The sequence below is a fragment of the Hemiscyllium ocellatum genome, unplaced genomic scaffold (genome assembly GCF_020745735.1).
Source record: "Hemiscyllium ocellatum isolate sHemOce1 unplaced genomic scaffold, sHemOce1.pat.X.cur. scaffold_1397_pat_ctg1, whole genome shotgun sequence".
Classification (NCBI taxonomy): Eukaryota; Metazoa; Chordata; class Chondrichthyes; order Orectolobiformes; family Hemiscylliidae; genus Hemiscyllium; species Hemiscyllium ocellatum.
The window spans coordinates 1,918-74,006 of NW_026867763.1; the positions used below are offsets into that span (position 1 = coordinate 1,918).

Below are 72,089 nucleotides of genomic sequence, written 5' to 3' on the forward strand. Positions count from 1 at the left end.
GCCTTATTGGAATTGTATTATAGACCCCCCAATAGTCAGAGGGAAATTGAGAAACAAACTTGTAAAGCGATCTCAGCTATCTGTAAGAATAAGAGGGTAGTTTACGGTAGGGGATTTTAATTTTCCAAACATTGACTGGGACTGCCATAGTGTTAAAGGTTTAATGGAGAGGAAATTCTTAAGTCTGTGAGTGATTCGTATGTGGAGTATTGAGAGACAGAAACTTATGACCTACTAGAGAAGGTAAGAACTTGACCTACTCTTAGGAAATAAGGCAGGACAGGTGACTGAGGTGTCAGTGGGGGAGCACTTTGGGGCCAGCGACCATAATTCTGTTTGTTTTAAAATAGTGATGGAAAAGGATAGACCAGATCTAAAAGTTAATGTTCTAAATTGGAGAAAGGCCAATTTTGACGGTATTAGGCAAGAACCTTTGAAAGCTGATTGGAGGCAGATGTTCGCAGGTAAAGGGACGGCTGGAAAATGGGAAGCCTTCAGAAATGAGATAACAAGAGTCCAGAGAAAGTATATTCCTGTCAGGGTGAAAGGGAAGGCTGGTAGTTATAGGAATTCTGGATGACTAAAGAATTGAGCGTTTGGTTCAGAAAAGGAAGGAAGCATATGTCAGGCATAGACAGGATCGATCGGGGGAATCCATAGAAGAGTATAAAGGAAGTAGGAGTATACTTAAGAGGGAAATCAGGAGGGCAAAATGCATACATGAGATAGCTCTGACAAATAGAATTAAGGAGAATGCAAAGGGTTTTTACAAATATATTAAGGAGAAAAGGGTAACTCGGGAGAGAATAGGGACTCACAAAGATCAGCAAGGCGGCCTTTTGTGAAGCCACAGAAAATGGGGGAGATATTAACTGAATATTTTGCATTAGTATTTACTGTGGAAAAGGATATGGAAGATATAGACTGCAGAGAAATAGATGGTGACATCTTGCAAAATGTCCACATAACAGAGGAGGAAGTGCTGGATGTCTTCAAACGGTTAAAGGTGAATAAATCCCCAGGAACTGACCAGGTTACCCGAGAACTCTGTGGGAAGCTAGAGAAGTGATTGCTGGGTCTCTTGCTGAGATATTTGTATCATCGATAGTCACAGGTGAGGTGCCGAAGACTGGAGTTTGGCAAACGTGGTGCCACTGTTTAAGAAGGGTGGTAAAGACAAGCCAGGGAACTATAGACCAGTGAGCCTGAACTCAATGGTGGGCAAGTTGTTGGAGGGAATCCTGACGGACAAGATGCACATGTATTTGGAAAGGCAAGGACAGATTAGGAATAGTTGACATGGCTTTGTGCGTGGGAAATCATGTCTCATAAACTTGATTGAGTTTTTTGAACAAGTAACAAAGAATATTGTGGAGGGCAGAGTGATAGATGTGATCCATATGGACTTCAGTGAGGTATTCGACAAGGTTCCCTATGGGAGACTGATTAGCAAGGTTAGAACTCATGGAATACAGGGAGAACTAACCATTTGGATACAGAACTGGCTCAAAGGTAAAAGACAGAGAGTGGTGGTGGAGGGTTGTTTTCAGACCGGAGGCCTGTGACCAGAGCAGTGCCACAAGGATCAGTGCTGGGCCCTCTACTGTTTGTAATTTCCATAAATGATTTAGGTGCAAACATAGGAGGTACAGTTAGTAAGTTTACAGATGACACCAAAATTGGAGGTGTAGTGGACAGCGAAGAGGGTTACAACAGGATCTGGACCAGATGAGACAATGGGCTAACTGGCAGATGGAGTTTAATTCAGATAAATGTGATGTGCTGCGTTTTGGGAAAGCAAGTTTTCGCAGGACTTATACAGGTAATGGTAAGGTCCTAGGGAGTGTTGCTGACCAAAGAGACCTTGGAGTGCAAATTCACAGCTCCTTGAAAGTAGAGTTGCAGGTAGATAGGATAGTGAAGGCGGCATTTGGTATGCTTTTCTTTATTGGTCAGAGTATTCAGTACAGGAGATGGAAGGTCATGTTGCGGCTGTACACAACATTGGTTAGGCCACTGTTGGAATATTTTATGCAATTCCGGTCTCCTTCCTATCGGAAGAATTGTTGTGAAACTTGAAAGGGTTCAGAAAAGATTTACAAGGATGTTGCCAGGGCTGGAGGATTTGAGCTACAGGGAGTGGCTGAACAGGCTTGGGCGGTTTTCCCTGGAGCTTCGGAGGCTGAGGGGTGACCTTACAGAGATTTACAAAATTATGAGGGCATGGATAGGATAGGATAAATAGACAAAGTCTTTTCCCTGGGGTCAGGGAGACAAGAACTCAAAGGCATAGGTTTAGGGTGAGAGGGGAAAGATATAAAAGAGACATAAGGGGCAGCTTTTTCACGTAGAGGGTGGTACGTGTATGGAACGAGCTGCCAGAGGATGTGGTGGAGGACGGTACAATTTCAACATTTAAGAGGCGTTTGGATGGGCATATGAATAGGAAGGGTTTGGAAGAATATGGGCCGGGTGCTGGCAGGTGAGACTAGATTGGGTTGGGATATCTGGTTGGCATGCACAGGTTGGACCGAAGGGTCTGTTTCCGTGCTCTACATCTCTATGACTGTATCACTCATGGAGGTTATAGAAATAAACTGCGTGGTCGCGTCTGGAAGAGATTAAAGGTAGAAAGGTTTGTAGTTACTAAAGGAAATTACATCAATAGGGACCAGCAGAGTTTACAGAGACTGAGTGTGTCTTAGAGACAGGAAGAGTTATAGTCATCATTAGAAATGCAGAAACTAATTTTGAGAGAAGCAGGGTCACTCTGCTTTGTGCCCAGAGACAAGGAGGAGTCTAACAGCTGGAGGAGGTTACTAAGGTACAGAGCTTTTTTGTTGGCGTGACGGGAAGGTTACAGAGATCATGAAGGTAGCAGGAGTTCAAAAAAGTCACAAAGACAGGGAGGTTTTTCAGGTCTGGAAAGGACTACACTGACAGGGATGGCTTAAGGAACTGAAGAGTTAATTTTCTTCAGTTAAGGAGAGATGTGACAGAACCCAGGATTAAAGACAAAGGCAGAAACTTGGAGAGTTTTACTGATATGAGAGCTTACAGGGATAAGCAGGATTGTAGGGGCTGATAGAGATAGGGAAGGTGGTATCGATGAAACAGACAGTGGAGAAAATGGCAGACATAGGGAGGGTTCTGTGGAACAGATGAATTTACAGACAAGATGGTGATAATGAAGCCTGAGATTTTTCTCATGTTCCTTGTCCAGCATTATTCCTACATCATGCCCTCAGGTTCTGAATTAAAGCCCATGAACTCCTCCCTGTGCTGTTTACTGTGAGTGATCTTACTGGCTGCAGGATTTACTGAAGGCTCCAGATCTCACTCTCCATCTCTCTCTGGCTGACCAACCGTCTTCAATGTGGTGATGGACGAGACAGGAATTGGGAATTGTGCTGAGTCAGGGACATCAGGAATACCTACAGGAGACAGAGAAATAGACAGAATGGGAAATTAGACTAATGCAATGAAGTCCCACAATGAACATAGAGAATGGCACTGAGTCCCACAGAGATATGGAAATTCCCAATCTCCATCCATGGCCTGTGCAGTTGCTTCCCTCTGGAGTGGGGAATGCTGTTGGCTCAGGATCTGGAGTAACTGCAAGAGTGAGAGGCACTGACAGAGGCAGCAATTAGAACCACACAGTGAGGGATATCACATGGAGAGAGACTGAGTGATATCAGCAGTGTGCTGGAAGGTGTCAGGATCACACAATGGTATCATTAGAAGTGGTTCTGACCAGTGAGCACTCAGGGAGGACTGAGCTATTTCATTGGGATAGGCTCCTCTGGTACCAGGATTATGCAGTGTGCTATAAACAGACACAGATGAGGAGGGGGACAGGTCTCAGGTGAATGGAAATTCCCAAGACCAAAGAGAAAGGTTGAAATATTGGAACACCATGGAGATGTGGATGAAGACCAACAGAAAGAAACAGTAAGGGACTGAGTTTAATTAAAATACGACATTATCAAATAGATTTGTGACAGGAAATTATTGGTTAAAATAAAGTAAATGCCATTTCCGCCCCTTACAATTCCTCATACACCACAAGTGACATCACTTTCGTCCCTCACATCATCGCTGATGTCACACACTCAGTGACTGCCGCTCCCCCCCCACTGCCGTGTTTGCCAACACTTCCGTCCCCACCAACACCACTAACCTGCATTCTGCTGACACCACTCCCAGGTCCCACCGTCACCATCCCCGCCCGCAGAACCCTGAGGGGAACACCACACCTGTCCATGACTCCATCCCCATTCCCCCTAACACCACACCCACACCAGTTACAGGCACCGTCGCCGCCCCCAGCTCCACACCTACGCCTGGTCCCAGCTCCCACTCCTGCCGAGTTTTCACCATTCCCCCTGACCTCCCCCCTCACTGAGGACGAATGATCAGTCCTCAGCAAAGGCCTCATCTTTATCCCTCTCCGTCCACACATCAATTAATTTAATACACACCGTGACGTCGAACGCTCCTTCCACCGCCTCCGCCTCAAAGCTTACTTTTACAATGAACACTTCCACCTATTTTCTGAGAACCCCTTTTCCGGCCTCCAATACACTCCATCCACCTGGACACCCCGCGCTGGCCTATCACCTGCCTTCGATCTCTTCATTTCCAACTTCCACCGACACATTAACTGCCTCAACCTATCTACCCCCCCTCTCCCACTCCAACCTCTCACCCTCACAACGCCCAGCCCTCCACTTCCTCTGCTCCAATCCCGACCTCACCATCAAACCAGCAGATAAAGGGGGTGCAGAGGTAGTCTGGTGCACTGACCTCTACACCGCTGAAGCCATCATGCCAACTCAAAGACACCTCCTCCTACCACCCCCTTCACCATGACCCACCTCCCATCACCAAACGGTCATCTCCCAAACGGTCACCGCCCGGTTCTACCTCCTTCGCAAGATCCACAAGCCTGACCACCCTGGCCGACCCATTGTCTCAGCATGCTCCTGCCCCACCGAACTCATGTCTGCCTACCTCGACATTTTCCTATTCCCCCAGTTCATGAAATGTCCACATACGTTCGAGACACCACCCACACCCTCCACTCCTCCAAGACTTCCGTTTCCCTGACCCCCAATGCCTCATCTTCACAATGGATATCCAATCCCTCTACACCTCCATCCACCATGACCAGGACCTCTAAAGCCCTCCGTTTCTTCCTCTCCCGACATCCACAACAGTACCCTTCCACCGATACTCTTATTCGTTTGGCTGAACTTGTCCTCACCCTTAACAATTTTTCCTTCAAATCCTCCCACTTCCTCCAGACCAAAGGGGTAGCAATGGGCACCCGCATGGGCCCCAGCTATGCCTGTCTCTTTGTTGGCTACGTAGAACAGTCCATCTTCCGTCGTTACAATGGCACCACTCCCAACGTCTTCCTCTGCAACATTGATGACTGCATTGGCACCACCTCGTGCTCCCTCAAGGAAGTTGAGCAATTCATCAACTTCACCAACACATTCCATCCTGAACTTAAATTTGCCTGGATCATCTCTGATACCTCCCTCCCCTTCCTGGACCTCTCCATCCCCATTAATGACAACCGACTTGACACTGACAATTTTTACAAACCTTCCGACTCCCACAGCTACCTAGATTACATAACTTCCTACCCTACCGTTTGCAAAATTCCCAACCCCTATTCCCAATTCCTCTGCCTCCGCCGTACCTGCTCCCAGGTGGGCCAGTTCCACCACAGAACACACCAAATAGCCTCCTTAATTAGAGATCGGATTTTCCCTTCCCACCTGGTAAAAGATGCCCTCCAACGCATCTCGTCCACATCCCGCACCTCCGCCTTCAAACCCCACCCCTCCAACCGTAACAAGGACAGAATGCCCCTAGTTCTCACCTTCCACCCTACCAACCTTCCCATAAACCAAATCATCCGCCGCCATTTCCACCACCTCCAAACTGACCCCACCACCAGTGATATATTTCCCTCCCCACCCCTCTCCACTTTCCACAAAGACCATCCCTGCGTGACTACCTGGTCAGTTCCACGCCCCCCAAAAACCCACTCTCCCTTCCTGGCACCTTCTCCTGCCACCGCAGGTATTGCAAAACCTGCGCCCACACCTCTCCCCTCACCACCATCCAAGGCCCCAAAGGAGCCTTCCACATCCAACGTTTTACCTGCACATCCACCAATATCATTTATTGTATCCGCTGCTCCCGATGCGGTCTCCTCTACATTGGGGAGACTGGACACCTCCTAGAAGAGCACTTTAGGGAACATCTCTGGTACACCCGTTCCAATCAACCCCACCGGCCTGTGACCCAACATTTCTACTACCCCTCCTACTCTGCCGAGGACATGCAGGTCCTGGGCTTCCTCCATCGCTGCTTCCTCACCACCCGACGCCTGGAGGAAGAACGCCTCACCTTCCGCCTCGGAACACTTCAACCCCGGGGCATAATTGTGGACTTCACCAGTTTCCTCATTTCCCCTTCCCCCATCTCACCCCTCCTCCAGCCTTCCAGCTCAGCACCGCCCTCATGACCTGTCCTAATGGCCTATCTCCCTTCCCACCTTATCCACTCCATCCTCATCTCTGACCTCTCACCCCCATCCCCACCCCCATTCACCCATTGTACTCATTGCTACCTTCCCCCATCCTCCACTCTGACCTAGCACCTTCTTCCCCACTCCATTCACCTATTGTTATCTATGCTACTTTCTTCCCATTCCCACCCTCGCTCATTTATCTCTCCACTCTGCAAGCTCCCCGCCTCTGTTCCTGAGGAAGGGCTTTCGCCCGAAACGTCGATTTTCCTGTTCCTCGGATGCTGCCTGACCTGCCGTACTTTTCCAGCACCACTCTAATCTAGACGCTGGTTTCCAGCATCTGCAGTCCTTGTTTTTACCTTATTGAAGGAGGAGATTACCGAGATAAGGCATATTGTAGACACTGAATAAAGTTACAGGGGTTGGGATGGTCATCTGGAATGCAGTACATTTCAAATATGTGTAGGGACTATCGGGAAGGGAGGAGGTTACAGCCATAGGATCTGTTACAGGAATTAAAAATTATTGAAGACACTGGACTACAAGACATGCCATAGATACAGTATTGCGGAGTAGTGAGCTTTAATATAACAGAAGTTGCATTGGGGCGGTGATTGAGTCCGAGGTGTGCGTGTACTGTGCTCGCCTCCAGCACTGTATCTATGTCATGATGTGTTAACAAATGTTTGGAGCTCTCTCATTGTTCTTTGCTCTGTGCACTGTGGGGGGCCTTACCTCACTACAGGATTTATTGAAGGCTCCAGATCTCCCTGCCCTTTGTCTCCCTCTGGCAGACCAACTGCGTTCAATGTGGTGATGGACAATCCACCCCGCAGCTGGGAAGGCTATTGAGTCAGGACTTTCCTGAGTACCTACAGGAGACAGAGAAATAGACAGAATGGGAAATTAAACAGATGCAGTGATGGTTACACATGGAGAATGGCACTGAGTCCCACAGAGATCTGTAAAATGGAGCGATATTAAGTAATAGTCCCACATTGCTGGAAGATGTCAGGATCACACAGTCATGTTGGAAGAATGGGTTTAGCTTCATGATGCCCTTGTATCAGTCCTCAGGGATGAGCAGATGAAGTGATGCCCTAGTGCTATTATTGTGAGAGAATGTATCCAAAACCTCAGCTAATGTTCAGGGGAGACAGGTTTGAATCCCGCCATCTGAAAAGGAGACATTTGAAATCAATCATTTTAAAAACAATTATTAACAATCCACTAATAAGTATGAAACCATTCCTGTAGTACAACAAATCCAAACACTTGTCCTTTAGATACGAACATCTGCCCATCCTGTCCTGGTCTGCATGATAATACCCACAGCAAAGTGTTTGCCTCTCAATTACCCTCTGAAATGGCCGAGCCAGTTACTCAGTTCAGGGGATTCTAGGATTGAGCAAGAAAGGCTGGTCAGTCAGAGACACCCACATCCCCTACCTGATTTTAAAATGAAAGCTACCAGGATGGTCCCCCTGGAACTGTGCTGGGACCTGTGCCCTGGCCAATCATGTTGGTAGGTTATTGGATAGGGCATTAAACTGGCAGAGAGGATGCAGGTGAAAGGAGGTTTCCAAATCCAAAGGGAAAAGGTGAAGCAATGGAACAGCATGGGAATGTGGCTGAAGACAAACAGAAAGGAACAGGATGGGACAGAGTTAAACTAAAATTGTACATCAGCAAATAGATTTGTGACAGAAAATTGTGGAAGAGAGGATATTATTTTTTTTTTGAATGGACAATGTTGCTGCAATAAGGTGAATGGATTTGTGACACAGATATAAAAGTGATTTAGACACCAGGGAGACATGGATACAGGGTGAACAAAAATATTCAGTGGTTCGTAATCCTGTGCAAACTCAGGCAAAATGGGTAACGCTAACAATAATGGATAACAAAGGCATTACAGAGAAAGCATTTGGCCGCAGATCATGAAGTAGAGTCAGTCTGAATGTAAACTCTGCCTACTACTTGCCAAGGACACAAGCAGCAGTTTTAGCCACCAGACAGCATTCCATTGCTCATCACTGCATTAAACAGGAACTCATTGGAATTTTTTAACAAAGGTATTGTGATAATTTTGGAAAACTTCAATATTTGTATAATCTGGGACAATCACACGGACAACATTGATATTGGAAGTGGAGTTCGGTTAATTTTTTTTCAGTGTTTCTTTGAAAAACACATTGTGCAACTGTTAAGGGACATAACTATCGCAGAGCGACCATGTAATGAAACTTAGTGAATGAGTAATGTCACCTGCAGAGATCCTTCGGGAAATTGTGATGAAGTACAGTTTAAAGAAATATAAAGTTTTAAAGTGAATCACAGAAAGAACAAGCTACAACTAGAGTTTGAGAGGAAAACTGACCAAGGTAAACAGGCTAAACAGACTGAAATATGTGTCTGAAAATGAACAGTGGAAAACATTTGTAGGAACAATGCAAAGTACTCAACAAAAGAACGTTCGATTGAAAAAGTAAAATCCTCAGCAAGAAACTCCCACTGATCCCTCACTCAGGACAAAAGGGATCATACTAGATTATGAGGCTGAGAAGATCACCATAAAGTCCTGAAGTGAGAGTGTGTTTTAGGAGTAAATGTTCATGGATTGCAATGGGTCTGCTCACAGGAGCAGGGCTGTGGGAAGGGGAACCTTGGTCAGGGTTCATTGACACAATAGGAACAGGGAGAGGTGAAGGTGGGAGGTGGTGAGAGTGTTATAGAGAGTGGTCAGGTCTAGAATGGTGTTACAAAACCAGTACGGATTGCTGCAGCTGGACTTGTTTCCAGAGGTACGGAAGTGCATAGGTCTTTTTATTTATTCATTCGTTGGATGTAGTTGTCACTGCCTGGACGAACATTCTTTGACCCGACTGCTAATTACCTAGAGGGTAGCTCAGAGTCAGCCATATTGCTGTAGGTCTGGATCAGATTCCTAAAAGGAGGTAAGTGAACCAAATGAGTTCTTCTTACTGAACAACAATATTTTTATGATAGCCTCACCAATGTATTTTACAGATGCACCATTACATGCCAACTCTTACTCTGAATGCTCTCCCCAATGAAGGTAAACATCCCAAATGTCTGATTCACCAGCCTGTCTACCTGTGACAACATATTCAAGCCAATTTTGTATCCGGTTCACTAGCTCCTTCTGAATGCCATATCCTTTTACACTGATCTGAGTTTATCACCCAGTATACCAGACAGAACACAGAACGCAGAACAGTACAGCCCAAGACCCTTCGGCCATGATTTCATGCCAACCTTTTATCCAACTGTAAGAACAAAGTAAACTACATACCCTTCATTTCACTATTATCCACATGTTATCCAAGAGTCTATTAAATGTCCCGAATGTGTCTAATTTTACTACCACCACTGGCAGTGCATTCCAACCACCTACCATTCTCTACCCGCTTATCCATCCTCCATTCACCTTAAAATTATACCGCCTTGTAATAACCATTTATTCCATAGGAGGAAATGTCTCTGACTATTCACTCTCTCTCTGTGCCTCTTATCAACTTGTTCACCTCCACAAAGTCAGCCCGCTCCCTTCTTCACTCCAATGAAAAAAGCCTTAGCTCCCTCAACCTTTCTTTGTAAGAACTGCCCTCCAGTCCAGGCAGCATCCTGGTAAATCTCGGGTGTACGCTCGCTAAAACTTGCACATCCTTCCTGTAAACAGGGGACCAGAACTGAACACAATATTCCAAGTGTGGTCTCACCAGGATGCTATAAAGATGCAGTAACACCTCACGGCTCTTACAATCAATCCCCTTCTTAGGGAAGCCAACACAACATATGCCTTTTTAACAACCCTACCAATGTGCGTGGCTATTTTGAGGGATCAATGGACATGGACCCCATGGTCTCTCTGTTCTTCCACACTGCCAAGCATTCTGCCTTTCACCCTGTATCCTGCATTCAAATTCCACCTTCCAGAATGAATCACTTCACATTTTTCCAGATTGGACTCCATCTGCCACTCCCAGCCCAGCTCTGCGTCCTGTCAATGTCCCACTGCAACCTACAACAGCCCTCCACATTCCCCATCACTCCATCAACCGTCATGCGATTGGCAAACGTACTAACCCACAATCCGAGTCATTGACAAAAATCACAAAGAACAGAGTGCCAGAGCCGATTGTTACAGAACCCCACTGGTCACTGAGCTCCAGGCTCAATACTGTCCATCTGCTGCCACCCTCTGTCTTCTCTGGGCCATCCAATCCTGTATCCAGACAGACAGATTTCCCTGTATCCCAATCATCCTTCTTTTCTGCATGAGCCATCATCGTATTCTGTCATATCCTCAAAGAATTCAATAAGGTTTGTGAGGCATGACCTGTCCCTCACAAACCCATGCTGACTGTCTCTAATTAGACCATAGAACATGGAACAGTAGAGCACAGAACAGGCCCTTCAGTCCACCATGTTGTGCCGACCATTGATCCTCATGTATGCACCCTCAAATTTCTGTGACCATATGCATATCCAGGAGTCTCTTAAATGTCCCCAATGACCTTGCTTCCACAACTGCTGCTGGCAACGCATTCCATGCTCTCACAACTCTGTGTAAATAACCCGCCTCTGACATCCCCTCTATACTTTCCTCCAACAGCTTAAAACTATGACCCCTCATGTTAGTCATTTCTGCCCTGGGAAATAGTCTCTGACTATCGACTCTATCTATGTCTCTCATTATCTTGTATACCTCAATTAGGTCCCCTCTCCTCCTCCTTTCGTCCAATGAAAAAAGTCTGCTCTCAGTCAACCTCTCCTCATAAGATAAACCCTCCAGTCCAGGCAGCATTCTGGTAAACCTCCTCTGAACCCTCTCCAAAGCATCCACATCTTTCCTATAATAGGGTGACCAGAATTGGATGCAGTATTCTAAGTGCGGTCTAACCAAAGTTTCATAGAGCTACAACAAGATCTCACGACTCTTAAACTCAATCTCTCTGTTAATGAAAGCCAAAACACCATATGCTTTCTTAACAAACCTGTCCACTTGGGTGGCCATTTTAAGGGATCTATGTACCTGCACCCCAAGATCCCTCTGTTCCTCCACACTGCCAAAAATCCTATCCTTAATCCTGTATTCAGCTTACAAATTCGACCTTCCAAAATGCATCACCTCGCATTTATCCAGGTTGAACTCCATCTGCCACCTTTCAGCCCATCTCTGTATCTTGTCAATGTCCCGCTGCAGCCTACAACAGCCCTCTATACTTTCAACGACACCTCCAATCTTTGTGTTATCTAAAAACTTGCTGACCCATCCTTCAATGCCCTCATCCAAGTCATTAATAAAAATTACAAACAGTTGGAATGCTACGAGTGATTGCGGAGTTTACAGGGATAAGGTTGTTGGTAGGACAGGGCTCCATTACACAGACAGGGACTGTTTTTGGCAGCTGAGTAGGTTACAGAGATAAAGAGTTTTGTAACATCTGGCGGAACAAACTGAGATATGGAGGGTCATCGTGACTGAAGATGTTTAAAGATCTAGGAAGGCTTAGGCTCTGGGGGTTATTTAGACATGGAGGCTGTGGAATCTGGATTCGTTTTTGAGAGATTGGGGTGGCAAGTTTGGTTGGAGACAGTTTCACAGATAAGGGAGCATAGCACAAACAGGAGGAAGTTCCTGCGGTAGGGAGGGTTCGAGTGGAGAGTGATGTTTACACAGATAGGGATGTAAGAGCTGGAGAAGGTTATGGAGATGCGTAACTGGATGGAGATACAGGAGGAGCTTACATTGACACGGTGGGTGATAGTGACGGGAGAATGTTACATAGTTAATGAGTCTTGTAGGAACAGGACCGGGTGAAACACAGGCATTGGAGTGGGATCTACAGATCGGGAGTGTAGCAGGGACCTGACAGGATAACACAGATAGGGATGCTGGTAGGGACTCCACAGACTGATGGCGTTTTAGGGACTGGAAGAGGTTATGTGCACAGGGAGGGCTGTAAGACTGCAGGAGCTCATAGAGAGTTGAAGATTTGGAGCAGTTCACAGAGGGAGGGTTCTCCAACAGGAGTAGGTTACAGACAGTGAGGGTTGTGTAGACTGAGAAAGTTAAAGAGAGGGGGAGTTTTCAGGTCCGGAAGAGATTACACTGACAGGGACAGTTGAAGATACTGAACAAAAAAGAACATGGAGAAGATTACACAGATAGGGAGGGATGTTGGGACTGAAGGTGAATACACACACGGAGGGTTGTATTGTTAGGCGGAGCTTAGAGGGATAGGGACTGGTGTCGGGATTTACACAGATAAGGAACGTTGTGTTTTTGGAGAAGGTTACACTGATGCAGACAGTGTTAGGGAGTGTTTAATGGACTACAGAAGAGCTCAGAGAGAATGTATTATGGGGAGTGGAGGAGATTACAGACACAGAGATGGCTGTCGGTTTGAAAAGAGTTTCTACAGATCCTCAGTGCTGTAAGGCTGGAGGGAGGTTACAATAATAAGGGTTACCTACACTTAATGACTTCTTTGATATGGAGAAAGTCTCAGAATGGGATTGTCAAAAGGAAATATAGACAGTTCAGATGAGTTTACAGAGATATAAATGTTTTTGGGGGTTTCAGGATGGAACAGTGATTGGGAGTGATGTAACGAATGGCAATAATTTTAGGGATTACTCTAAAGGCAGGAAGTGGTGACAGCCATATCGATTGTGGTAAGGACTGGAGAAGCTTACCTCGCCAAGGAGTGTTTTAGAGACTGTTGGAGACTCCACATATAAGGAGAGTATTGGGGATGGTTGACAGGACTGGGCAATAACCTGAATAGAATCTCCACAGTGTGGAAAAAGGCCATTTGGCCCAACAAATCCACATCAACCCTCTAAAGAGCATTCTAACCAGACCCATCCCTCTCCCTGTCCATTAAACACTGCCTTTCTCGTGGTGAACTCACCTAAACCACACTTGCCTGAATACTACAGTGAATTTCTGATGGCCAATCCACGTATCGTGCAAATGTTGGGCTATGGAAGGAAACCGGAGCACCCGGAAGAAACCCACACAGTCAGAGGGGAGTACATGCAAAGACCACACAGACAGTCGGCCAAGGCTGGAATTGAAGCCAGGTTCCAGGCACAGTGAGGCTGATTATACAGAGCACTGCAGAGATTGGACTAGGTCACAAGTTCACAAGGGTCTCTTGGAACAGGAGAAGGTTACATAGATGGTGTCCATGAGAGGGACTAGAGGGAGTTAACACAATAGGGAAGGTTGTGGATTCTCTCTACAATTAGAGGTAGGGACAGTTGGGGAAACTGGATGAAGTTAGGCATACTCAGAGTTGTACACACTGGGTGAGGTTACTGAGTTAGCAAGGATTCTATGGACTGACTAAGGTTATGGACAGATGCAGTTGTGGGAATGTGAATTGTTGCAACAATTGAGAGGATATTTCAGGCACATTGATGCTTTTAGTGGCTGCAGGATGTTCGAGAGCTAAGAAGGCTCGTCCTGACTGGAGGTGATCAGAGGTAAGAAACATTGTACTGATGGGAGTTAGTCACAGAGACAGAGAAGATTGAAGAGAGAGAGAGGGCAAGGTTACAGATCTCAGGAGCTTTCAGGTGGCTTCACAATGTTACACAAAGGGAGGGTTGGCAGGAAACGCTGTAGGAACTGGAGGACTCTGTACAGACAGTGAGGTGAAATGGATGGTGGAAGGTTAGAGGTAATGAAGGTGCTGTAGGACAGGATGGAGGAGTGCTGCTGGGACTGGACAAGGTTACAGTGACATCATGTGCTGGAGAGGCTGGAGGAAGGTACACAGGTGGGCAGGTCAGTAAGGGCTGGATGTTACAGACAGAGTGGGCTGTAGGTGCTGGACAAGATGACAAACGTAAGGATTTTTATAGTGTTTTGGTGATGGGGGTCATAACAGTTGGTTTCAAAGGCATTTTGGTAAAATATAAGGACAAGGCAGAGGTGAAGACGCCAAATTTGTGGAAGCCCCCTAATTGTTAGAATATCACTGTCACTGGGCATTATCACTATCACGAGACAGGATCTGGCAAACACAGACCGGGAGGAACTATTTGCAGTTGGGTTCATATTCAGAAAGAGGAAGTGCGTCAAAGTGATACAGGGAGAATTCAAGGCCAGTGTGTTCTGTGAAGAGTGATTGACAAAGGCAGTAACTCCAGTGAATACTGGTCAAGCGATATCCTGAGCTTGATAAAGGAAATACAATGCGATGAAAACAGGCAAAGACCGACCAACGTATAGAGAGTGCAAGGGGATCCTTAAAATGATGGGCAAATAATGGGCATGAAATATCCTTTTCAGATACTGTTAAGGAGAGGCCACAATGTGTTTTTTTGAGTACAGTTAGAGGAAGACGATTCCCAGGTAAACAGCGAGGCTTGTTAGAAACCAAAGGGACAATCCGTGCATGGAGCCAGAGGAAGTAGGTAAGGTCTTCAATGAAATCTTCCCATCTGTATTGACACAGGAGAAAGGCATTGTAGTCGGGGATTTCAGTGGGGATGGTGAGGTTTTAGAACATGATAAGATGAATAAGGAGGAGGTATTAAATGTTTTCACAGGCATAAAGGTGGAGAAATCCCCAGTGCCTCATGAAATGTATCCCAAGTTGCTATGGGAAGGAAGGCTGGAGTTTGCTGGGGCCCTGGTGTATATTTTTAATACTTTGCTGGCCACAGGTAAAGTTCTGAAAGACTGGAGGATCGCTAATGCGGTTCCTTTGTTCAAGAAGGGCAGCAGAGATTGGCCAGATAATTACAGAGCAGATAGTCTGACAGCGGGGGTTGGGGGGGGGCGGTTATTGGGAACAATTGTGAGGATGAATCGACACTTGCAAAGGCAAAGATCACCTCGGCAGCGTCATCACGGATGTGGTAGAGGACGATACTGTCTGAGGAATTCAGTTCAGTTTTTTTGAAATGGTGTCTAAAAATATTGATGAGGGCAGTGCAGATGATGTGGTTTACATGGACTTGAATAAGACGGTTGACAAAATCCCTCATGGAAGGCTGGTTCAAATGTAAAGAGCCACAAGGCAAGTTCGCAAATTAGATACAAAATTAGCGGATACACTTCTTCATGTTTGAAATTCTTTCACCAGTGGGTGTACCACAGGGATCTGTGCAGGAACCATTGCTGGTTATTATGTACACTAATAACTTGGATGTGAAAGCATAACTTGTGGGCGGCACGGTGGCAGAGCGGTTAGCACTGCTGCCTCACAACACCTGAGACCCGGGTTCAATTCCCGACTCAGGGTGCTCCGGTTTCCTCCAACAGTCACAAAGATGTGCGGGTTAGGTGAATTGGCCATGCTAAATTGCCCGTAGTGTTAGGTAAAAGGGGTAAATGTAGGGGTATAGGTGGGTTGTGCTTCGGCGGGTCGGTGTGGCTGCAGTCTGATATCGATCAGATGATAAACTGAGCAGAGTAATGGCAGATGTAGTTTACTTCTGATCACTGTGAGGTAATGCACTGTGGGAAGTCTCATAAGTGAAGGATATACATCATGAATGGTAGGTCCACCTGGAGTACTGAGGAACAAGGGACCTTGGTGGACAAGTCTCTGGATGTGTGAAGTTGTCAGCACATGTTGACAGGGTGGGGAAGACATCTGAACTGGGAGCAGGAGGGGGATCCACATCCTGGTGGGGCGAATTGTAGGAGCTGCTTGAGAGGATATAAACCAGTCTGGTAGGGTGTTGCATCTTAAACAGTCCTAAGGCCAGAAAGAAGATTGAGGCTGATGCACAAGTTAATGAGAACAATTTCAGCAGACAAGGCAAGCAAGAATATAGCAGGAAATGGGGAGAAACTGATGATTAACCTGCATTTATTTCAATACAACGGGCCTGACAGCTACGGAAGATAAACTGAGGGCATGGATTGGAACATGGGACTGGGACATTACAGTTATTACAGAAACAAAGCCGAGGGAGGGGCAGGGCTGTCAGCACATTGGTTCAAGGTGGAGATGCTACAGGAAGCATCAAAGGGTAGGCAAGAGAGGATGTGTGGTGGTGGGTTTTGATTGCATAAATCATCACAGCAAGATTTAGAGAGGATATTCCTGTGGGATTGCCCACTGAAGTTATGTTAGTGCAACTGAGAAATAAGAATGGGTCATCACTTTGATACGATTGTCCTACTGACCCCGAATAGTCTGTGGCAGACTGAGGAACAAATATATCAGGAGATCTCAAATATCAATCAGAATAATAGGGCTGTTATGGTTGGGGTTTTTCAACTTTCCAAACCTAGACTGGGACTGCCAGTGTTCAGCATTTGCAAGGGAGCAATTTGGTAATTATGTTCAAGAAATTCCCAAACAATATGTAAATGGTCTGAAAAGAGAAAGGGGCAAAGCCTGACCTTCCCTTGGGAAACAAGGTCGGGAAAGGGACTGATGTGTGAGTGGGAATGCATTTTGCCAAAATGACCACAATTCTCTTAGCTTAAGAATAAAGATGGAAAAGAACAGGTCTGGTCCACAAGTTCAAGGTATGAAATGGGACCAGACCAATCTTGACAGTATTAGACAGGAACTTTCAAAAGGTGATCAGGGAGTCTATTTGCAGGGAAAGGGAAGTCTGGCAACTGAGAATATTTTAAAAGTGAGATAAATTGAGCGATTAGCACCAGCATGTTCCTGTTTGTGTGCAGCTCAATGCTGACAGCATTCGGAAACACTGGCTGTCTATTGGACAAGGAAAAAGGGCATATTTCAGGTATCGCCAGCTGGATCAAGGGAATGCATGAGGATCAAGGGGCTGTAGGGATATACTTTGGGTGGAAATCAGGAATGCAGAAAGGGTACATGAAATAGCCTCGGCAGGAAAGGATAGGGAGAATGCAAAAGTGATTGTATAACTATATTGAGTAAAAGTGTAACTCGAAACAAAATAGTGTTCCTTAAGGATCAATGAGATCATTGATGTGTGGAACCGCAGGATATGGCTAGACTTTAAACACATTTTGTGACTCCAGAACTTACTGTTGACAAAGACTGGGGAACTCAGGGAACAAGAGTAATACGTTAGACCATATTTGGAGTTTGCTGCAATTCCAGTATCCCGCTATAGGAAGGAGGTTGGGAAGCTTGAAAGTGTTCAGAAAAGATTGACAAGATGTTGCCGGGGTTGTTGCTGAATAAGCTCGGGCTATTTTCACTGGAGCATCAGAGACTGAGGGGTGATCTGACAGAGGATTATCCATGAGGGATATGGATTGGGTAAGCATTCAAGGTCTTTTACCAGGGGTTGGGGAGTCCAAAACTAAAGGGCATATGTTTAAGGTTAAAGGGGGAAAGGTTTAAAAGGGACTGAAGGGTCAGCTTTTTTATGCACACGGTGATGTGTGTATGGAATGAGCTGAGGGAGAAGGTAACACATACTGAAACTATGACAACATTTAAGGGATGGATGGGTATGTGAATAATAAGGGTTTAGATGTACATAGGCCAAATGCTGATAAATGGGATGGACTTATTTAGATCTTCTGGTCAGCATGGATGAGTTGGATCGAAGGGTCTGTTTCCCTTGTACATCTCTATGGCTTGAAAAGAGGGCATGTTATAGAAGAGGTGGTGCTGGACGTTTTAAAACACAAAGGTATGGAAAGCCCCAGGACCTGATTACATGTATCACAGGGCATTATGGGATGTTAGGGAAGGAACTGTGGAGCCGCTAACAAAGGTATTTGTACCAATGACAGCCATGTGTGATGGGCTGGAAGGCTGGAGGGTGACAGAGTGGACAGTGAAGGAGGTTTGCTAAGATTACAAAGGGATCTTGATGATATGGGTGAATGAGCTGAAAAATTGCAGATGGACTTCAATCTGAATAAATGCAATATAATGCACTTGGTAAAACAAACAAAGGTAGAGCCGATACAATTACTGTTCGGACCTCAGTTAGTGTTTTAGAGCAGAGGGACCTCCGGGTTCAGGTACATAATTCTTGAAGTTTGCATCACAGGATGGATAAGACAGTGCTTGGCATGCCTGACTATTGCTCAGTCCATTGAATGGAGAATTTGGGACGTCATGTTGAGATTGCACAGACATTGGTGAGGCCTGTTCTGCAATACTCTGTCCAGTTCTGGTCGCCCAGTTATAGGGAGGATATTATTAAGCTGCAGGGGATTCAGAAGAGATTTACCAGGACGTTGCTGGGTATGGAAGGCTTGAGTTCTGCAAAATGGCTGGACAGGCTGAGTCTTTTTTCACTCGAGCCTGGAAGTTGAGACGTGATGTTATAAAAGTAAATTTTAAAAAATAAGGTATATAGATCGATTTAATGGTAATTGTCTTTAACACAGGATGGGGGACTCCCAAGAGGAGGGACCACGTCTTAAAGTTTAGAAGAGAGCAATGTTCAAAAAAAGACATGGGGGCAAATTGTTCCACAGACGGTGTTTTGATTGTGGAATGAACTTGCTGAAGAAGGGTGGATGTGGGTACAATGACAACGTTTAAAAGACAGAGATACTAAACAAGTATTTAGCATCAGCTTTTACTGTGGAAAAGGATATGGAAGATATAGAATGTCGGGAAATAGATAGTGACACCTTGCAAAATATCCATATTACAGACGAGCAAGTGTTGATGGCTTGAAATGCATAAAGGTGGGTAAATTCCCAAGACCTGATCAGGTGTACCCTCGAACTCTGTGGGAAGCGAGAGAAGTGATTACTGAGCCTCTTGCTGAGATATTTGTATAATCAATAGTCACAGGTGAGGTGCCGGAAGACTGGAGGTTGGTTAATGCGGTGCCATTGTTTAAGAAGAGTGGTAAGGACAAGCCGGGAATTATAGACCAGTGAGCCTGACCTCGGTGGTGGGCAAGTTGCTGGAGGGAATCCTGAAGGACAGGATGTACATGTAGTTGGAAAGGCAAGGACTGAATCGGGATAGTCAACATGGCTTTGTGCGTGGGAGATCATGCCTTACAAACTTGACTGAGTTTTTTGAATAAATAACAATAAGGATTGATGAGGGCTGAGCGGTAGATGTGATCTATATGGACTTCAGTAAGGCGTTCGACAAGGTTCCCTATGGGAGACTGGTTAGCAAGGTTAGATCTCATGGAATACAGGGAGAAGTAGCTATTTAGATACAGAACTGGCTCAAAGGTAGAAGACAGAGGGTAGTGGTGAGGGTTGCTTATCAGACTGGAGGACAGTGACCGGTGGAGTGTCACAAGGATTGGGCCTAAGAATGGTGAATAGCCAAGGGTAAGGGAGTCCAAAACTTGAGGGTACAAACTGGAGGTGAGAGAGCAAAGATTTAAAGAGGGAGCTGAGGGGCAACATTATCCACAGAGGATGGTGCACAGACAGAACCTTGTGCCAGGGGGCACATGGGAGAAACAAGAACAATGACAACATGGAAAAGACCTTTGGGCAGGAACATGGAGAGGGGAAGGTTTGAAGAGCTAAGGGCCAAACGCAGGCAAATGAGACTCATTCAGTATAGGAAACATGGGCAGCATTGACGAGTTGGACCACAGGTTCTGTTTCCGTGCTGTATCACTCTGTATCCAGGTAAAGAGGATTATAGTACGGAAGTAAAGCATGTTGTGGACACTGAAACAAGTTATAGTGAAAGGGATGGTAGTCTAAAATGCAGTACGTTTCAAATATGTGGAGGGTCTATCAGGAAGGGAGGAGGTTACAGGGACAGGAACTGTTATAGGAGTTAAAAATGACTGAAGACACCGGTGCACAAGCCATGCCACACATAGAGTGTTGCAGAGTAGTGAGTCTTAGTACAGTGTTGGAGGGAGAACACAGAACAGAAAGATCCCAGGCAGCATTCACAACATCTCGTCGGAGGCCTGCTTTCCCCTCTGTTGCCCTGATGCTCACTAAGACAGCACCGGTCTGGATTGATAATTATGAACTCCCCATGCTGTCTCAGTGCAACGTAAGTTAATGTAGACGTGGTGATTCAGCCAGGGGTGTTTCTGTACTGTACTGTACTTACCCTCCAGCACTGTATCTATGTCATGTCATGTTAGATGATGTTTGGAGCCCTCCCATTGCTCCCTGCTGTGTACACTGTGAGTGAACTTACCTCACTGCAGGATTTATTGAAGGCTCCAGATCTCTCTGCCCTTTGTCTCTCTGGCTGACCAATCAACTTCAATGAGGTGTTGGACGAGACACCCAGCAATTGGGAAGTCTATGGAGTCAGCACTTTCCTGAGTACCTACAGGAGACAGAAAAATAGACAGAATGGGGAATTAGACTGATGCAGTGAGGTTTACACATGGAGAATGGAAATGAACCCCACAGAGATCTGGAAAATCCCACTCCATCCCTGGTCTGCGCTGTTGCATCTCTCTGGAATGGAGAATTCTGTTCGCTCAGGATCTGGAGTAACTGCAAGAGAGGGAGGCTCTGACAGAGGCTGCAATTAGGGATACCAAAGGGAGAGAGACTGAATGATATCACCAGAGTGCTGGAAGACCTCAGGATCACACAGTCATGTTGGAAGAATGGGTTTAGCTTCATGATGCCCTGGTATCAGTGCTCAGGGATGAGCAACCACTGAGCAGGCGAATTGATGACCGAGTGGTATTACTGCGAGAGAATTTATCCAAAACTTCAGCTAATGTTCAGGGGAAGTGGGTTTTAATCTCACCATAAATAATTTTAAAAATAATAATTAACAATCCATAAATAAATATGAAACCATTGCAGATGTTCAAAAACCCCAAACCCTTGTCCTTTAGATAAGGACATCTGCTCATCCTCACGTGGTCTGCACGACATCCCGACAGCAAAGTGTTTGCCTCTCAATTACCCTCTGAAATGGCCGAGCAAGTTACTCAGCTCAAGGGCAGCTCGGGCTGGGCAAGAAAGGCTGGTCAGCCAGAGATACCCACATCCCATACCTGATTTAATAAATAATCCATGAGGATGGTCCCCCTGGAACTGCGCTGGGGCCAGGGTTCGGGCCAATCATATCGGTAAGTTTATGGATGGGGCTTTCAACTGACAGAGAGGATGCCAGTGAAAGGAGCTTTCCAAATCCAAAGGGAAAAGGTGAAGAATGGGAGCAGTATGGGAATGTGGCAGAAGACAAGCAGAAAGGAACAGGATGGGACAGAGCTTAACTAAAACTGTACATCAGGGAATCGGTTTGTGACAGGAAATTATGGGAAAGAGTAAATTATGTTTTTTGAATGTCTCTTCAATAAGGTAGATTGATTTGTGACACCGAGATAAAAGAGGTTTAGACACCAGAGAGATGTGGTTACAGGGTGAACAAAAGGTGGACAGAAATAGTCAATGGATCACAACCTTGCGGAAATTCAGGCAAAATGGGTAACGCAAACAATAATGGGTAAGAAAGGCATTACAGAGAAAGCATTTGGTCTCAGATCATGAAGTGGAGTCAGTCTGAATGTAAATTCTGGCTACTACCTGCCAAGGACACAAGCAGAAGAACAGTTTTAGCTACCGAACAGCATTCCATTGCTCATCACTGCGTTACACAGGAACTCACTGGAATTTTTTTAAGAAACACATTGTGATAATTTTGGGAAACTTCAATATTCACATAATCTGGGACACTCACACTGACAACAGTGATATTGGAAGAGGAGTTCAGAGAATTTTTTTTCAGTGTTTTTTTGAATAACAAATTGTGCAATTGGTTAGGGATGTAACTGTCTCAGAGCGACCGTTGTGTGATCAAACTTAGTGGATGAGTAATGTCACCTGCAGAGATCCTCAGGGAAATTGTGATAAAATACAGTTTAAATAAATATAAAGTTTTAAAGTGAATCACAGAAAGGAAAAGCTACAACTAGAAACAAAAACAGCCAATTACTTGGGTTTGAGAGGAGAACTGACCAAGGTAAAGAGGCGAAACAGACTGAAATATGGGTCTGTAAATGAACAGTGGAAAATATTTGAAGGAACAGTGTAAATCACTCAACAAAATAAGATTCCATTGAAACAGACAAAACCTCAGCAAGAAATCCCCACCGGCCCCTCACTCAGGACAAAATGTATCATATTAGATTATGAGGCTTAGAAGATCACCAAAAATTACTTGAAATCCTGAAGTGAGATTGTGTTTTAGGAATAAGTTTTAAAGGGATTGCAAAGGATCTGCTAGCAGGAGGGCAGCAGTGGGAAGGGGAATCACTGTCAGGGTATAATGTCACAAAAGGAACAGGGAGAGGTGAAGGTGCTGGAGGTGGTGAGAGTGTTACAGAGAGTGGTCAGGGTGTTACAAAGCCAGTACGGATTGCTGCAGCTGTGGGGGTTTGCAGAGGTAGGGAGGGACATAGGTATTTTTATTTATTCATTCATGGGATGAAGGTGTCACTGCTAATTACCCAGAGGACAGCTCAGAGTCAGCCATCTTGCAGGGGTCTGGGGTCACATGTTAGCCAGACCAGGTTAAAATGTCAGATGTTATACACAAAAGGTCAGTGAACCAGATGTGTTTTTCCCACTGATCAACAATGCTTTTATAGTGGCCTGACCAATGTCTTGTACAGATACAACATGACGTCCCAACCCTTTCTCTTCATGCTCTGCCCAATGAAGGTAGACATCCCAAACGCCTGCTTCACCAGCCTGTCTCCCTGTGACACCACATTGTGTACCTGCATCCCTGGGTCTCTGACTGACAACACTACCCAGGGCCCGAACAGTAACTGTACAAGTCCCACCCTGGTTTGTTTAACCAAAATGGAACACTTCACATTTATCTTATTTAACTCCATCTGCTATTCTTCAGCCCACTCTCCCAGCAGTACTGTCCATCCTGCTGGATCATAGACAACCTTCTTCACTGTCCACTTTCCCACCAATGTCAGTATCACCCAAAAACCTTCCTTACCAGGAAACCAATATTCCCATCCAAACCATTTATCCAAATGACAAACAACAGTGGACCCACTACACCGCTGGTCACATGCCTCCAGTCAGAAAAACAACATGTCTCCCATCACCCTGTCTCCAACCATCAAGACCAATTTTTTGTCCAGTTGACTAGCTCCTCCTGAGTGCCATATCCTTTTACACTGATCTGAGTTTATTACTCAGTTTACACATATGACACGTAGAACACAGAAAAGTACAGAACAAGACCCTTCGGCCATGATGACATGCCAATCTTTTATCTGACCATAAGATTAAAAAAAAAGTGGCAGATAGAGTTTAATTCAGGGAAATGCAACGTGCTGCACTTTGGGAAAGCAAATCTTAATAGGACTGATACATGAAATGGTCAGGTCCTCGGGAGTGTTGCTGAACAAAGAGACCTTGGGGTGCAGGTTCATAGCTCCTTGAAAATGGAGACCCAGGTAGATAGGATAGTGAAGAAGGCGTTTGGTATGCATTCCTTTATTGCTCAGAGTATTGAGTACAGAAGTTGGGAGGCCATGTTGTGACTGTACAGCACATTGAATAGGCCACTGTTGGAATATTGCATGCAATTTTGGTCTCCTTACTATCAGAAAGATATTGGGAAACTTGAAAGGGTTCAGAAAAGATTTACAAGGATGATGCCAGGGTTGGCGGATTTGAGCTGTAGGGAGAGGCTGAACAGGCTGGGGATGATTTCCTTGGAGCTTCGGGAGGCTGAGGGGTGACCTTATAGAGGTTTACAAAATTATGAGGTGCATGGATAGGGTAAATAGACAAAGTATTTTCCCTGGGTTTGGGGAGTCCAGAACTAGAGGGCATAGGTTTAGGGTGAGAGGGGAAAGATATAAAAGAGATCTAAGGAGCAACTTTTTCACGCAGAGGGTTTTACGTGTATGGAACAGGCTGTCAGATGAAGGGTGGAGGCTGGTACAATTGCAACATTTAAGAGGCATTTGGTTGGGTATATGAATAGGAAGGCTTTGATGGGATAGGGACCGGGTGCTGGCAGGTGGGACTAGACTGGGTTGGGATATCTGGTCGGCATGGACGGGTTGGACCGACGGGTCTGTTTACGTGCTGTACATCTCTTTGAATCTAACTTCTATACCCTTCATTTTATTATCATCCATGTGCCTACCCAGAAGTATATTAAATATCCCTGATGCATCTGCTTTTACTGCCACCGCTGGCAGTGCATTCCACACAGCCACCACTCTGTATGCAACGACCCTACCTCTGAAATCTCCACTTAACCATCCGCTAATCACCCGAAAATTATACCCCCTGTAATAGCTATTTATATGAGCGTAAAAAATATCTCTTATTATTCACTCTGTGAATGCCTCTCATCACCTTGTTCACCTCTGCCAAGTCGCACCTCACCCTTCTTCACTCCAATGAGAAAAGCCGTAGTTCCCTCAACCTTTCTTCATAAGACATGCCCTCCAGTCCAGGCAGCATCCTGGTAAATCTCCTCTTTACCCTCTCTCAAGTTTCCACATCCTTCCTGTAATGAAGGGACCAGAACTGAACACAATATTCTAAGTGGGGTCTAACCAGGGCTGTAGAGAGCTGCAGCATAACCTCACCGCTTTAAAACTCAATCCCCAAACTAATGAAATCCCACAAAATATATCCCTTCTTAACAAGCCTATCAGCATGGGTGGCTACTTTGAGGGATCTATGGACTTGGACCCCAAGATCCCTCTGTTCCTCCACACTGCCAAAGATCCTGCCTTCTGCATTCAAATTCAATCTTCAAAATGAATGACTTCACACTTTTCCAGATTGACCTCCATCTGCCACTTCTCGACTCAACTCTGCATCCTGTCAATGTCCCGTTGCAATCTGGAACAGACCTTCACACTGTCAGCCACGCCACCAACCTTCGTGTCATTGGCCAGTCTACTAACCGACCCTTCCACTCACACATCCAACTTATTCATAAAATCACGAAGAGCAGAAGTGCTGTAATCACACCCTACAGAAAACCACTGGTCACTGAGTTCCAGGATGAATTATTTCCGTCTATCGTCACCCTCTGTCTTCTGTGGGCCAGTAATCCTGTATCCAGACAGACAGGTTTCCCTGTATCCCATGCCTCCGTATTTCCTGAATAAGCCATAAAGGTGTTTTGTCACATTCTTAAAAGATTCAATATGACTTTTAAGGCATGACCTGTCCCTTATACAAACATGCTGACTATCTTTAATCAAACTATGGTTTCCTCAGGAAAAATAAATCCTCTATCTCAGAATCCTCTCCAATAGTCTGCACACCACAGACATAAGACTGACAGATGTGCAATTCCCAGGATTATTCCTATTCCCTTTCATGAACAAGGGAATAATATTTTCCTGCCTCCAATCAACTGGTCCGACTCCAGTGGACAGTGAGGGTGCAAAGGTCATCACCAGGTGCGCAGCAACCCATTCCCTCGCTTCATGTAGTAACTTTGGACGCATCCAGTCTGATTCAGCGACTTATCTATCCTTATCTTTTACAAAATTCTCAGCACATCCTCCTCCTTAACATCCACCTGTTCACGTACATCAGCCTGTTTCACGCTGTCCTCACAAACAACAAGACCCTTCTCAGCAGTGAATACTGAGACATAGTTTTCATTAAAGACCTCCCCTACCTCCTGTGACTCCAGAGACAAGTTCCTTCCACTATCCCAGAGTGGCCTTATCCTCACTCTGACCATCCTCTTGTTCCTCACATAAGTGGAGAATGCCTCACAGTTTTCCTTAAGCCTTCCCAAGAAAGCTTTTTCATGCCGCCTTCTAGTTGCCCTAAGTCCATTCCTTGGTTCCTTCCTGGTACCTTCAGGGAATCTCTACAGTATGGAAACAGGCCATTTGGCCCAACACCTCCATATTAACCCTCCAAACAGTATCCAACCCAGCCCCATTCCCCCACCCTGTTACTCTCCATTTGCCCTGACTAATGCACCAAACTACCCATCCCTGAACACTATGGGTAATTTAGCATGTCTGAGTCACCTAATCTGCACATCTTTGGATGGTGGGTGGAAACTGGAGCACCTGGAGGAAACACACGCAGACACGGGCAGAATGTACAAACTCCCCACAGACAGTCGCCTGAGGCTCTCATCGAAATGGAGTCCGTGGTGCTATGAGGTAGCAGTGCTAACCACTGAGACACCGCGCCACCCAATGTAACTCTCTGGAGCCCTGCCTGATCCTTGCTTCCTCAACCTTAAGTTAGCTTCTTTCTTCCTCTTGACTAGATGCTGAAGTCCACGTGGACAACGCTAACTGCTCTGCCTTCATCTATCCCTTGTCCAACTCCGCAAAGAGTCAATCCAGTTTGTGAAATATGGTTTTTCTACTCACAAAGCCATGCTGACCATCTTGAATCAGCCTTTGCCTTTGTAAATATACATAGCTCCTTTCTCTCAGAATCTCCTCCAACAACTTCCCCATCACTGGGCACACTGGACTGCAATTTCCTGGTTTTTCCCTGCAGTCCTTAAGTGATGCAACAGCCTTAGCCTCCCTCCAGTCTTCCGGTACCTCACTGTGTCTGTTGATAATATAAATATCTCTGTAAGGGACACTGCAATCTCTTCCCTAGCTTCCCACAATATTCTAGTATCGACCCAATGAGCTACTGAGGATTGATCTACCTTTATTTGTTTTAAGATTCCAGCACTTTCTCTTCTCTGGTGAGGATTCTTTCCAAGACATCGCTATTTATTTCCCCAAGTTACCGAGCTTCCATATCTTTCTCCACAGTAAATACTGACAAGGCTGTTTGGTCTAATATCTCACCCATCTCCTCTGGTTCCACACATGGGTGACCTTTTGATCTGTAAAGGGACCCTATTCTCTACCAAGTTACTACTTAGCCCTTATTAAAACTTGTGTAAAGGCTTCTGATAATTCAAATACACCACATCCCCCACACCACTACACCCCTCCTACACCCTTACAACTCTGCCATTTGTATTCACACAGACAAATTAAATCCAACAGGCTCAGGAACAAATTCTCTTTTATCAAATGTGTCTCTAAATGGCCAGTTATTGTATACTGACTTATCCTTTCTAACAATGTCAGTATGGTCCCGACTTACTGTCAGGGGAGGTGGAGTAGGTTGTGGTTGAACCCATTGAAGTTTAGATAATGAGAGAGAAATGGAATGAACCATCCAAGATTCTGAGGGGCTCTGATCGGGCAGATGCTGAGAAGTTAGAAAATAGAACAGTAGAGCACAGCAACAGGCCCTTCGGCCCACCACGTCTATGCTGTCCATGATGCTATTCTAACTCATACAATCTGCCTGCACATGGGCCCATATCCCTCTATTCTCTTCCCGTTCATGTTTCTGCCTAAATGCCACTTCAAACCTTTACTCACATTTCTGCTTCTACCACCTCCCTCAGTAACATCCACTCTACGTAAAAAAACACTTTCCCTCACACACCTCATTTAAACTTTCTCTTGTTCACTTTAAACCTCTGCTCTCTAGTATTTGAAACTTACACACTGGAAAAGAGATTCTGACTATCTACATTATCTATCCCTGTCCTAACGTTATATCCCTGTACCTGGTCACCTGTCAGCCTCTGATACCCTCACAAATCAATCCAACTTTGTTTAAATTCCTCTTACACACCTAACATACCCTTAAAAACCCAAACATAGGCAACGTGCTGATAAACACCTTTTTTACCCTCTCCAAAGCCTCCCCATCCTCCCTATTGTGTGGAGATGAGAACTGCACACAGTTCTCCAAATGTGACCAAACAAACGTTTTATACAATTACAGCATCAGATGCAAACCACTACACCCAATGTTGTGACCGATGAAGGTCAGTGCTCCATTTGCTTTCCTTTCCATCTGAAACAATGGATATTTATTCGTACACAGCATTTGATCTACAAATATGATATGATGTTATAGAAAACTACCTCGCATACAATCCAGGATTCTATCCGTTACAGCACTGATACTCACTGCTGTATCAGTCGGCATGGAGATCACACCACTGTCACACACAGGTACTGTACAGCCCTTGCTACAAGTACATCTGAATCCAACGTGGGCGGCACGGTGGCACAGTGGTTAGCACTGCTACCTCACAGCGCCGGAGACCTGGGTTCAATTCCCGACTCAGGCGACTGACTGTGTGGAGTTTGCACGTTCTCCCGTGTCAGCGTGGGTTTCCTCCGGGTGCTCCGGTTTCCTCCCACAGTCCAAAGATGTGCGGGTTAGGTGAATTGACCATGCTAAATTGCCCGTAGTGTTAGGTAAGGGGTAAATGTAGGGGTATGGGTGGGTTGCGCTTCGGCGGGTCGGTGTGGACTTGTTGGGCCGAAGGGCCTGTTTCCACACTAAGTCTAATCTAATCTAAATCTAAAAAAAAACACTTCTGTTGCCATTTTCAGGGAGTTGCTGACTTGCACCAAGATCCTTCCGTAGATCAATATCCCTCAGTATGCTGACTTCCTTCTTGAATTTGACATCATCTCACACTTGTCCAGAATAAACTCAATTTGCCATTTCTGTCTATCTCTCCGAATGTTCTGTAACCTCCTGCAGATTTTAATGAATCAGGGAAACAAGGGTTTTGTGGAAAAGGCAGGAAAGTAGAGTTGAACAGTATCAGATCAGCCATGATCTGACTGAAGGGCACAGTATACTCAATGGGCCAAATGGCCTCATTCACCTGCTACATCTCATGGTCTGAGCACAAACTCAGTATGTCCTGCATAATATTATGGGTTTCTGCTCACAAAACTCCTTTACAATGGGATTATTGGATATTTATTCGTACACAGCATTTGATCTACAAATATGATATGATGTTATAGAAAACTACCTCGCATACAATCCAGGATTCTATCCGTTACAGCACTGATACTCACTGCTGTATCAGTCGGCATGGAGATCACACCACTGTCACACACAGGTACTGTACAGCCCTTGCTACAAGTACATTCAGTGTCCTGACTGTAACCACATTGACATTCCCATCACTGGTTGGTGCCTACAATAGAATTCCTGCTAACGGTTGCTGCTTCTTGCTTATTCTCAGCTCCACTTTTCATATTCAGATCCACATGACTGTCTCATTAATGCATTAACCTCATCCTTCCTTCACAACTTGTTGGCGTTTTGCCTAGTCTGCCTATTGGGACGAGATTAGTTTGGGATATCTGCTCAGCATGGATGGATTAGACCGAAGGGCCTGTTTCCATGCTGTACATCTCATTGACTCTAATGACTCTATCCCAACAACCCTTCAGTATTCACTTCCCAGTGATGATCAATCATCAGCTACATCTCCGGAATGACAGTTCCATCATATCTGTTCACTGTCATTCCATCTGCCTTATGGCGAATGCAGGGAGTCATTCCGCAGTAGTGGGGGATTGAACAGATGGGTAGAGATTGCAGAGATAGGGAAGCTTACAGGGACTCGAGGATGTTAGTGTTAAACAGAGTTACATCTGGTCAAGAACGTCAGTGGGACAAAGGGGTTTGGGGATTGGAGGAATTTACAGAGATACAGGGAGCTGGATTAGATTCTGGAGATAGTGATAGGGATGGAGAAAGGAAGAGGTAGGCAGACTGAGAGGCACAGACAGGGGGCTGTTTCATCTAGGAGAGTATTGTGTATACTAACAGAGATATGGAAGGTTGTCGTGACTGAAGACGTTTATAAATATAAGGTGGCTTCTAGGCTCTGGAGGCTACATAGATCGGAAGGCAATGGGGAATGCCAGGTTACTGGGTTGGAGACAGTTACACAGATGGGGAGGGTTGTACAAATTGAAGGAGGTTCCTGTGGTCGCGAGGGGTATGGTGTCGGGAATGAGGGTGAAATTTAACAAGATAAAGATCAAAGAATTAGAGATGGACAAGGAGATTACAATTTTTTCACAGCTAAGGAAGGGTGAGCTGGAGAAGATTACATAGGTAGGGACCGATGGAGAGGTTAAAGATAAATACATTGACATGGAGGATGGTGTTGTTGGAAACAGCTTACAGGGATAGACAGGACAGTCAGGGTTTACAGGGATGAAGGAATTGAGTATCTACTGCAGAAGTTTAGGAATTAGGATGTTAGGGATAGAAGAACCTGACAGAGACAGAGAGAATGGTGTGGAGATTCCAAACAGAGGAAGGATTATCTGGACTGGAGGATATTACAGAGATCACTAACACAGAATGGGCCAGGATTGATGCCTGCTATCCCCTGTGCTGTCACATTGAGGACCAGTACAGCAGAGGTGAAATCGGGACCCTCACAAGATGGTGGGAATGAAGCCTAGAATGTTGCTGTTCCTTGCCCAGCTCTCTATCTATGTCCTGTCTTCCAGGTCTGAATACAGAAGTCTACCACCTCCACCTTGTGCTGTTTACTGTGAGTGATCTTACCGGCTGCAGGATTGACTGAAGGCTCCAGGTCTCCCTCTCTCTATCTCTCTCTCTCTCTCTGGCTGACCAACCAGCTTCAATGAGGTGATGGATGAGACAGGAGTTAGGAACATCCTGATTACCTGCATGAGACAGAAATAGACAGAATGGAAAATTCGACTGATGTAATGAGGATAACACATGCAGAGTGGTACTGAGTCCAACAGAGATCTCGAGAATCCCAGTCTTCATCCCTTGTCTGTGCTGCTGCGTCTCTCTGGAATGGACAATTCTGTTGACTCAGGATCTCAGAGCATCTGTAAGAGGGAGAAATGCTGCCAGAGGCAGCAAATAGACTGACACAGCGAGGGATACCACATGGAGAGATACTGAGTGATACCACATTATTAGGCACTGTATTAACAGGGAATTGTTTGAATTTGTAACAAAGGCACTGGGATAATTGTGAGGGGATTCAACCTTCCTAACTCTTCATCTCTTTGGCGGTGGCTCACAGATGAGGCTGACTCTCTCCCACTCTCGTGGATGTGGGTGGGGGTGGGGGTCTGCAATTGGCTGTACAGACCGATGTGGCCTTCCACAGACTTTGTTACACTTGGGGCACAAGGTGGCCATGGGAAGGGGGTGGGTCTGGCGTTGGTGTGACAGTGCCCTTCTTGTGCTGTTTTCTCCTGGATTCCTATTTTCCCCACAGCATGTCTCGTGGTGCTCGACACCTTCCCAATGCTCCTTCCCCACTTCGGACAGTCTTGGCCCAGGACTTAACAGATTTGATTAAGAGATGAAAAAAAAAACGATCAATTCTGAGAAGCCAGCATTTAGAAACTTGGACACATTTGTTAAAGAGATCGCTATGGATTCTGCTAGCAGGAGGAGTGCAGTAGGAAGAGGAAACATTGTCAGATGATAGGAACAGGGAGAATTGAAGGTTCTGGAGGTGGTGAGGGTGTTACAGAGAGAGGCAAAGTCCTGAACAATGTTACAATGCCAGTACGGATTGCTGCAGCTAGAGCTGTTTGCAGAGTTAGGGATGGAGATATGTATTCTCATTGATTCATTCGCGGCCTGAGGATGTCACCGGATGGACCAGCATACATTACCCCACTGCTAATTGCCTAGAGACAGCTCAGAGTCAGACACATTGCTGTGGGACTGGAGTCACATGTGAGCCAGACCAGGTAAGAATGCTAGATGTCCCTCCCTGAAGGACACACGTGAACAAGTTGATTTTTTCCAGAAAATCAACAATGTTTATACAGTGACCTCACTAATGTCCTGTACAGACACACCATGACATCCCAACTCCTACTCTCAATGCTCTGCCCAATGAAGGGTAACCATCCCAAACGCCTGCTTCACCAGCCTGTCTACCCATGACGCTACTTTCAAAAGACTGTGTATCTGCGTCCCTGGGTCACTGATTGACAAGGGCCCGAATGTTTACTTTACCAGTCCAGCCTGGTCTGTTTTACCACAATACAACATCTTGCATTTCTCCACCTGTTCTTTCTAACCTCACTGACCCAGCAGAACTGTTGATCCCTTTGTACTCTTCGATAACCCTCTTCACTGTCCACTTTATCACCAATTTCAGTCTCACTCCCAAACTTGGTAACCATGACTCCTGTATTATCATCCAAGCAGTCACACCTACACATAGGTATATAGGAACTGAAGGATTTAAAGAGATTACACAGACCTGGAGTGTTGTATGCAGAGGAGGAGATTAAACTGATAGGGATGGTTTTAGAGACTCAACAATGTTTGGAAATAATAGGGGTTGCCATGGCGATAGCAGGTTTCAACAATTCGGAGGATATAGGTCTGAAGGAGCTTTGTCTGTTAGCGATGGTACAGTAAAGGGAATTGTAGTGGCTTCCCTTTCATAGCAATCCATAAGCACTTACAATAGCCTGTTTGACATGTGCATTATCTCTCGACCATTCATCAGACAGCACTGCAAATACTTCACTGCCTCCGCCTACCAGCTTAGACTGAACTAGCATTACCCAGAAGACCTCAGGCCACTCTGTCTGTGCAATTTTTCAAATGAAATACAGAGTTCCTTGACAGTAAAGTCACAGGTAGTCAGGGTAGCGAAGAAGGCACTTGGTATGCATTCCTTTACTGGTCAGAGTATTGAATACAGGAGTTGGGGGGTCATGTTGCGGCTGTACAGGACAGTGGTTAGGCCACTTTTGGAAGACTGCATGCAACTCTTTTCTACTTCCTATCGGAAGGATGTTGTGAAAATTGAAAGGGTTCAAAAAAGATTTACAAGGATGTTGCCAGGGTTGAGCTATAGGGAGAGTTGAACAGGCGATGGTTGTTTTCCCTGGAGAGTCGGAGGCTGAGGGGTGACCTTATTGAGGTTTATAAAATCAAGAGGGACATGGATAAGGTAAATAGACAGTGTTTCCCCTGGGGTGTGCGAGTCCAGAATTGTAGGGCAAGGTTTAGGGTGAGAGGAGAAAGATATTAAAGAGAACTAAGGGGCAACGTTTTCACGCAGAGGATAGGACATGTATGGAATGAGCTTGCAGAGGAAGTGGTGGAGGCTAGTACAACTGCAACAGTTAAAAGGCATCTGGATGGATGTATGAATAGGAAGGATTTAGAGGGAGATGGGCCGGGTGCTGGCAGGTGGGACTATATTGGGTTGAGATATCTGATCTGCAGGATGGGACCGTGAATGTATTGTGGAACCTGGAGGATGTTATAATTTGAACTACAGGTAATTTTTGATTGGATCTTTCAGCCAATCTTACAGATGGTACAATTGCAACATTTAAGAAGTATTTGGATGGATATATGAATAGAAAGAGTTTGGAGGGACATCGGCCAGGTACAGGCAGGTGGGACTAGATTGAGTTGGAATATCCTGTCGGCATGGCCGGGTTTGACTGAAGGGTCTGTTTCCACGCTGTACATCTCTATGACTGTAAGATCGGCTGAATGGTCCAATCAAAAATTACCTGCGGTTCAATTCATAATATCCTCCAGGTTCCACAAGCCTTCCTCGGTCACATCTGCAGGTTCTATGAATTGCGCAACCTCCTGCAGGTCCCAAGTCCCTTCCTACATTTGTACCATCCTCCAGGTTCTGCAGCCCTTCATACCTCGTAACATGGCCCAGACTCTCCAACTCGTCCTTCCTCTGCAATGTTCCCTAGAAGGGCACTGGAGGATGGTGGGGGTTACAGAGATATGGAGGGACATCAGGATGGCAGGATTTTGCAGACATTAGGAATATAGGGACTTGAGGAGGTTTCACAGTTTATGAGTGTTGTAGGGTCTGGAGGAACTTACAAAGGTAGGCATAGTTTGAGATCGGAGGATTCTGCAGAAAACCTTTATGTGGTTAAAGGCAGAATTCTTAGCAGCGTGCAGGAACAAAGGGATTCTGTTTCCCTCAGGTTACCACCCAAGTTGACAGGGTGTTAAGAAGGCATATGGTGTATTGGCTTTCATTAGCAGTGGAATTGAGTTGAAAAGATGCGAGGTTTTGCTGCAGCTCTACAGAACCTCAGTTAGACCACACTTGGAATATTGTGAACAGTTCTGTTTGCTTCATTATAGGAAGGATGTGGAAGCTTTAAAGACAGTGCAGAGGAGATTGAACAGGATGCTGCCTGGACTGGAGGGCATGCCCATAGAAGGTAGGTTGTAGAAGCTGGGGCTTTTCTGATCAGAGCGAAGGAGGAAGAATGGTGACATGATAGAGGTGTACAAGGGAATGAGAGGCATAGATGGAGTGGATAACCAGAGACTATTTCCCATGGTGAAATGGCGATCACAAGGAGACATAAGTTTAAGGTAATTGGCGGTACGTTTAGCTTAGATATCAGAGGGATATGGGCCAGGTGCTGGCAGGTAGGACTAGATGGGGTTGGGATATCCTGTCGGCATGGACGGGACTGGTATGTTATTGACACAGTGTGGTGGGTGTGTGGAATGGACTGCCAGCCGTGGTAGATTCAGACACATTACACACATCTAAGCAACTCTTGGATAGGCACATCAATGACAGTAAAATGTAAGATATGCAGGTTAGATTCGTCTTCAGAGTAGGATAAAAGGTCAGCACAATATTGAGGGCTGAAGGGCTTGTACCGGAATGTGCTAATCCATGTTCTAAATAGCAAGGGTTATGATGGCAGCAAGAGGTTCCGGGAAGTGGGAGAGGATGTGATCTAAATGAAGTGACACAAATAGGAGGCGTTGCTAAGGTTGTATGAGGTAACAGAGACAGCAATGGTCTGATCTGGAGCAGATGTCCCAGACTGGGAGGGGTATGGGGACTGGAGGTGGTTTCACAGAGAGGAAGGGGCACAGAGCCACAGGAGGTTACAGAAATGTGGAGAGCTGGCGGGCCTACAGGAGTTCATGGAGATGGGAGGTTGGGAGGAATGGAGCAGTTTACAGGGATAAGGATAGTGGTATTTTACACAGACAGGAATGTTTCAGGTGAATGGAGCTGAGTACAGAGATAAAGTGGGTTGTACAGATTAGAAAAACAAATAGACATATGGAGGGTAGTCGTGACTGAAGATGTTTATAGATACAGGAAGGCTTAGGTTCTGCAGGTTATTTAGATAAAGAGGGTGTGGAATCAGACAGATTCTCCAAGTGACAAAGACAGCAATTTTGGTTGGAGGCAGTTTCACAGATTAGGGAGCATTCGTAACCTCCTCCAGTTTAGTCAGAGTGGGAAGGGTTGTAGGGGAGGGAGACGTTTACACATGTAAGAGCTGGAGAAGATTATGGAAATGAGTAGATAAATGGAGACACTACAGCATGTTCCATTGACAGGGTGGGTGCTGGCAATGAAAAGATATCACACAGATAGTGGGTCTTGTAGGAACTGGATTGAAAGAGTCGCAGGCATTGGAATTACTTCTGCAGACTGGGAGTGTTACAGGGACTGAGAGGTTTGTAGGGTCTCCACAGATTGATGGTGTCTTTAAGAATAGAAGAGTTTATGTAGATACTGAAAGCTTAAACCCAATGCATGCAGTCTTCATTTCAAGACCAGAGCCTTATTATCCCACACCAGCCAAGGATCCCTAACCCTGCCAGCTTTTCCCTTTATCCCAATGGGGCAGACTGGTCCTGGATTCTTCAGATCACACTTTGAAAAGCCTCCCATTTGCCAGTTGTTTCTTTTCCTTCAAACAGACTCACCCAATCGATTAGAATCATAATGTGGAGGTGCCAGTGTTGGACAGGGGATGTACAAAGTTAAAAATCACCCAACACTCGGTTCCAGTCCAACCAGTTTATGTGAAAGCAGTAGCTTTCAGAGCACTGCTCCTTCATCAGGTGGTTGTGAAGCACAATCCTAAGGCACAGAATATATAGCAACAGGATGGCAGGGTCATGGAATATAATATCAAACAAATTTAGTTGAAGCCTTTCATCTGTTACGGTGATCACCAGCGCTTCCAAAGCGAGTTGGATTATAACTGGGCATTGTGCAATTTTAAATTCACAGCATTGACGCTGGCCAGATCCTGCAGAATGGCCCCAAACCTGGCCCTGTTCCAGTTTTCCTCTTCAATCTGGGGACCTGCTGATCTTCCTTCATAACTATGTTAAAACAAAGACAGTTGTGGGCACTGGACCCAAAGTGCTCTCCGAATGACACTTCAGTCACTAACCCGGCCTCGTTTTCTGAGTTGGGGGGTGGGGTCCAGTGTCGCACCTGCCTGAGTAGAGTAGGGCCCTCTGCATATTGATTTAGCAACCTTTCTTGGACATATTTGAAAAATTGCACTCTGTCCGAGTCTGTTATACTCCAGGTGGCCCAGTCAATACAGGGAATATTAAAATCTCCAGCCTGTACTCCTCTATTATTCCTATAGTTATCTGCAATCCCTCTACACACGTGCTCCTCTGGTATCTGTTGGGTCTACTCAGTCTACAATACAGTCCCAACAAAGTGACCACCTCTCTTCTTTTTTCTAACTTCTAACCATGTGGAATTTTAAATGAATATATGTTTTAAAAATTAGAATTAACAATCCATAAATAAGTATTGATAAAAATCCAAACACTTGACCTTCAGAGAAAGACGACAGTTCACTTTCACGTGGTCTGCACGACATATCCACAGCAAAGTGTTTGCCTCTCAATGACCCTGTGAAATGGGCGAGCCAGCTGCTTAGCTCAAGGGCAGCAAGGGATGGGCAATAAAGGCTGGTCAGCCAGAGACACTCACATCCCAGACCGGATTTTTAAAAAATCCATTCAGATTGGTCCCAGCACAGTTCCAGTGGAACAATGTCCTGGCCAATCACATTGGTAGGATTATGGACAGGGCTTTTAACTGACAAAGAGGATGCTGGGACAGGCTTCAGGTGAAAGAAGCTTTCCAAATCCAAATAGAAAAGGTGAAGCAACAGAAAATGTGACCGAAGACAACAGAAAGGAACAGGATGGGCCAAAGTTTAACTAAAACTGTAGATCAGCAAAACCATTTGTGACAGGAAATTGTGGGAAAGAGAAAATTATGTTTTTTATTAATGGACAAAGTCTCTGCAACAAGGTAGATGGATTTGTGGCACAGAAATAAAAGAGATTTTGACACCAGAGAGATGTGGTTACAGGGCGAACAAAAGGTGGACATAAATATTCAATGTTTCGCAACATTGTGCAAATTCAGGCAAAATGGACAACGCTAGCAATAATGGGTAAGACGGGCATTACAGAGAAAGCATTTGGTCTCAGATCATGAAGTAGAGTCAGTCTGAATGTAACCTCTGGCTATTCCTTGTAAGGACACAAGCAGCAGAACAGTTTTAGACCACTGAACAGCATTCCCTTGCTCATCACTGCATTACACAGGAACTCATTGGAATTTTTAATAAAGGAATGGTGAACATTTATTGAAATTTCAATATTTGCAAAGTCTGGGACAGTCACACTGACAACAGTGATATTGGAAGAGGAGTTCAGAGAATTTTTTTCAGTATTTCTTAGAATAACACATTGTGCAACCGGCGAGGGACGTAACTGTCTCAGAGCGACTGTTGTGTGAGAAAGCTTAGTGAATGAGTTATGTCATTCTGGAGAGATCCTCAGGAAAATTGTGATAAAGTGCAGTTTAAAGAAAAATAAAGTTTTCAAGTAAATCACAGAAAGGACAAGCTACAAATAGAAACAAAAATAGCCAATTACATGGGTTTGAGAGGAAAAATGACCAAGGTAAATAGGCTACACAGACTGAAATATGGGTGTCTGGAAATGAACTGTGGAAAACATTTGAATGAACAGTGTAAAACACTCAACAAAAGGACATTCCATTAACAGACAAAAACTCAGCAAGAAATCCCCACCGGTCCCTCACTCAGGACAAAATGGATCATATTAGATTAGGAAGCTGAGAAGATCACCACAAAATACTTAAAATCCTCAAGTGAGAGTTTTAGAGTAAGTTTTAAAGGGATTGCAATGGGTCTGCTAGCAGGAGGAGGGCAATGGGAAGAGGAAACATTGTCAAGGTTTATTGATACGTTAGGAACAGGGAGAGATGAAGATGCTGGAGGTAGTGAGAGAGTTACAGAGAGTGGTCAGGGCCTGAACGGTGATACAAAGCCAGTACGAATTACTGCAGCTGGAGGGGTTTGCAGAGGTAGGGAGGGACATATTTATTTTTATTTATTCATTCATGGGATGTGGGTGTCACTGCCTGGACCAGCATTCTTTGACCCCATGCTAATTACCCAGAGATTGTTGGTGGATATATATACTTTCCTGGACTCAGGTGAAGTGCTGAATGACTGGCGGATCGCTAATGTGGTTCCTTTGTTCAAAAAGGACAGCAGGGATAGGCCAGGTAATTACAGAGCAGATAGTCTGACAGCAGGGGGAGGGAAATTATTGGAATGAATTATGAGGATGAATCCACACTTGCAAAGATAAGGATCAACTTGGTTTAGTCATCACAGATTTGGCAGAGGAAGATACAGTCTGAGGAATTCAGTTCAGGTTTTTGAAATTGTGCTTAAGTATATTGATGAAGGCAGTGCAGATGATGTGGGTTACATGGACTTGAATAAGTCCTTTGATAAGATGCAAAATGGAAGGTTGGTCCAAAAGGACTGGGTTCCAAGGCAGGTTGGCAAATTGGATGCAAAACTGGTGGGTAGAATACTTTCACCAACGGGTGTACACAGGGATCTGTGCAGGAACCATTGACCATTAATGACTCGGATGGGAAAGCAGAAGGTATCATTAGTAGGTTTGCAGATGATATGAAAGGTGAGGGTGTTATCCACAGTGAGGGGGATGGTCTCCGTCTGCTGTTCGATGTCGATCAGATGAAAATCTAAGCAGAGTTCAGTTCTGATTGAAGTGAGGTAATACTCTGTGGAAGGTACGATAAGCGAAGGATAGACATAATGAATGGTAGGACTTTGCGGAGTACTGAGGAATACAGGGACCTTGGTGGACAAGTTCATAGATCCCTGAAGGTGTCAGCACAGGTTTACAGGGTGGGAAAGGCACCTCAACTGGGAGCGGGAGAGGGACCCACATCCTGCTGGGGTGAATTGCTAGAGATGCTTGAGAGGACATAACCTAGTCTGGCAGGGTGTTGGACCTTAAATAAACGTAAGGCCAGAAAGAAGATTGAGACTGGTACAGGTGTTAAAGACAGCAATTTCAGCAGATAAGCCAGGCAAGAACATAGCAGGCAATGGGGGAAAACTGATGATTAAACTGCATTTATTTCAATACAAGGGGCCTGACAGCTAAGGAAGATGAACTCAAGGCATGGATTGGAACATGGGACTGGGATATTATAGTTATTACAGAAACACAGCTGAGGGAGGGGCAGGACTGGCAGTTCATTGTTTCAAGGTAGAGATGCTCCAGGAAGGGGAGGCAACAGTGGACGTGTGGTGGTGGGTTTTGATTGCATGAATCATCCCAGCAGGACTTAGAGAGGATATTCCTGTGGGATCGCCCAGTGAAGCTAAGTTAGAACTGAGAAATAAGAATGGGTCATCACGTTGATACGATCTGACTGCTGACCCCGAATAATCCGTGGCAGACTGATGAACAAATGTATCGAGACATCTTAAATATCAACCATAATAATGGGGCTGTTATGGTAGGGTTTTTGAACTTTCCAAACCAAGACTGGGACTGCCAGTGTTCAGCATTTGCAAGGGAGGCATTTGGTAATTGTGTTCCAGGATCTCCCAATCAATATGTAAATGGCCTGAAAAGAGAAAGGGGTAAAACCTGACCTCCCCTTGGGAATCAAGGTATGGAAGGGGAATGAGATGTGAGTGGCAAAGCATTTTGCCAAACTGACCACAGTTCTAGTAGTTTGAAAACAGCTTTGGAAAAGGACAGGCCTGGTCCACAAGTGCAAGTTATAAAATGGAGCCTGACCAATCTTGATCGTATTAGCCAGGAACTTTCAAAATGTGATTGGGGAAGGGAATTATTTACAGGGAAAGGGAAGTTTGGCAAGTGAGAACATCTTTAAAGTGAGATAAACTGATCGACTAGCGTCAGCATGTTCCTGTGTGTGTGCAGCTCAATGCTGACAGCATTCGGAAACACTGGCTGTCTATTGAGGGTCTGGTCAAGGAAAAGGGGGCACATGTCAGGTATAGCCAGCTGGATCAAGGGAATCCCTGAGGATATACAGGGGCTGTAGGAATACACTTTGATTAGAAAACAGGAATGGAGAAAGGCTCAATGAAATAGCCTCAGCAGAGAAGGAAAGGGGAATCCAAAAGTGATTGTATCAGTATATTAGGAGTGCATAAGGAACTCAGGACAAAATAGTATCCATTAAAGATCAATGAGGCCATCGATGTGTGGGACTGCAGGATATTTGCTAAGATCCTAAACATTTTTTTCACTCCAGAACTTACTGAGGACAAAGACTGGGGAACTCAGGGAACAAGAGTAATACATGAGACCACATTCGGAGTCCTCTGCAATTCCAGTCTCCCTGCTATAGGAAGGATGTTGTGAAACTTGAAAGGGCTCAGAAAAGCTTTACAAGATATTGCCCGGGTTGTTGCTGAATAAGCTGGGGTTACTGTCACTGGAGAATCGGAGACTGAGGGATTACCTTACAGAGGCTTATATGAACATGAGCGGTATGAGCGGCATTGAGATTGCACAGACATTTGCGAGGCCTGTTCTGCAATACTCTGTGCAGTTCTGGTCGCCCAGTTATAGGGAGGATATTATTAAGCTGCAGGGGATTCAGAAGAGATTTACCAGGATATTGCTGGGTATGGAAGGCTTGGGTTCTGAAAAATGGCTGGATAGGCTGAGTCTTTTTTCACTGGAGCCTGGAGGTTGAGACATGATACTATAAAGGTTTATGAAAAAAATGAGGTATATAGATCCATTTAATGGTAGCTGCCTTTTCCGCAGGATGGGAGAGTCTCAAGAGGAGGGGCCACATTTTTAAGGTTAGAGGAGAGAGATGTTCAAAAAAAAGATATGGGGCAATTTGCTACACCGAGGGTGGTTTGAGTGTGGAATGAACTTCCTGAGAAAGGGGTTGATGTGGGTACAATTACAACACTTTAAAGATATTTGGATAAACAGGTGAATAGGGAAGGGTTGGCGTGCTATGGGCCAGCAACAGGCAGCTGGGAAGAGTTGAGTTTTAGATGATGGTGGGTATCAGCTGAAGGGTCAGTTTCCATGCTGTATGGCTCTATGACAAGAATATGGTTTTATTCCATTATTGAAGAAAGGATCAGGGCTGGGTCCACTGATGTGCATCATCTACATAAATGATTTGGTTGAAAATATAGAAGTGATTGTGCGTAAGTTTGTTGATGATCAAATTAATGGTGTAGTGGGTTGTCGAATAGAGAGAAAGAGAGAGAGAGAGAGAGAGAGAGACCAGGGGGTGCAAGTTACATTGTTCTTCAGAAGTGGCATACCGGATGGACAGGGTGGGAAAAGCGACATTTGGCAAATTTGCCGTCATTGACAGATGAATCCTCGGGGTGGCCCTAAGAATGGTGAATAGCCAAGGGTAGGTGAGTCCAAAACTCGAGGATATAAACGGGACGTGAGAGAGCAAGGATTTGAAGGGGGAGCTGACGGGGAACATTATCCACAGAGGATGGTGCATAGATGGAACAGACTGCCTCAGGCACATGGGAGAAACAAGAACAATTACAGCATGGAACAGATATTTGGGAGGTACATTGAGAGGAGAAGGTTTGAAGAGATAAGGGCCAAATGCAGGCAAATGAGACTCATTCAGTTTAGGTAACATGGGCAGCGTTGAGGAGTAGGACCACAGGTTCTGTTTCCGTGCTGTATCACTCTGTATCCAGTTAAATAGGATTACAGTACCAAAATAAGGCATGTTGTGGACACTGAAGCAAGTTACAGCGATAGGGATGGTAGTCTGGAATGCAGTACATCTCAAATATGTGGGGGGACTATCGGGAAGGGAGGAGGTTACAGGGACAACTACTGTTATAGGAGTTAAAAAAGACTGAAGACACTGGTGCACAAGCCATGCCACAGATACAGTGTTGCAGAGTAGTGAGTCTTAATACAGTGTTGGAGGGAGAACACAGAACAGAAAGATCCCAGGCAGCATTCACTCCCTCTCGTGGGAGGCCTGCTTTCCCCTCTGTTGTCCTGATGCTCACTAAGACAGCACAGGCCTGGACTGATAACTCTGAACTCCCGATGCTGTCTCAGTGCAACATAAGTTAAAGTAGATGTGGTGATTGAGCATGGGGTGTGTCTATACTGTGCTCCCCACCCAGCACTGTATCTATATCATGTATTGTTAGCCGATGTTTGCAGCCCTCCCATTGCTCCCTGCTCTGTACACTGTGAGTGATCTTACCTCACTGCAGGATTTATTGAAGGCTCCAGATCTCCCTGCCCTTTGTCTCTCTGGCTGACCAACCACCTTCAATAAGGTGATGGATGAGACACACAGCAGTTGGGAAGTCTATTGAGTCAGGAACTTCCTGACTACCTACAGGAGACAGAGAAATAGACAGAATGGAAAATTAGACTGATGCAGTGAGGGTTACACAAGGAGAATGGAAATGAACCCCACAGATATCTGGAAAATCCCAAGCTCCATCCCTGGCCTGTGCTGTTGCGTCTCTCTGGAGTGGAGAATTCTGTTGGCCCAGGATCTGGAGTAGCTGCAAGATCGAGAGACACTGACAGGGGCAGCAATTAGACCCACACAGTGAGGGATACCACATGGAGAGAGACTGAGTGATATTACCGGAGTGCTGGAAGACTTCAGGATCACACAATCATGTTGGAAGAATGGGTTTAGCTTCATGTATCAGTGCTCAGGGATGAGCAACCAGTGAGCAGGTGAAGTGATGGCCTAGTAACATAATTGTTAGCGCATTTGTCCAAAACCTCAGCCAGTGCTCAGGGGAGGCAGGTTTGAATCCCATCATAAGATATGGTGGAATTTAAAATCAATAATTTTAAAAATAGCAATTAACAATCCATAAACAAATATGAAACCATTGCTGATGTACAAAAATCATAATCCCTTAGATTAGATTCCCTCCAGTGTGGAAACAGCCTTTCGACCCAACCAGTCCACACCATCCCTCCAAAGAGTAACCCACTCAGACCCTTCTCTCTCGACCAAATGCACCTAACATTATGGGCAATTTAGCATGGCTAATTCGCCTGAACTGCGCGACTTTGGACTGTGGGAGGAAACCGGAGGCATTTCACGCAGACACAGGGAGAATGTGCAAACTCCACACAGTCGCCTGGGGCTGGAATCGAACCTGGGACCCTGGTGCTGTGAGGCAGGAGTGCTAATCACTGAGCCACCGTGGCGTGCACTTGGCCTTTCGACAACGAGATCTGATCATCCTCACTTGGTCTACACGACATACCCACAGCAAAGTGTTTGCCTCTCAATTACCCTCTGAAATGGTCGAGCAAGCTACTCAGCTCATGGGCAGGTAGGGATAGGTAATAAAGGCTGGTCAGTCAGAGACACCCACATCCCCTACCTGATTTATAAAAAAAATCTAATAGAATGGTCCCACTGGTATCGTGGTGGGCCCAGTGACCAGGGTCCTGGCCGATCGTGTCAGTAGGTTTATGGACAGGGCTTTAAACTGACAGAGAGGATGCTTGGACAGGATCCAGATGAAAGGAATTTTCCAAATCCGAAGAGAAAAGGTGAAGCATCGGAACAACATGGGAATGTGACTGAAGGCAAGCAGGAAGGAACAGGAAGGGACAGCGATTAACTAAAACTGTACATCAGTGAATAGGTTTGTGACAGGAAATTGTGGGAAAGAATAAATTATTTCATTTTTGAATGGACGAAGTCTTATCAATAAGGCAGATGGATTAGTGACACTGAGATAAAAAAAAAGGTTTAGACACCAGAGAGATGTGGTTACAGGGTGAACAAAAGGTGGACATAAATATTCAATGGATCACAACCTTGCGGAAACTCAGGCAAAATGGACAACACTAACAATAGTGGGTAAGAAAGGCATTACAGAGAAAGCATTTGGTCTCAGATCATGAAGTAGAGTCAGTCTGAATGTAAATTCTGGCTACTACTTGCCGAGGACACATGCAGCAGAACAGTTTTAGCCACTGAACAGCATTCCATTGTTCATCACTGCATTACACAGGAACTCATTGGAATTTTTTAACAAACACATTGTGATAATTTTGGGAAACTTCAATATTCCCATAATCTGGGACAGTCACACTGACAACAGTGATATTGGAAGAGGAGTTCAGAGAATTAGTTTTCACTGTTTCTTTGAATAACAAATTGTGCAACTGGCGAGGGACATAGCTATCTCAGAGCGACCGTTGTGTGATGAAACTTCGTGAATGAGTAATGTCACCTGGAGAGATGCTCTGCGAAATTGTGATAAAGTGCAGTTTAAAGAAATATAAAAGTTTTAAAGTGAATCACAGAAAGGACAAGCTACAACTAGAAACAAAAATAACCAATGACATGAGTTTGAGAGGAGAACTGACCAAGGTAAATAGGCTAAACAGACTGAAATATGTGCCTGTAAATGAGCATTGGAAACCATTTAAAGGAGCAGTGTAAAACACTCAACAAAAGGACATTCCATTGAAACAGACAAATCCTCAGCAAGAAATCCCCATCGGTCCCTCACTCAAGTAAAAAGGATCATATTAGATTATCGGGCTTAGAGGATCACCAAAAAGTACTTAAAATCCTGAAGTGAGAGGATGTTTTAGGAGTAAGTTTTAAAGGGATTGCAAAGGGTCTGCTCGCAGGAGGAGGTCAGATGGAAGAGGGAATAATTGTCAAGGTTTTATGTCACAACAGGAACCGGGAGAGCTGAAGGTGCTGAAGGTGCTGAGAGTGTTACAGAGAATGGTCAGGGTCTGAACGGTGTTACAAAGCCAGTACAGATTGCTGCAGGTGGGAGGGGTTTGCAGAGGGAGGGAGGGACATATGTATTTTTATTTATTCATTCATGGGATGTGGGTGTCACTGCCTGGACCAGCATTCTTAGCCCCACTGGTAATTACCCAGAGTATAGCACAGAGTCAGCCATATTGCTGTGGGTCTGGTGTCCCGTGCAGGCCAGACCAGGTTAGAATGTCAGATGTTCTTCACTAAAGGATGTAAGTGAACCAGATGAGTACTTCCTACTGGTCAACAATGCTTTTATGTACAGCCACAACATGACATCCCAACACCTCCTCTTATTGCTCTGCTCAAAGGACGTAACCATCCCAAACGCCTGCTTCACCAACCTGTCTACCTGTGACACCACTTACAAAGAGCTATCTACCTGCATCCCTGGGTCTCTGACTGACAACACCACCCAGGGCCCGAACATTAACTGTACAAGTCCCACCCTGGTTTGTTTCACCAAAATGGAACACTTCACATTTATCTAATTAAATTTACTAATCCATCTACCTATGCTTGCGTCTAAGTCATTTCTAAAAATGACAAACAGCAGTGGTGGTCCCAAAACAGATTTTTGTAGCACACCACTAGTAACTGGACTCCAGTTGAATATTTTCTATCAACCACCACTCGCTGCCTTCCTTTAGAAAGCCAGTGTCTAATCCAAACTGCTAAATCACCCTCATTTCCATGCCTCTGCATTTTATCCAACAGCCTACTATGTGGAACCTTATCAAAGGCTTTACTGAAGTCCATGTATACCACGTCAACTTCCCTACCCTCATCTACATGCTTGGTCACCTTCTCAAAAACCTCAATGAGGTTTGCGAGACATGACCTGCCTTAATGAAACCATGTTGATTATCTGAAATCAAATTGTTGTTTGCAAGATGATTATAAATCTTATCTCTTATACTCCTTTCCAAAACCTTTCCTACAACAGAAGTCAGGCTCACTGGTGTATAATTACCTGGGTCATCTCTACTGCCCTTGAACAAAGGCACAACATTTGCAATCCTCCAGTCTTCTGGTACCAAACGTGTAGACAATGATGACTCAAATATGAAAGCCAAATGCTCTGCTATCTCCTCCCTAGCTTCCCAGAGAATCCTTGGATAAATCCCATCCAACCCAGGGGACTTGTCTACTTTCACTCTTTCTAGAATTGATAACACCTGTTTCTAACTAATCACGATCCTTTCTAGTCTAATATCTCATACCACATTCTTCTCCTCTACAATATTCTCCTTTCCCTGAGTGAAAACCAATGAGAAATCTTCGTTAGCACCTCTCCGATCTCCACATGGTACACACTCAACTTCCCATTCTGTCTTTGATTGGACCTGTTCCTACCGTACTCATCATTTTATTCCTCACATACCTATAGAAAACTTTAGGGTTCTCCTTTATTCTATTTGCTAAAGACTGCTCGTGTCCTCTCTTTGCTCTTCTTAACTCTCTCTTTAAATCCTCCCTATCTGATCTGTAACTCTCCATCTCCTCATCTGAACCATCTTGTCTCATCAACACATAAGCCTCCTTCTTCTTCTTAACAAGCGATGCAATTTCTGTAATAAACCACGGATCCCTTACCTTATCACTTCCTCCCTGCCTGACAGGGACATACCTATCAAGGACGTGCAATATCTGTCCCATAAACCAGCTTCACATTTTCATTCTCTGCATCCCCTGCATTTTGCTACGCTATTCTATGCATCACAATTCCTGCGTAATTGCATTATAATTGTCCTTGCCCCATTGATAACTCTTGCCCTGTGGCAGGTACCTGTCCCTTTCCATTGCTAAACTAAACATATCTGAATTATGGTCATTCTCTCCAAAGTGCTCACCTAAAACTAAATCAAACACCTGGCCTGGTTCATTACCAATCACCAGATCCAATGTGGCCTCCCCTCTTGTTGGCCTTCGACATACTGTATCAGGAACACCTCCTGTACACACTGGACAAAAATTGATCACCCAACATATGAGAGTTATAGCATTCCCAGTCAATGTTGGGGAAGCTAAAGTCCCCCATAAGCTCTTCAGCCACGTTCTCAAACAGACTCGCTACCTCTCTGCACAAAAGCTAAAGTCCCCCATAATGCCCACCCTGGTACTTTTGCTCTTACCCAGAATAATTTTGCTAATCCTCTCTTCAACTTCCCTGGAACTCTGTGGAGGCCTATAAAAAAAACTCTAAGCAGTGTGACCTCTCCTCTCCTGTTTCTAACCTCAGCCCACACTACCTCAGTAATAGAGTCCTCATCAAAAGTACTCTCAGCCACCGTTATAATATCCTTGACTAACATGACTTGCATGGACTCATTGCAGTACTTCAAACTCCATGAGGCAGCCATACTCTCTATGACAGACAGACTCAGTCTGGAACCTCCTCTGTCAGTATTATTGCCAGAGCCCGTAGCCTTTGCACTACTTAGCCATTTCTTGATGTTATCCAAACTGAATCAAACTGGCTTAAAACTCGCATCTGTGATGTTGGAAACCACTGCAGAAGGATGAGATGGATCATCCCACTTTGCACTTCTGGATACAGATAGCTGCAAATGCTGTTGTCGTATCTGGTGCATGGATGTGTGAGGCCCCTCCATCAGTAAAGGTGGGGATATCTGTGATGCTTCCTCCAGTGAGTTATTTAATTGTCCATCACCATTCACAACTGGGTGTAGCAGAACTGCAGAGTTCCGATCTGTTCCATTGGATGTAGGATCACTTAGCTCTGTGGCTTGGTGCTGATGCTGTTTGAAATGCAGATGGTCCTGTTTGGTAGCTTCACCAGGTTGGCACTTCATTTTTAGGTACACCTGGTGCTGCTCTTGGCATGCCCTCCTTTCCTGTCCATTGTGATGGGTGAGAGCAGGATTTACAAACCCATTAGATTACAGATTGTGCTGGAGTACAGTTCTGCTGCTGTTGATGTCCCACAGTGCCTCAGAGATCCAGTTTGAGATTCTACATCTCTTCAAAGTCTGTCCCATTTAGAATGGTGATAGTGTCACTCAACACAATGGAGGTTTTTCTCAACTTTCAGCCAAGACTTTGTCTCCAAGAGGAATGTGTCCTGTCCGATACCGTCATGGACAGATGTATCTACAGCTGGTCAATTCATAACAATGAGATCAAGTATGTTTTTTCCCTCTTGGTTCCCTCACCACCCATTGCAGACTCAGTTGAACAGCTGTGTCCTTTAGGACCTGACCAGCTCAGTCAGTAATTCTGTTGCAGAGCTAGTCTCGATTGTGGACATTGAAATCCTGTACCCAGAGTACGTTTGACACCATTTTACTTCCCCAGTGCTTCCTCCAAATGGTGTTCAACATGAAAGAGAAGTGATTCATCAGCCAAGGGAGGACGGTACCTAGTAATCAACAGGAGCCATGAGACTTCCTGGTGTCCGGAGTCAATGCTGAGTACTCCGAGAGCAAATCCTCCCTGTCTGTGCCACCACCTCTTCCTGGTCTGTCCTGCTGGTGGGACAGGACATATTCAGAGATTTCAGGAGAAAGTGAAGACTGCAGATGCTGGAGATCAGAGTCGAGAGTGTGGTGCTGGAAAAGCGCAGCAGGTCAGGCTGATGAAGGGCTTAGGCTCGAAACGTCGATTCTCCTGCTCCTCGGATGCTGTCTGACCTGTTGTGCTTTTCCATCACCACAATCTCAATATCTTGGGATGGTGATGGTGGTGTCTGGTCATTGTCTGTAAGGGTTGATTTCATGAGTCTGAGAATGTCAGGCTGTTCCTTGATTGGTCTGTGAGACAGCTCTGCACATTTTGGCACCAAACTCCAGATGTTAGTCTGGAGGACGTTGCACCATCCAGAGGGCTGATTCTGTGGCTGTATTTTCTGGTGCCTTGTTAGATACCTAGTGGTCCACCCAGTTTCATTCCTTTGTTGAGACTTTGCAGTGATTAATACAGTGAGTAGCTGGCTGGGCCACTGTCGGGTTGGCAGGATTGTTTTTGCCATTGACAATGGTTTCATGGAGATCAGGAGATTCCTAATTCCAGTTATTTTTTTCTTGAATTCAGATTCCACCATCTGCCAAGTTGGGATTCGAACCAGGACTTCAGTCATTTGTTTTAATATTTTGGATAAAAGTTAAATATATTAGGTTTGTTTAATCACTTTAAATATCACTTACCCAGGTTTTGTTTCTTTGTGAAACACTGTCCATCCTCCTGTCTCCTCCATCCAACAAGAAGAGTTTGGAGCACATGGCGTTTCTCTGTCACTAAGACTGAGATAATCCAATCTGCTGCTTCCCTCCCTCTCACTAGCCCACAGAGCCAAACTGCCTCACATGGTGTTCCTGGTTTTTGTCCTAAACTTACATCTTCTTCCAGTCTCTTGTCAAGCCTTATCAGAACTCATCTTGACCCTTTACCCTAATTTCACTAAACTATAGACTTTCCAACTCTCTTTCCTCCTCCTTCTCATCAGTCCCCCTCACTGATTCACCAATATTGTTCCTTGTTCTGTCTTTTCTGGTTTTATCCTTCTCTCCCAAAATCCTGCTCCATCTCCACTCTCTCCCTTTCCTTTCTGAGTTCCTTGCATTTGGTGTCCTTGGCCCCTCCTGTATCTCACATACATACTGCCAGGAGGTGCCATTGTGCAAAAGCACCATGTTGGGTTTCACATGTACACTGACGATGCCCAGCTCTCCCTCCCCACATCATCCCTCTCCATTACTCCACTGTTACTCAGTTATCAAACTGCTTACCACATTCCCACGACTCGATTAGGTGCAGTTTCCTCCAATGAAACATTGTAATGGTTAAACCCATTGTCTGACAAATTCCTTTCCCTTACTGCTGAGCCTCTCCCTCTCACTGGGAACGATGCAGCAGAACTACACTCTTCACAATATTACAGTTGTATCTGATGTGAAGCTGACCTTCTGATCAGACATCTACACAATCCCAAACACCAGGAATTCCAATCTCTTAAATGTTGCTTGTCTCCTCACTCCAGATCCATTGCTACTGAAACCCCTTACCCGTGTTCCCTTAAACTTGATGAATCCGAAACAGAACCCTTGATTCTGTGACTGACTCAGAATCTGGTTTCAAACTCCCCCCTCTGTATTTACCCTCAGACACATCAGTATTTATTCTGTCAAACCCCTTAAGAATCTGGTGGTGCAGTCTGATTGTAGGTTGTGGAAACGGCAGAGGATGATGTGTTGTATCTGGGTGGAAGGTAAGGACTTGGTGGGGGGAGGGGGGGTGGTCTATCCTTGTTGCAGTTGGAGGTGTGGGTTTCAAAGGCAGAGATACAGGAAGTGGAGGAGATATAGTGGATGGTATTGACCACATGGGAGGGGAAATTGCAGTCCTTGAAATACGGGCCATTTGGTATGTTCTGGCCTCACTGGAACACTGCAGTAAGCATGAGACAGAGACGTTGGCCAGGGAACAGGCTCGTGTGTTAAAGTGGCAGGCAGCTGGAAGCTCGGGGTCTGTTTTTGCAGCAAAACGTAGATCATCAGTCGCCATTTCCGCCACCTCCACTGAGATGCTGCCAGACCCAGATTCCTGTCCCCTCCATTAACAGCTATGCACCCTCCCAGCCAGATCATAATCCACTCCTTTGTCTTTCCAAATGTTCCTGTCTCTCTCTGGGTTCTGTCCCTGCCTATTATTTACTCTTTAATCCCTATCTCCTGCAGTACAAAGATCTGCAGGTTAGTTGAATTGGCCAAGCTAAATTTCCCATAATGCTCAGGGATGTGTAGGTGAGGTGCATCATTCAGGAGAAATATACAGGAATAGGGTAGGGGAGTGGGTCTGGATGGGATACTCTTCGGAGATACGCTGTGGACTTTTAGGGCCGAATGGCCTGTTTCCACTGTCAGGATTCTAATTTTCCCAGCTCTCATCGGTCCTGAGGAAGGGCCACTGGACAGATTCCTGTTCCCAGATGCTGCCAGACCTGCTGAGCTTTCCCAGCACCTCCTGCTTGTTGTTCCTGATTGACACCATCCATCCACCTTCCGGGTTTGATTCAGGCAGGGGGAGGATCCCACCACTGACCTCACAATGGGGTCCAGCTGATTGATGGCAGCTTCGGACCAATAGGAAAAGGGGGTGGGACTGGTGGACCAAGTGGAACCAGCTGGTCATCCAAACAATGGGAGTGAATGAGGGGCTTGGCCAGTGGAATGACACGTCACCAGTAACTCCGCCTGTGCAGTGCCACGTGACTCGGCCGTTGGTGAATGTGGGAGGCTGAAACAGGGAAGGGGAGAGTGGCCTCGGAGACAGGGAGATAATGAGTCACTTTAGACTGGGAAGTTTTAATTACACTCTGTGCGGTTCGTAGGTCTGAATTAGAAACTCTTAACCCCATGTTTGCATCAAATGGGAAAATGGCTGCAGCCCTCAGGCATTGATAGGTCCTGGACTATGGCCGCCATCTTTATTGGGGGCAAGGTATAGTGAGGCGCATGTCGTCTTCCAAGGATGGGGGGTGTGTACGATTTGAAGAGAGGCATTTACACATCAAGCACATACCAAGAAAAAAGTATGTCTAATATTCTTCCTGTACTGACTGAGTTTTGTTTTGTGAATTCATTTCATAGGATATTAAATCAGAATAATTGAAGTTGGGATCTCAAAAGCAAGTTTTTACAGTCAATGGAGTCATCAGGATCTGAATATCATTGGCATTTAACTGTGGAAGGAGAAAGGTTTGTCTGTTCTGATTGTGGAAAGATATCTCCAATATTTTTGTTAAGCAGAAAGATGTACAAATTCGTGGTTGGATCACCCTTTGGGTGTGTGCTCTGTTCTGGGCCCTGCAGCTGAGGAAGGAGATATTGGCCTGAGAGGGAGCGCAGATTTATCCAAATTACACCTCGTCTCTTTGTAAGAACTCTCAGATTTAGACCCAGTCACCCACTTCATGATGTTAACCTGTAAACTTCATATTTTCAATTACCTGCAAACTTCCCATTAAAAATCCTTTTGGATTCAAATTCCAGTACCTTTTCAGGTGGGATGTTCCAGATTCTGACAACTGTCTGTTCATCCAGAAACTGCTGAGGTCCAATGTTGACTCTGGGGCTACAAAGGGCTGAATTGAAAGATGAGGTGCTGTCCCTGAGCTCCCATTGAGATGCATTGGAACAGTACAGGAGGCTGAGGGCAGTGTAGGTGTGAGCAGACAATGAAAATGACAGGGCTGCACTGTGAGGGCTGCTTGGCTCAATGAGAGTGTTTTGGAGTTGGGTGTAAACAGAGTGAGGGGAGACAGGGAGAAGGTGAAGCTGAAACTCCGTTTTAGTTCAGGCCGTTCAGAAATTCCCATGGTCCCATTGGGAACAGCCAGTTTTTAAGTGATGCCTGCGGGGTATTTGTTAACAGTTTTTAATGTATTTTTCCTGAGGGCAGTTGAGAGTTAACCACATTGCTGTGGGTCTGGAGTCACATGTAGGCCAGACCAGGTGAGGATGACCGTTTCCTTCCCGACAGGACATGAGTGAACCAGATGGGTTTTCTGATAATCGTCAATAGTTTCATGGTCATCATTCGCCTTTTCATTCTAGATTGTATTGGATTCCGATGCTGCCATCAGCCATGTTGGGATTCTAACCCTAATCCTTGGAACATTGCACATATCACTCATCTGGCAGGAATACCATTAAGCCATTGCCTTCCTTTTTAGCAATATTTAAAAGAAAGTTCCATCATTCTACGTGTACAATCTGAGATAAAATACTGCGGTGTCCATGTGTCGGCCTCTCCAAAAGGTCAATCAACAGAAATTTGTTTGGGGGTGAAATATGTCACTTTTTTGGGGGGGTGGGGTTTATTAAACAAAAACGAATCCAAATAAAAATCTTCTGCCACGGACATGTAATTTCTGAATCCGGAGGGGGATTACAGAGACAGGGAGAGGTGTGGGGCCGGAGGGGGATTACAGAGACAGGGAGGGTGGTGAAGCCGGAGGGGGATTACAGAGACAGGGAGGGTGGTGAAGCCGGAGGGGGATTACAGAGACAGGGAGGGTGGTGAAGCCGGAGGGGGATTACAGAGACAGGGAGAGTTGTGGGGCTGGAGGGGGATTACAGAGACAGGGAGGGTGGTGAAGCCAGAGGGGAATTACAGAGACAGGGAGGGTGGTGAAGCCGGAGGGGAATTACAGAGACAGGGAGGGTGGTGAAGCCGGAGGGGGATTACAGAGACAGGGAGGGTGGTGAAGCCGGAGGGGGATTACAGAGACAGGGAGGGTGGTGAAGCCGGGGGGCGGATTACAGAGACAGGGAGGGTGGTGAAGCCGGAGGGGGATTACAGAGACAGGGAGAGTTGTGGGGCTGGAGGGGGATTACAGAGACAGGGAGGGTGGTGAAGCCGGAGGGGGATTACAGAGACAGGGAGGGTGGTGAGGCCGGAGGGGGATTACAGAGACAGGGAGGGTTGTGGGGCCAGAGGGGGATTGTTGTCCAAACATCACTGTGGTGTACATGGACTGCAGCATTTCAGGGAGGCGGTTAACCACCACTTTCTCCAAGACAAGTGAAGGTGGCCAATAAATACTGGTCTGGGCAGCAAAGGCACCCTCCAGTGAATAAAACCAAGCAGTGACCTCTCTGAGCTGACTTGCTGTGAAGTTAAAAACCTCTCTGGAAATGGAGCGGGCAGAGAAGAGAAACAGTGACATTTCACAGCTGCCCTCAGAGAGACCTCCCCCTTGGAAGTACTCAGAGCCGGGATCAGCTCAGTGAGTTTCAGTCTCTTCAAACATCAATCTTAGTCAGTTTTATTTTATTAAATCTACAGTAGTGAGTAAGGTGAGGATTTCTTTTTAATGTCTTACGGTCTCTTGATTAAATGTTTAAGATATGAAACATAAGCATTAAGTTATTCTCGGGCAGTATTTTTCGAGCTGTAAGACTGTGCCTTTGACTTGGTCTGTAGGTTGTTAAGGCGGAGAGATGGCCTGTTGTAGAGTGGCGTGCTGTTCCTGTCGGGTGCGGAAGATTGCGGAGAGTTTCAATGATCCTGATGATTATGTCTGTAGGAAATGTGAGTGAAAATCCTATTGGATCGCATGGATTGGTGGAGGAGTGATTAAAGGCAGTGAGGAATTGACAGGAGCCGGGGGGTGTGATAGGCGGCAGTCTCAGGATTGCAGGATACTGCAGATACAGTCAGGTAGATGGGTTACCTCCAGGAAAGATAGGAGGGCTAGTCAGGTACTGCAGGAGTCTCCTGTGGCTATCCCCATCTCAGACAAGTATACTGTTTTGGAAAATGTAGGTGGTAATAGACTTTCAGGGGAATGTAGCACTGACAGCCAAGTTACTGGTACTGAGACTGGCTTCTAACGTAATGTGATGTATATCCAGTTCCACACGATCGATGGTGATAGGGGACTCTCTAGTCAGGGACACAGTCTGCCGTATCTGCAGCTGACAGTGAGAGATCAGAATGAGGTGGTGCTGCCCTGGTGCCAGTGTCAAGGATGTCTCTCAGAGGGAGCAGAATATTCTCAAAAGGGAAAATAACCAGTGGGAGGACATTGTACATTGGTACCAATGGCATAGCAAGGGGAAAGCACGGGGTCCTGACGAGCAGGGAAATTTGCTGGTGCCACTCGGGAGGCATTAAACCAGTGAGGGAGTCAGGGTAATCCTAAAGAGATAGTGAGAAAAGAGGTGAGTCTGAGGTTGGTACAGTTCACCAGTCAGACTGTCAAGGCAGGCAAGAGCAAGTCACAGAATGAGGTGGGATGGACCAGTTGCACTGCATTTATTTCAGTGCAAGAGACCTGACAGGTCAGGCAGGTGGGCTCAGGGTATGGTTTTGAACATGGCACTGGGATATTACAGCAATTACAGAGGCATCACTCGGATGGATAGGACTAGCTGCTTAATGTTCCAGGTATAGATGCTATAGCAAGGATAGAAAGGGACCAAAAGAGCAGGGAGAGAGGTGTTTTTGATTTGAGATAACATTATTGCTGGGCTTCGGGAGGATATTCCTGGGAGTACATCCAGGCAAGTTATTTGGTTGGTACTGAGAAATAAGAAAGGGATGACCATCTTACTGGGATTGTATTATAGACTCTCTCCCAATAGTCAGTGGGGAATTGAGACACAATTTTACCGGGAGACCTCAGTTATCTGTAAGAATAATATGGATGCAATGATAAGGGGTTTTAACTTTACCAACATGGCCTCGGAGTGCTGTAGTGTTAAGGACTTGGATGGAAAGGTATTTGTTCAGTGTGTACGAGAACGTTTCAGATTCAGTTTGTAGGATGTAGCTACTAGAGAAGGAACAAAACCTGACCTGTTTTCTTTATTCATTTACAGGATGAGGCTGTCACTGGCTCGGCCAGCATTTATTGCTGCGTTTACCCAGAGGGCAGTTAAGAGTCAACCATGTTGCTATAGGTCTGGAGTCCCATGCAGACCAGACCAGGTAAGGATGGCATTTTCCTTCCCTAAAGGTCGTGAGTGAACCACATTGTCAATTGTTGGAAAAACCAATGGATTCCTTGTCACTAGATTATTTTTTCCAGATATTTATTGAATTCATATTCCACCACCTGCCGTGATGGGATTCAAACACGGGTCCCCAGAACGTTATCTGGGTCTCTGAATTAACTGTCTAGCGATAATTTCACTCCATCATCACTGCCTCTTAGGAAATGAGGCAGGGTGAGTGACTGAGGTATCAGTGGGGCAGCGCATCAGCACCAAAAACCCCACAGTATTGTGGCTCAGTGGTTAGTGCTGCTTCCTCAGCACCAGGGACATGGGTTTGATTCCAGCCTCGGACGACTGCCTGTGTTCAAGGTGGCACATTCTCCCCAGTGTCTGTGAGGATTTCCTTCGGGTGTTCCAGTTTCCTCCCACAGTCCAAAGATGTGTAGGTTGGTTGGATGAACCATGTTAAATTTCCTATAGTTTCCAGATGCAGTATATGAGGTTTTGGGATGTGGAAGCAAATCTCTGCCTGATGTGAAAAGATCCTTTTGGGGTCTTGGACAGAGGTCAGAGGGAGGTGTGGCTGCATGTTTTATATTTCCCATGGCGACAAGGGAGGGTCAAAGGTGTGGAACGTGGGTTGGTGGGAGGGTGTGGGCCTAACAAGGGAGGTGCAGAGGGAATGGTCTCTGTGGAACACAGATAGGGGTGGGGAGGGAAATATGTCTCTGGTGGTGGGGTCTGACTTTAGGTCACAGAAATAAGAGGTTAATGCGCTGTATCTGGAGATTATTGGGGTGGAAGGTGAAGACCGCAGGGTTATATTCTTTATTGTGGCTGGAGGGGTGGGGTAAAGGCGGAGGTACGGGAAGTGGAGGGTATGTGTTGATCAAGTCGGAGAAAAATTACTGTCCTTGTAGTTGGCCTTTCTGGGATGTCCTGGAATAGAATCCAAAGAGATTAAACAAATATTTCACAGACAAAAGATTAACTGGACCAGAGAATAGGACCGCTTAAAGGTCAACAAGGCTCTCTATGGAACCACAGGGGGTGCAAAAGATGTGAAAATATTTCACGTCATTTTTACTGGAGAAGTATATGGAAGCTCGAGAGTTTGGAGAAATAAACAGGGATAACTTGAAAAGTGTCCATGTCACAGAGGTGGTGGTACTGGATGTCTTAAATCGCATCACGGTGGATAAAGCCCTGGAACCTGATCAGGTGTATCCTGGAACTTTCTGGAAATCTAGGGAAGTGATTGTAGTGCCTCTCCTGAGGTATTTGTATCGTTGATAGCGACAGGTGAGGTGCCATTATTTTAAAAAGGTGGTAAGGAGAGGCCATGGAACAAGAGAACAGTGAGCCTGAAGTCAGGCAGGCAAGTTGTTGGAAGGGATTCTGAGGGACAGGATATCCATCTATTTGGAAAGGTAAGGAATGACAGGGAGAGTCGATGTGGCTTTGTACATGCACAGTTGTGTTTCACTAACTTGAGTGAGTGTTTTGAAGTGACAAAGAAAATTGATGAAACCAGGAGGTGAATGTTGTTTATATGGACAGTCAACAAGGTTCCACAAAGCAGACTGGTTAGCAGGGTTAGATATCATGGAATGCAGGGCGAGCAAGCCATTACCAAACTACCTTGAATGTAAAAGACAGAGGATGATGATGGAGGGTTGCTTTGTGGACTGGAGGCCTGTGAGCAGCAGTGTGCTGCAAGGATGTATATTGGGCCCTTAAATAAATGACTTGGATGTGGATATATGAGGTGTGGTCAGTAGGTTTACAGAAGACGTCAAAATTGGAGATTAGTGGACAGTGAAGAAGGTTAGTTCAGAGTAGAACAGGATCTTGATCAGATGGGCCATTGGAGCAAGGAATAGCAGACGGAGTTCAATTTCGATAAATGTGAGCTGTTGTGTTTTGGAAAGGCAGATCAGGGCCATTATGCACTTACTGATAAAGTCCTGGGGAGCGTTGCTGAACAAAGGGACCTTGGAGTGCAGGTTCATAGTTTCTTGAAAGTAGAGTCACAGGTAGGCAGGGTAGTGAATGCAGCATTTGGTTCGCTCCCTGTTATTGGTCAATGCATTGAATGCAGCTGATGTGATGTCATATTGTAGCTGTACAGGATATTGTTTAAGGCCCTTCTGGAATTCTGTTTTCAGTTTGAATTTCCCTGTTCTGGGAAGGATGTTGTGAAACTTGAAAAGGTTTGGACAAGGTTTACAAAAACGTCAGGTTATGTGCAGAAGTTAGTGTGGGGGGAGGATAAAAGGAGTAAAGGATAGGTGGGGATAGAGTGAGAAGAACGGTTGGATAAAGGAGTGGATAACGATATGGCTGGGGGAGGGTGACTCGCTGTTAATGGAGACTATTAGTGGCTAACCATAGGTAGTGTGTAATGGCAGGCTGTGAGAGCAAGGCCTGGTGTGTGGGGTGGGGGGTGATGACATGAGGTTGTTAGCCTATGGTTAGCCACTAACAGTCTCCAGTGTAAGCTGTTGCCCACCTATATCACTCCACGATTGGAGCTGCTGAGGACACAAACTTTTGGAATATCCTCCCTAACTCCCTCTGTCTGCCTTAAAGATGTATCTAAAAATCGTTCTCTTTAACCAATGTTTCCATCATTCATGAAGCATTTTAGGAGATTTGTCAATGTGAAAGGCTCTATACAATGCAGGTAGTTGTTGTTATTGTCTGACATCAGGAGAAACAGGGATGAGCCCTCTCTCTCTTATACCTGATGAACAGCAGCAAAAGCAGGAAGCACTGAGCATGCTCCAGCCCACAATGGGCCTCGGATTCTTGATGTTAATGGGGGAACGTGGGCTAGAGGTGCTAGTTGGTCCTTCAACCAATCGGAGTGAATGAGGGGCGGGACTATACTTTACCACGTGATAAACTTCACTGACAACACCGTGTTGTTGTGACCAAGGCATTGGTGTGTGAAGGTGCAGGGCAGGGGAAAGGAAAGACAAATTGACTGGGAAGAGAAGGAAATTTTCATGGTATGGGATGAGAGGTTTTAGAGAACTTAGTGCACATTGTAAAACAAACTGGAAAATCCAGATTCTGCACCATTTTCCCTCCCTATAATGCATTTTGCACTCCCTGAAATAGCAACTGTGTGTTCGTCCCTCCACAGATACCAGTGATCAGTGCCAAAGCCCCATTGCCTGTGGAGATGGTGATGTTTGACTTCCTGTACAGCTGCAATTCGTGTGTTTAAGGTACTCCCACAATGTGGTTGGGTAAGTGTTGTTATAGATTATTCACTGAGCAACAGTGAAGAGTTGACAATGTATGTGCAAATCAACAACAGTTTGTAGTTTTTATCATGTTTATAATTCCACAGAAATACTATTGAGAACTTCTGACATAAGGCCACAGATTGAGATATTAGGTCAGGTGATCAAAAGCATTGCCAAAGAAGCAGGTTTTAAAAGAGGAAAGCAGGTCTGAGAGGGTTAGGGTGGGAATTCCAGACAGTGTTTCCTTGGCATCAGTAGAAACAGCCAGACTGGTGAAGGAATGAATAAACACAAATGAGTTGTCGAAGTCTCGCAGGTTGTGTGATGCAGGGAAACAGGGATGTTCTCAGCCAGGAATTACATCAAGGGTGAGAATTTTAAATTGTTGCTTGTACATAGGAGCCTAGTTTTGGTACACATGGGCAGGAGGGTTTAAGATACTCTTGAGATTACTTGTATTTTGACTGTGGGAGGCTGGCCAGGAGTGTTTGGATAATGAAGTCTGGAGATAACACAGGGATGGACGAGTATTTCAGTAAATGAGCTGAGACTAGGGTGAGTTGGGTGATGTCACCAATGAAGAAAGTGTGTTTTTGGAGTTGGGCTCCTCCTCCTCATCACTCCCCCCTTACCAAATCACTGATATTGTTCCTTGTTCTGTCTGGCTGTCTTTTCTGGTTATGTCCTTCTCTCCCATTCTGCTACAAAGTAATATTTGACCCCACCGTTGTTGGAAAAAGCTGCTCCATCCCGACTCACCCTTTCCTTTCTGAATTCCTTGTATGTGGTGTCCCTCCAGGATCTCTCCTTGGTCCCTCCTGTTTCTCACCTACATACTGCCAGGAGGTGACATCGTCCAAAAGCACTGTTAGGTTTCACATGTACACTGACAATGCCCAGTTCTCCTTCTGTATCATCCCTCTCCATTACTCAGATATCAAACTGCTCATCACACTCCCACTACACGATTGGCTGCAATTTCCTGCAACGGAACGTTGCAATGGTTAAACCCATTGCCTTCAGTTGCTGTTACAAATTCCTTTCCCTTACTGCTGAGCCCCTCCCTCTCCCTGGGAACTGTCTGAGGCAGAACTACACTCTTCACAATATTGCTCTCATATCTGTAACCCCAAGGTGACCTTCTGATCAGGCATCTACACAATCACAAACACCAGGAATTCCAATCTCTAAAATTTTGTTTGTCTTCACCTCACCCCAGCTCCATTGCTACTGGAACCCCTGACCTGTGCCGGTGTTGCCTTAAACTTGATGAATCCAAAACGGAGTCGCGACTAACCCAGAATCTGGTTCCAGACTCCCTCATGATGGGAAACATCCTCTCAGGATTTACCCTGTCAAACTCCTCCAGAATCCTGCATGTTACAATGAGATCCCCTCTCATTCTTCCCAAATCCAGTGAGGAGAGTCCCAACATTTTCAGCCTTTTCTTAAAAGATAATCCCTCCAAGCCAGGGATCATCCCAGTCAATCTTCTCTGAAATGCCTCCGATGAAATTATGTATTCCCTTCAATAAAGGGACCAAAACTTCTGCCATTACCCCAAATGTGGTCTCACTCGCACTTTATAAAGTTACTCTCAGGTATATACTCCACACTTTTACACTGAAAACTCCTTGCCATAAGAAACAACGTTCCATTCCCCATCCTGATTCCCTGTTATAACTGTGTTTCCTACGCAATTACCCCTGGTCCCTTTGTGATGCAGCTTTCGACAGTTTCCACCATTTACATAGCACTCTGTTCTTTTCTTATCTCCTCCAAAATGAGCAACTTCACAATTTCCCAAGTGATACTCCATTTGCCAACTTGTTGCCCACTTCTCCAATGAATCCCTCTCTGTAAACTGTCTATAATCCTTTTGGAAATTTACCGTTCTGCCTTTCCCCGCTCATTCTCCTAAACATTTCCTGGGAGCACTGGGCAGAGGGAAGCAGTTGTTTCCTTTTCAGAGAGACTGTTTGGAATGACTGGGAGGAGCTTGCTGCTCATGGGTCAGAATGGAGACAACTTGCCCCTGAAGCTGCATGAGCCTTTCACCCCCCCCCCCATGTCTAATTGATGAGGCACAGCAGCAGCATGGAAGGAAAGAAAAGGAAGCAAACCCTGCTCTCCATATCGCACTCTTGAAACATTGTGTCCCATGTGTCAAAGATCTGCCCTGTTCAGTCACATGAAGTCCCAATATGGAAACTCACAGGAACCCGCATAGATTTCCCCCTGAACTAACTGCTGACCTCCACAAGGGGTAATGTGTCCAGTCATCCTGGGCCAGGAGGAGGGGATGGTGAGAGTTTCTTAAATGAACTGACAGTGACAGTTTTATAAATGTGTATTACAGGTGGACATTCAGATGGTAATCTCAGTAAGTGTAACGCCAAACTCTGACAAAATTACTCAATTCATCAGGACCTGGATATTCGCATTGTGTGTGAGTATTGTGTTCCAGCTCATTCCCATTTACTGCATAAAAGTTCTCTTCTGAATCACCCCACACTCTCATTAGATCTCCCCCAAGTCTTCAATATACGTTCTGTAATCCTTTTCTGATGAGCTGATGAGTGTAAGGTTGATTATTCTAACGTATAAATTCTGTGATCCCCTCTGTCACAGTGCAGCCACAATTTCCTCTGCTACAAGGAGAACAATCTCTGTTTCCCCAAACCCCTGATTCCCCAATGTCTGTTTGCTCTCTATAACGCACACATCAGGATTGTGTTGGAACATTCCCCACTTTCCTGCATCACTGCAGCTCCCAACAATATTAAAGAAAGTGAACATCCTCCAGGACAAAGCACTGTGCCTGAGTGGTGTCCCATCCACCACCTTCAGCATTCCCTCTCCCCACCTCCCGGGGTACAGTGGCATCACTGTGTAAAAGGGAAAGGCAGCATTGTCCTCCCAGACCATAGGGCTGCTCTCTCATTAGGGAGAGATGTCTGGTGGTGGTTTAACCTGAACGTTACTACATTCCAGGCAAGGGGAGAGGTTGGGAAGGAGAGTCCATCTATTGTAGATGGCTATTCTTGATGTGTATTAGCAACTCACATGTTACATGAAAAATTAATGAGATAAAACTGTAATCATGCAGCAAAAATCCCCCATTCCTTGAACCATCCTGGTAAATCTCCTATGCCCCCTCTCAGGGACCCTGCCATCCTTCCCAATGTGTGGGGGATCTCTGGCTTGCACAGACCCAGCTGCTCTGTGTTTCTGTGGGTGATGGCGTTATAGAGCAACAGTTGCACTAAACCTCACTGTCTGTAAGGGTGGGAGACACAGAAATCCCGACAATATTTAAGATGTATTTAGTATGCACTTGCGATGTCATGATAGATAACACTTTTCCACAATTATTGGAAAATAGATGAGGACAGTTAGGTGGTAGTTTTCTTTGTCACAGACCCGATGTACTACCAGAGCCTTTTTCTGTTCTGTAGACCGCTGAGATGTTTATTATAGGAATATGACAGGCTCCATTGGACATCAGGTCAGAAAAGGTGATACTAGAGTAGATGACAGATGATTGGTCGATGTTTCTGGGTGGAAAGGGAGATTGAGAGGTTTAAGAGAAAATTCAGAAGCTCAGCACAGGAATCTGAAAGGGCCGTCATCAAGTGAGTAATAAACATTGGGAATCCGGAAGGCAGAAATAAAGAAAGGCACGTATAGCAGAGCTTTGAGAGACTGGATTAGAGATAGGGAGGATAATGAAGCTGGAGGAGATGAAAGTTGGGAAGGATTCTGAGGATGGAGGATGTGACGGAGATAGAGTTATTTGTGATAGAGGTTTTTGGGTTTTGAGGCTGGAGAGGAATTATCAAGATAAGGAAGAGTTGTAAGACTGGGTGAGGTGGCATTGACAGGGAGAGTTCTGAGCATAGAGGAATTTACAAAGATAACGAGCATTAGAGTCATAAAGTTACACAGCACTGACACACACCCTGTGTTCCAACCCGTCAAACTGAACTAATCGCATCTGCCTCCACTTGGTCCAAATCCATCCTAGCATTCCCTATTGATATACAGGTCCTAATGTTTTTTTTCCTCTTAGAATCCCATTTCCCAACCCTTTTTTAACTCTACACTTACCCCTGACTAATTCATTAAACCCAATCATTCCTGAACATTATTGGCAATTGAGCACGACCAGTTCACCTACCCTGTACATCTGTGGGTTGTGGGAGGAAACGGGAGCACCTGGAGGAACCCACGCTGACACGGGGAAGCATATCCAAACTCCACATGGACAGCCACCCAATGCAGGAATTTAACTTGTGTCCCTGGCAGCAGTGCTAACCATTGAGCCATTGTGTCACCCTTAAATTGTAATTGTATTCACAGCTACCATGTCGTCTGCAAGTTTATTCCACATGTGAATCACTCTCTGTACAAAAACAAAAAATAAAATCCGGAACGTCTTTTTAAAGCCTTCCTTCTCGCACCTTAAAAGGTATGTTCCCACTCTTGAATTGCGCCCCCACCTGGAAAGGGCACCTGCTGTTCACATTACCTATACTCTTCAGGATTTTATAAACCTCCAATAAGGTCACTCCTCAGCCTCCTACCCTCCAGTGAAAGAAGTCCCAGCCTACCCAGCCTCTCCTTATAACTGAAAGCATCCATTCCCATCAACAGCCTGGTAAATCTCTTCTGAACACACTCCGACTTAATAATATCTGTCCTATAACAGCACAACCAGAACTGAGCACAGTATTCCAGAAGGGGCCTCACGAACATCCTGCACAACCTCAAAATAATGTCCTAACTCTATACTCAAAGGTGTGATCAATGAAGGCAAGTGTGCTGTACACCTTCTGAACAACCCTGTCTACATATGACAAAAACTGCCAAGATCTGAACCCCGATGTCTCTTTGTTCTATATCACTATGCAAGGCCCGACTTTTAATCGGTCGAAGTCCTGCCATTTTATCAAGATGTAATATTTGGCATTTATTCCAATCCAGAACATCCTTCTAGTATAAAGGCAATAGGAGTATACTTAAGAGGAAAATCAGTAAGGCAAAAAGGGGACAGGACACAGCTTTGGTGAATAGGGTAAGGACAATCCAAAGGGTTTTTATAATTACATTAAGAGCAAATGGGTTACTAGAGAGAGAATAGGGCTCCTCAAGGATCAGCAAGGCAGCCTGTGTGTGGATTTGCAGGCGATGGGGTGGGGAGGGGATACTAAACAAGTATTTTGCATCAGCATTTACTGTGGAGAAGGATATGGAAGATATAGAATGTTGGGAAATAGATGGTGACACCTTGAAAAATGTCCATATTACAGCGAAGGTGGGACTGGATGTCTTGAAACGCAGAAAGGTGGATAAATGCCCAGGATTTGATCAGGTGTATCCTAAAATTCTGTGGGAAGCGAGGGAAGTGATTGCTGGGCCCCTTGCTGAGATTTTTGTATCAGCGATGGTCACAGCTGAGGTGCCAGAAGACTGGGGGATTGGTTAATATGATGATACTGTTTAATGAAGGCGGTTTGGACAAGCCCGGGAACTACAGTCCCATGAGCCTGATGTTGGTGCCAGACAAGTAGTTGGAGGGAACCCTGAGGGACAGGATTTGCAGGTATTTGGAAAAGCAAGGACTGATTAGGGATAGTCAGCATGGCTTTATGTGCGTGAAATCATGTCACGTACTTGATTGAGCTGTTTTTTTGAAGAAGTAACAAAGAGGATTGATGAGGCCTGAGTGGTAGATGTATATGGACTTCAGAAAGGCATTCAACAAGGTTCGCCATGGGAGACTGGTTAACAAGGTGAGGTTTCACGTAATAACAAGAGAACTAGCCATTTGGATACAGAACTCCCTCAAAGGTAGAAGACAGAGGGTGGTGGTAGAGGGTTATTTTTCGGACTGGAAGACTGTGACCAGTGGAGTGCCACAAGAGTCGGTGCTGGGTCCACTACTTCTCATCATTTATATAAATGATTTGGATGTGAACATAGGAGGTATAGTTAGTAAGTTTCCAGATGAAACCAAAATTGGAGGTGTAGTGGACAGTGAAGAAGGGTACCTCAGGTTTCAATGAGATCTTGATCAGATGGGGAAATGGGCTGAGGAGTGGCAGATGGAGTTTAATTTGGATAAATGTGAGGTGCTGCTTTTTGGAAAAGCAAAGCTTAGCAGGACTGATAGACTTAATGGTCAGGTCCTAGGGAGTGTTACTGAACAAAGAGACCTCACAGTGCAGGTTCATAATTCTTTGAAAGTAGAGTCGCAGGTGGATAGGATAGTAAAGGTTATTGGTATGATTTCCATTATTGGTCAGAGCAGTGAGTACAGGAGTTAGGAGCTCATGTTGTGGCTGTACAGGACATTGATTTGGCCAGTCTTGCAATATTGAGTGCAATTCTGTTCTCCATCTATCAGAAGGGTGTTGTGTAACTTGAAAGTTTCAGAAAAGATTTACAAGGGTGTTGCCCTGGTTGGAGGGTTTGAGCTGTAGGGAGAGGCTGTATAGGCTGGGGCTGTTTTCCCTGGAGTGTCGGAGTCTGAGGGGAGACCTCAGAGGTTTATAAAATCATTATGGGCATGGATTGGATAGATAGACAAGGTATTTTCACTGGGGTGGGGGAGTCTAGAACTAGTGGGTATAGGTTTAGCGTGAGAGGGGAAAGGTATAAAAGGCACCTAAGGGGCAACGTTTTCACACGACGGTGGTGTGTTTATGGAATGAGCTGCCAGAGGAAGTTGTGAAGGCTGGTAGAATTGCAACGTCTATTAGGCATTGGATGGGTGTATGATTAGGAAGGGTTTAGAGGGATATCGACCAAGTGCTGGCAAATGGGCCGAGATTATGTTCGGATATCTGGTCGGCATTGACGAGTTTGACCGAAGGGTCTGTTTCCGTGCTGTATGTCTGTGACCCACAGCCGGGGATTAGCTCAGTGAGTTTCAGTCTCTTAAACGGTAAATGTTGGTCTGTTTTATTTTCAAAAATCTGCAATATTCAGTAGGGTGAGGGTTTATTAGTTTAAATACCTGTATTATGATCTTATGGTTGAATGTTTTAAATATAAAATACAGGTACTAATGTATTCGAAATAGTTTTTTGTAAAGCTGTAAGACCCTGCCTGTTTCTGGGCCTACAGATTAAGGTGCAGAGATGGCCATTCGTACAGTGATGTGCACTTCCTGGAGGAGATGAGGGAGAGATTGAATGGTCCTGATGATAACCTGCAGGACATGATGGTGCAAATTGTCTTGGATCGCATGGATCAGATGGAGTGGTGCGTCATGGTCATGAAGAATTTACAAGAATCAGGGTGTGTGATAGGTGGTAGTTTCAGGCCAGAAAACTGCAGGTTCAGTCAGGTAGATGAGTTACGCCTCGGAAAGGTAGGAGAGAGAGGGAGGTAGAGCAGGAGTCTCCTGTGGCTATCCACATCTCAAACAAGTATACTATTTTGGAAAATGTAGGTGGTAAAAGACACTCAGGGCAATGTTGCACTGACAGCCAAGTTACTGGTACTGAGGCTGGCCCTAATGTAATGTGAGGTATATCAGGTTCCAGGTGATCAGTGATGATAAGGGACTCTCTAAACGGGCACAGACCACAGTTTCTGCAGCTGACAACAGAATGGAGTGGTGCCTCCCTGGTGCCAGGGTCAAGGATGCCTGAGAAGTGGCAGAATATTCTTTTAAAGGGTAGAATAACCAGTGGGAAGTCGTTGGACATTGGTACCAATGACACAGGAAGAGGAAAAGATAAGGTCCTGATGAGAGAATGTAGCAAATTAGCCTGGAATACAAAAAAGTAGGTCCTCGGTCGTAATATCTGAATTACTCCCAATGCTACATGCTAGTAAGAGTAGGAATATCAGGATGGAGGAGATGAATGATTAGCTGAAGATCTGGTGTAGGGCAGAAGGATTCACATCTTTTGGACATTGAAATCTCTGGAGTAGAGTTGACCTGCATAAGAAGGATGGATTGTCCCTGAATTGGAAGGTGACTAATGTCCGGGCAGGGAGATTTGCTAGTGTTACTCGGGAGACATTTAACCAGTGAGGGAGTGGGGGTAAACCTAAAGACATAGTGAGAAAAGAGGTAAGTCTGAGGGTGGTACAGTTCAGAAGTCAAACAGTCAAGGCAGGCTAGGGCAAGGCACAGAACGCGGTAGAACCGAACAGTTACACTGCATTTACTTCAATGCAAGAGGCCTGACAGGGAAGGCAGATGAGCTCAGGTTATGGTTTGAACATGGGACTGGGATATCATGGGTATTATAGAAATATGACTTGGGGATGGATGTGACTGGCAGCTTTGTTTTCCAGGGTATAGATGTTTTAGGAAGGATAGAAAGGGGGACAAGAGAGGAGGCCGAGTGGTGTTTATGATTAGGGATAGCATTACAGTTGTGCTTATGGAGGGTATTCATGAGAGTATGTTCAGTGAAATTATTTGGATGGAACTGGGAAATAAGAAAGGATTGATCACCTTATTGTTAATATCTGTGTGGGTTTCATCTGGTTGCTATGGTTTCCTCCCACTGTCTAAAGATGTGCACGTTGGGTGGAGTATCCAGGCTGAATTACCCACAGTGTTCAGTGATCTGCAGGTTGGGTGGATTATCCAGGCTGAATTACCCACAGTGTTCAGGGATGTGCAGGCTCGGTGGAGTATCCATGGGAAATGCAGCATTATGTGGGTAGGGTGAGATTCTCTGAGGGTCAGTGTGGATGTGATGGGCTGAATGGCCTGCTTCCCCACTGTCTGGATTCTCTGATAATTCTAATAGTTTTAAAATAGTTCCAAAAAAGAATGGACCAGATCTAAAAGTTGCTGTTCTAAATTGGATAAAGGTGAATTGTGATTGAACAAGGCGAAGTCTTTCAATATTTCTTTGCTATTCCCAGGTAAAGGGACGGCTGGAAAGTAGGAACATAACATAAGGAATGGGAGCAGGAGTAAGCCATCTGGCCCTTCAAGCCTGCTTTGCCATTCAATAAGATCAGGGCTGATCTTTTCATGGCCTCAGCTCCACTTTCCTGCTCTCTCCCATAACCTTTAATTCCTTTCCTGTTCGTAAATCTATATTTTGACCTAAAGACATTCAAGATGAAAGCCTCAACTGTTTCAATCAGCTGGGAATTCCACAGATTCACAACCCTTTAGCTGAAGAAGTTTCTCCTGAACTCAGTCCTAAATCTGATACCTCCTTATTTTGTCGCTATGCACCATAGTTTGTCCAGTCCACAGTGGAAATGACCTCCCTGCTTCTATCTTATCTACTCCCTTCATAATTTTATATTTTTCCTATACAATCTCCCATTATTCTAAATTCCAATGAGGATCATGCCAGTTTTGTCAACCTCTGCTCAGAAGGCAACCCTTTCAACTCCAGACTCAAACTAGTGACCCTGCTCTGCACCCCCTCCAGCGCCATTACATCCTTCCTGAAGTAGGGGACGAAAACCTGTACACAGTACTCCAGGTGTGGCCTCACTAGCCCCCTGTATAGCTGCAGCATAACCATCCCTCTAGCAATGAAGGACAATATTCCCTTCACTGCCTTAATTACCTGCTGTACCTGCAAACCAACTTCCTGTGATTCATGCACAAGGACACCCAGCTCCCTCTGCACAGCAGCCTGCTGCATGTTTTCACCATTTCATCATCCAGTTTGTTGTTAGTCCGACCAAAATGGATGACCTCACATATCCCAACATTGTCCTCCATCTGCCAGACCCTTAACCACTCAATTAACCTCTCTGTATCCCTGTGCAGACTGACAGTGGCCTCTGTACACATTGCTCTACCACTCATCTTAGTATCGTCCACTTTTCATGAATCCATGCTGTGTCTGCTCGATGAGACAATTTCTATCCACATAGCTCACTATTTCTTTCGTGAGAGATCAGACATTTCCCCCACTACAGAAGTTATGCTAATACGTCCATTTTAAAATATTGGCATCACATTTGCAGCTTTCCAATCTGTTAGAACCGTCCCAGAGTCAGCAAATTTTAGTGAATTATCACGAGTGTATTTGCTATTTACCCACTGCCATTCCTTACAGTCCCCGGGGATGCATTCCATCACGGCCAGGAGACCCATCTACCTTTCGGCTGGTATCTTTCCCAGCACTGCCTCTTTACCGAGAATGATTGATTGTTTCTCTGTCTTCATCTGCTGTTGCCCCCATAGGCCTGAGACAATGAGTATATAGACTGTATGTTCCTGTTAAGGCCAAGACTGGGAGGTGTAAGGAATGCTGCCTGTCAAGAGGAATTGTGGCTCTGGTCAAGAAAATGAAGGAGGGTTATGGCAGGTACAGACAGCTGGGTTTGGGTGAATACCTGGAGGAGTATAGGGGCGGTAGGAGTATACTCGAGGGAAACTAAGAGGGCAAAAAAGGGAACGAGAACTTTGTGAAATGAGTTTGGGGAAAATCCAAAGAGATTCTAGAAATACACTAAGGACAAAAGAGTAACCAGGCAGAGAATAGGGACCCTGAAAGATCAACAAGGCGGTCTATGGATCTGCAGGAGGCAGGAGAGATACTATCTGCGTATTTCATGTCCGCTTTTATTGAAGGAGGATATGGAAGTGAGAGAGCTTGGAGAAATAAATAGGGATAACTTGACAAGTGTGCATATTCGTTCAGAGTCTCTGGAACTTGTATAATGCATCAAGATTGATAAATCCCTGATACATGATCAGGTGAATCCCCGAACTTTGTGGGAAGCTAGGGAAGTGATAGTTGGGTCCCTCGCTGAGATATTTGTATCACCGAGGTGCTGGAAGACAGGTGCCATTATTTGAGAAAGGTGATGAGGAAAGGCCAGGGAACAATACACTGGTGAGCCTGGAGTCAGGCAAGTTGTTGGAAGGGCTTCTCAGGGATAGGATTTAGATGTAATTGGAAAGGTAAGAAATGATTAGGGACAGTCAGCATGGCTTTGTGCATGGAAATCACTAACTTGGACTTCAGAAAGACATTCGAGGTGGAAGGACTAGCTATTTGGATATAAAATTGGCTGTAAGGTTGGAGACAGAGGATAGTGGTGAAGGGTTGCCTTCGGACTGGAGGCCTGTGATGAGCAATATGGTGTAAGGATCGGTGCAGGGTTCACTGCTTTTCATCATTTATATCAATGATGACTATGTGAAAATAGGAGCTATGGTCAGTGACTTTACACAGGCACCAAATTGGATCGGGAAGAAGGTTACCTCAGAGTACAATGGGACTTCAATCAAATGGGCTGGGGAGTGAAAGGTGGAGTGAATTCAGATAAATGTGAGGTGCTGCATTTTGGAAAAACAAATCAGGGCAGGACTTATACATTTAATGGGAAGGTCCTGGGGAGTGTTGTTGAACAAAGAGACTTGAGGTACAGGTTCATAGTTCTTTGAAAGTGGAATCTTGGATAGGCAGGATAGTGAAGGAGGCGTTTGGTGTACTTGGTCAGTGCATTGAGTATTGGAGTTGGGACATTGTTTTGCAGCTCTACAGGACATTGATTCAGCCCCATTCACTGTGAGTGATGAAGCTCATCCCAGGGCAGAGCCACAGACATACACAGCACGGAAACAGACCCTTCAGTCAAACTCCTCTGTGCCGACCAGATATCCTATCCTCATCTATCTATTTATCCCATCAATGCCTCCCATGATTTTATAAACCTCTGAGGTTACCCCTCAGCCTCCCACACTCCTGGGAGGGTCCCACCACTCATGTCACAATGGGGCCTGGCTGATTGACGGCAGCTTCAGACCATTAGGAGACTAGGTGTAATCCTCCAGCCAATGGGAGTGAATGAGGGGTGTTGCCAACAGGCCAGCATGTGACCATGAGCTGTGCACGTGCAGTGTCACTGGGCAGGGGTTGGGAAGAGACCCAGTGAGTGTGAAGGGAGTGGGAGAGAAATGGAGTTAGTGTGGACTGGGAGGGTTTATAAACTCATGATGTAGGCTGCTAGACCTGAATTAGAAACTCCCAGTAAATGAAAACCAAAAGAACTGTGGATGCTTAAATCAGAAACAACAGCTAGAAGATACTGGAATAGCTCAGCAGGTCTGGCAGCATCTGTGAAGAGAAATCAGAGTTAATATTTTGGATCCGCTGACCCTTCCTCAGAACTGATGTGACTGAGAAAAAATGTCAGTTTATATGCAGAAGGTAGGGGTTAAGGAGTAAATGTGATAGGTGGTGATATAGTCCAAAATGAGATACAGGAGCAATTGGACAAAGGAATGGATAATGATCTGGCTGGGGGAGGGTGAATAGATGTTAATGGAGATTGTTAGTGACTAACCATAGGTAATGTGTAATGGCAGGCGATGTAATAACAAGGCCTGGTGTGTGGGGTGGGGGACTATGGTGCGAGGACATGGGAGACTTAGGACCTAAAATTAATGAGTTCCATTTTAAGGTCAGAGGCCTGAAGGGTCCCCAAGTACAAAATGAGGTGTTGTTCTTCCAGCTTATGTTAAAGTTTGGCGCAGGAGAAGCACAGCAGGTCAGAGAGTATCCAAGGAGCAGGAGAATTGACATATTGGGCCTAAGCCCTTCAGCAGGGATGTGAGAGTGGGGAAGAGGACTGACAGATAATAGCATTTGTGTGGGGCTGGCGGGAAGGTAGCTGGGAAGGCGATAGGAAGATGCTGGTGGAGGGTAATGTTGAGAGGGTGGAGTGGGTAATTGCGAAAGAAGATGGACAGGTGGGACTGTTCAAGAGGGTGGTGCTGAGTTGGAGGGCTGGATCTGGGATAAGGTGGGGGAGAGGAAATGACGAAACATTGATTCAGTGGTTAAAGGGTCCCAAGATAGAAGATGAGGTTTTCTTCCTCCAGGAGTCATGTAGCTAGGATTTTGTGGTGGAGGTGGCCCAGGACATGCATGTTCTTGGCAGAGTGGGAGGGGGAGTTGAAATGGTTAGCCACAGGACAGTGGGGTTGGTTGGTGTATGTCTCCCAGAAAAGTTCCCTGAAACATTCTGCAAGTTAGTGTCCTGTCTCCCCATTGTAGAAAGCAATGAAAACAATAGATGAGGTTATTCAATGTACAGGACAATC

General features: G+C 45.3%; 1 long non-coding RNA gene across 1 annotated transcript; it reads right to left on the reverse strand.

Moving 5' to 3' along the window:
• Positions 1-3,333: 3,333 nt before the first annotated feature.
• LOC132809912 (uncharacterized) lies at positions 3,334-31,002 on the reverse strand. Its single transcript, XR_009642628.1, has 4 exons — positions 30,888-31,002; positions 20,659-20,793; positions 7,289-7,425; positions 3,334-3,434 (listed from the first exon to the last, which is right to left on the reverse strand). It is a non-coding gene; the product is annotated as an uncharacterized LOC132809912 (long non-coding RNA).
• Positions 31,003-72,089: the final 41,087 nt, after the last annotated feature.